Here is a 72,089-nt window from a genome sequence, read left to right on the forward strand (position 1 = left end):
GGTCGGCGGTAACCCGCCCCTGCTACCAGCAGGTTGCTGCTGACCTCATAACACCATTCCGCCACCTGAGAACTCGGTGCCACCATGACATTACACCACCATGCCATTACAAGTCTTGACGGCCCGGGATGTCAGACTGCGGAAACTGTAAGTACCCATTTCCGTGGAGTTGCATAGGACTCCATGTGAATAGGGACACGGAAGCACTGGCACCGTTGCTAACCGTGCTGGTGCTTCTGTGAAAACCATGCCTGCAGGGGCTGGTGCTCCCAGCAGGTCAGGCCTGCCCCTGCAGGCATTCTCATAGTATGGTGGTCCAGAAAGGGTGCCGGTACATTGGTACCAGCAGCCTTAATTCCAGACGCCAGACTTGGAATGAGGCCGTATGTCTCTGTGTAGATTCCTGAGGTTCACACGAACACAGCGCATCCGTAGATGGTTTATTGATGCCTGCGATGGGGTTAACCACACAGAAGTCTACACAGGTTCAATTCCATCCTTCTGCAGCTTGCACAGTAAATAATTTGGGACTGTCATTGGACGCACTTTGTGCATGACCGTCATTGCTCCCGAACGCAGTTTCATTTTGTGTGTTTATTTCTTCACACAAGCCAGTTTTCCTGCAAACAGGTCCTTGTCTGGTAAACTATGTCTCTCCAGGTCAGTGCTTCCATGCGCAGTAATTGCTCTTCGCCGCAGGGATAGAATATTCTGTTTAATTAGGGTTGATTGCTCCCACTAGTACCTCTGGTCTGTTTTATGCAAAGCATATGTGTGTTTTGGCAACGTGGCCTTAGAATTCGATGCAGCATGACTCATGTCCTAGCAACTTGAATGGTGTACTGCTGTATGCCATGGTGTGGGAGTTCACATTCTTTACCCTGATCTTTTCCTTTTCCAAACATGCCTCTGTAGGCGACTACAGGGATGACCATGAGGTCTGTCCCTGTGTCGGCCATCAACTTCTCTTCATTGCCATTGACTTTTATTTGGCTTTGGATCTTTGATTGCTTGACCTGTGCAGGATGGTGTGGCTTTCATATTGATCTGGGTCTCTGCCAGGACCATCATTCGGCATTGCGGTAATGGATTTCTGTTGTCTCCGGTGGCACGCCTCCGCAAAGTAGCCCTGATGTCCACATTTGGCGGATGCCTTTCATTATGCAAGGCATGGGAGACTGTTTCCCGTATGGGTTTTACTGCCACACTGGCTACACACATTCCTTTCTGATTGCCCAGTCTGCCTTATTTCGGATATGCAAGGGGCTGACCTGTTGACTTCTATGTCAAGTGGCACAGCGAGTAGAGCGCTCGCTTTGACATCAGTGCAGAGCCTGCAAATGCAGGTTCGAATCCCCGCAGCGCCAAACTCAGCGTTTCATCCTTCCGAGGTCGATAAATGAGCCCCACACACCGTGGGTAATAATAAGCAGCGCTCAGATACCTGAGGGTTCGTAGCGCTATATAAATGCCAAATTATTATTATTATTATGTTGCGTCTCTGAGCTATGGTATGTACCTCCTTTAGGTGGGCAGAGACAGGAAGCTCTTTCATTCTCCACTTGGTTTCCTTAAGGGACCTCGCTATTTGAAATTCTTGGTCTAGAGAGAGATCATTTTATATTGTATGTATTTTTCCTGCACTTTGATCATCCACTATACAGGATTACCAAATCTAGGTATAGCTTCCAACTTTGTTTACCATATGCTGAAACCTACTGCATTGTGAAACCTAGGCCTCTCTCCCACTATACAGGATTCTCAAGTCTAGATGTAACCTCCATCTTTGCTTAATATACGCTGATACCTGCTGCATTGTGAAACCTAGACCCATTGGGATAGGACTCTCAATTCTAGACCTGGACAAATATTGCCCCAGACGAACAATCTTGCAGCATACGGTACGCAGAGCTCACACCACTAGCGTGGACACAGGCCGTGGGCACAGCCAAGCATCCATGCACGATAGAATACGGCTATGGCTAAGCACAACTGGTCTAGCTTCTCACATAGCCGCCCAGACTGAAACACCTGACACACCTCAACACCTCTGCCCCTAGCATACAGCGACTAACACCCAAAAGGAATCCGGTATAGCTGGCCTCACTTAGACTCTCACAACAATAACAATCTATCTCTAACCCTCAACAGCTCCCACCCACGTGTCTGACCTCTCTTGGGGCTGCTTAGTCGTGCCTTGCCAGCCACCCAAGTCTTAGAACGGCAACATGCACACATGCATCACCTAAGCTAAACTCCCTAGAATTTCCCACCACATCGACTACGGTCACCAAGGGTATTCCAACCGAGAAAATAAGCGCATTGAGGCCACACAAGTGGGGAAAGAGCTCAATATAAATAACCAAATACAAATACAATACAATACAATACAATTAGTATGTACCAGGAGCATGTCCCTGGTCATTGTGTCCGAATTATCTTGGAAGTTGCAGAAGATTGCCATTACCATTAGTTTGACAGGTTCACTGTGGGCTCTGTAGGATGATGTTGCCCACGTTTTCAAACTGGGGTGCCATCTTACACGAGGCTTCCATGTACACTGTGTCGTCTTTGGTGGCTCCCGGTGGGGGTACAGTTTTGATGCCTGTAAATATGTGTTCTCCCGCCACCACAAAGGCGTTCAGTGGCATCCCTCCCTTCCTTGTCGCTGCATGTCACGTGGCTTATATGGCTTCTAGGTGCGTTTCAAACAGCGATTTCCACAGGATCCAAGGCACCAGAGGTTTAGCTGGCACTGGTAGGAAGAGCGGGGGTGGAGCCCCTTGGGGCGAGTTTGTGGCTGTTCTTCGTGGACATGGATCAGTTTACCACCTGTGTAAAGGTGTTGGGGGATGCTGGGAGGGACAGATAACTAGGGAGCCAGCCAAAGGGTACAGCTCCAATGCTAATGAAGAGAAACATGTCTTCATCTCTGGTGCAGATGTGTGAAAGGAGAAGTGTGGCAGGGTGCCTCTGCTCCACACTAGGATGCCCATTGCCCACATGAGCACCAGTCCCTCCATGCATGTGTGGCACTCCCCACAGCTCCTCCTGCTGCTCTGTGCCAAGTCCCATGCGATGCGGAGTGCCTGTGTGCACAGCGTAGATCAGGCTTACCATTGTGCTGCCCCCTATCCCCCACGGTCCAGCTCCAGTCCATGGGTTCATCCAGTACTTTGGTTCTGTTTGGGCGCTTTGCCACCCAGTCACTGGTTATTTAAAAACTGCAGCAAGGTCCTCCTTCCTTGGGCAACTCTCTCTCCACCCCTTGACCTGTCTCCTCTCATTCCTTTTAGTGGGCACTGCCAACTTGCAGGTACCACTGTCGCAGCTGTAGCGGGCACCTGCTGTCATTGGGCAAGTCCAAATGTCTAAGGTGCTGCACCTTGCAAAGTCAGAATGTCCTTCATTATTTCCCAAGCATGCTCCTTCTTTTAGCAGTATTGGCCAGTGACTTTATGTTGTATTTAGGGGCGAATTCACCCCAGGGTCTCGGAGCTTAAGACACAAGTGGCCATCTTAGCCATACTCATTACCCCGAAAAACAAATTCATCATTATTGTGCAAAAACATGCTGATTTGGTTAGCATAGACACCAGTTCGGCAGTTCTAGGTATGCCTGTGTAATTCGATTGCATTGACATTGCAAACATTCAATCAGTTCACCTAAGAGCAATTGAAGAAAATAGCACATATAGGCTATAACTTCTGGCTATTGGGAGCTAGAAGTCTGCACATACGGGGGCCCACCACCATAAAGCACGCACATTGCTAAAAGTCCAAAATGGACCACCAAAAATGTTAGAAGACACTCAAGACTGTCCTTGTCTAACTATGTCGTCAGCTAGCCTCCCCTACTAATCCATATAAGACAGACAACCCGACCATACCCATTATACATAGGTTCATCCTACAGTATGCTGGTCCTGTGTCACAGGACAGTATGGTGTGAATTATGTAATAGAATGTACAGTGGTCTTTTACGGCAGTACATGCCCCATTTTGCTGCCTCTCGCCGCAATGTTCTAAAAGAGGGGTCGGCGGAATGATGGGAAACTAGACGTGTTGATCAGCGCAGATTACAAGAACCTGTTTTCTGGGTGTTACCATGTTTCGAGCTAATTTGTGGGGAGGGGACTTGGGATAGGTGTACCCAGAAGGGAGCCTCAGGTGTAGGTATCCGACTCGGTTCACCACACGCTAGGCGTACCCTGAGAGTGATGAGTGGTCGAGGGTTGCTGAAGTGCTGAGTGTTGCAAGCTGGTGGGAGAGGTGTAGAGTTCGGGTGTCCGGGTGGTGTTAGTGTGAGCTGGGCAGGTGGGTATTGCAGGTGCTCGCCTGCCGTGTGTGAGTGGCTAGTTGATGTGAGTAGTGTAAGATGGAAATTAAAAGCAGAGCTGGTTAGTGATGGGTCAAACTATCATGACACATGACTCTACACATATGAAGGAACAATCCATCAGGAAGGGCTGTATAAAAGGGATTTTAGTTGTTTGCCCGCAATGGAAAGGTTTGTGGCGGAAAAGACCGTAGCTAACTTGACCGTTACGCCCTGCAACCCCCAAACCAAAAATGTCAAACATGGGATCCGGGGGACACCTCCATAACCCCTGCTCCTCATGTTCAGTATTTTCAGATTCTCAATGGAAAAGGCCCAAAAAGACCATATCCATTCATACGAGTGGTACAGGCCTTTTTCGTTCTTTTGTACTATTCGTACAACTGGTAAATGTCTTTTTGGATGTTTCTGTATAAAAAGCAGTGGTTGATCAAGGAGCAGTATATATTAGGCAACAGCTGAGGTACAATATCCCAGGGTCAGCAGTCAATCAAGGAGCCATGTGTATGAGGCAACAGCCGAGGTACAGTATCCCAGGGCCAGCTGTCAATCAAGGAGCCATGTGTATGAGGCAACAGCCGAGGTACAATATCCCAGGGTCAGCGGTCAATCAAAGCCATGTGTATGAGGCAACAGCCGAGGTACAGTATCCCAGGATCAGCAGTCAATCAAGGAGCCATGTGTATGAGGCAACAGACGAGGTACAGTATCCCAGGGCCAGCGGTCAATCAAGGAGCCATGTGTATGAGGCAACAGCTGAGGTACAGTATCCCAGGGTCAGCAGTCAATCAAGGAGCCAAGTGTATGAGGCAACAGACGAGGTACAGTATCCCAGGGCCAGCGGTCAATCAAAGAGCCATGTGTATGAGGCAACAGCCGAGGTACAGTATCCCAGGGTCAGCGGTCAATGAAGGAGCCATGTGTATGAGGCAACAGCCGAGGTACAGTATGCCAAGGTCAGCGGTCAATCAAGGAGCCATGTGTATGAGGCAACAGCCGAGGTAGAGTATCCCAAGGTCAGCGGTCAATCAAGGAGCCACGTATATGAGGCAAAAGCCGAGGTACAGTATCTGAGGTACAGTATCCCAGGGTCAGCAGTCAATCAGGCAACCCTCAAGCTGTAATGTACACAAGTCGGTAATCAAGGAGCGGTATACAAGAAGCAACAGTCACGAAACAATACTTATGGAGAGGCAAGGGATCAAACCTGTAGAGTGAAGTCATGGTAATGTATGCTACAATGATGTGAAGAAATGTGTCTGTAATCCTGTCCACTGTTCCCATTGTGTAATCTACATAATAATACTGCGGATTGTAACTACATGGCTTGCACCCTGAAAGATCCCACGTGAAGCATGTAGAATAACAGGAAGCACCCAAGAAATACATTGAACAAAAGCAGGAACTGGCAGCCACCTTGAGAGCTACTATCTGGGGAAAGCAAATTGTCGCTAAAGCAGAAAATGTGGCACATTGCCACTGACAGCCAAACCTCTTTCACCAACCTTGCTGCCATCAACACAGGGGGTGAACATGAGCATAAAAGCACACAACGCCTACAGTGGTTCTTTGATGAGGGCAATGCCTCCAAGACATTCAGTGAGTCATCTGGGTAGCACCTGGAGTATCTGCAGGAGAAATGTGTACACTATGTCCCCGCTCGCTCCCTGCGCTCACAGGCTGCGCTACTACTTGAGGTTCCTCGCTTTAAACATGCAAGAAATTGGCGGTCGTGCCGTTTCTGTGGCAGCATCTAAAGCATGGAACCAACTTCCTTCGGCTCTTTGTGCTACTACTGACCACCTGGCCTTCAGGCGCGCCTTAAAGACTATTCTTTTCTCATTCCATTTGCCTCAATCTTGTACCCCTAGCGCCGAGATGCCTTCGGGCATATGCTGAGCTTTACAAGTCCATATAACATAACATAACATAACATTGAAAACTTTGTCTAGACATTGGAGCAGGGGTCTGCAAACATTGCCTCTTTAAATGTTTTGGACTATAAATCCCATCCGCCCTAGCCAGCATAGTCAATGTTGAGGAATCATGGGAGTTGTAGTCCACATTTATCTGGAGGGCCAAAGGTTGCCTGAATGACTCCCTGAATGTTTTAGAGGCCTTGCCCACATCAATGAACCATTGCAGTTTTTGTGAGCTTTTCCACTTGAAAATCCGATGACTTCCAAACACAGGACTTTTCTGCAATTGTGATAATTCATCTGCAGAAATCTTAATTTCACGGACATCCATCACCAGCCCCCCCCCCCTATATTATCTCCCATGCTCTGCTGACTTCATTTTAGTAGATGTTCTACCCATTTCCATGGGGAGTTCAACCAGAACCTAAACAATGTTTTGGCTTTTCCATAGGCAGGCACGACCCTCCTGTTCATAACTGTTCACATCATTCCAATCACATGAATACCAAGCTACTACTAGTCCTTACATTTTCTACATAAAGCGAAATGTACCTTTTCTACACTATAATTCAGGAATGTGTGCTGGGATGTTGTATGGCATAGAAATCAAAAGGCTGAAGATACATGGTTTAATATATCATTATTAAGAGATGATCTCCTTAACAGCTGTAATTAACCCATCGCCTTTCACACAGACAGTAATGAATGCTCTAAATCACATTTGTGTGACTTGAAATGAGAGAATGAGCTGTTTAATTACAGCAACTAACCCATTAGCCTTTTAGAAATAAAATTGTTTTTTTTCTTTCCACATAACGTGCCAAAGATTGTGATAACATACAGCATGTGCCGCTGAACATGCAACTGGTATATATGAATCCTTACAGATATGCCAGAAAAAAAGTGTTATTCCCACATATTCTTTCCATAGAACATGTTTGTTTCTCATTAAGTGGCCAGTGCCACCTGCATGAGTCAAAACTAAAAGTGCATTGTATTCCTTGTTGCCTCTGGAGACCCAGGTTCAGCCAAGTTCGCAAAGAGGGCCGCACCTTGTCTGAACTAACACACCCAGTTTGGAATTCTGTTTCACTCAGCTTTGGATATCTTCCCTCCTATCCTATCTTTTGCCATTAGCGAAGAACTGATGTTTTCTATCCGTAATGTTCTTCTAGCGGCTAACCTTGTATAGGGTCAAGAAACCCCTTTCTGGTTTCGCGTGGTCTATGACTAGCAATATAAATAGAACCAAAAGCCCATTCCAAGGGATTCTCTGCTCTGCTGAGAGCTGGTGGAATTTATGGGATGGTTTCATGTCCTAAAGATGTGTCCAAAATGTTTCAGGTTAATGCACCAGGTTCTGGAAAGCCGGTCTCTTTTGGATTTCTTTATTTGGAGCTCCAGTATAGCACAAGCTACAGGGGTGCAATCGGGATAGGATCGGGGTTCTGGTGGGTGCAACCTAGTGGTTGCTTTGAAAGGAGCGAAAGACATCTCAGAACATCATTAGCTGAAAGTTTGCTTGTTACTACAGTTGTGACCTGATTGAGGACAGAGGTAAAAGATCAACAAAATAAGTAGCAGGAGCAGGAATGGGGTTGGGAAAAGGGTCACAAAGGATATCTGTTTAGGGGTAGGGGCAGGACAGAACACTGTCAAATGGGTTATAGAGAAAAAAATAAGATAAGAAACCAGAAACAAAAAATAAAGATACAAATATCTCCCAGCTTCAACTGATGTAAGCAACACTGTGCAATGGGACAACGGCAGTGTTGTGTACGCGTCACTTCCCCACGCACGCGCGACGTGACGTAAAGTAATTAAACGTCAGGCACGGGCAGTTCCCTGCAAACTCTCACACTGTGTGGATGTGTCTCATTTGCGCTCACCATGACCCGAAGGCCCGCACATGGTGCACCGGAGTGCCCTCGCACAAGGGTGAGCTGAAACCGAACAGCCAGGCCCACTTCAAAATCAAAGAAAGACTTTCCGCAGACTCCAGGTGTTAACAAATCAAGGTTCCCTCCCTGAGCAGTAGCTTGTGGTGTGGTCATTATCTGGGTCTCTCATTGCTATTGAGCATTCTGTTCCAGTTGATTCTATTAGGGCCCCGCTCCCCAGATCACAAGGTGGAAGGAACAGAACACTCACACACAAGATACAGGTGGTATATCAGGTTTATTTTGGAGCCGCTTGTACGGAAGCAGCATAGTAAAAACACCAAGGATTCAGCATACACACAATGGGCCGACGCCGCAAAGTTACATGTCTGTATCAACAAAGGGATATCCCCTGTCCACCACGGCATCTTCTCTGAGGAATCCGGTGGCTAAGAGGGTAACTAGTTAGTCCCCAGAGTCAGAAAAGTAGGATTCTGCTCTTGCTAAAGCCTATCTTGTACTACTCAGGTATCCCTGGACATCATATTCCCTTTCACAGGTCCTGGGATCAGGATGGGTGAGTTAACCTCCAACAGGACCTAATGGAAGAGCTAAACAGGAAAAGAGGGAGATTTCTATGGGGGAAAATTGTTAGGATAGGAAGTTTAACTAAATCGAGTGAGAGCCTCTTCTAATTGGGCCAATGTTAATTCCCTAAACTAGAATTAACGTTCCATTGAGCGCATGCACCCAAGGAAGTGTCCATACGATTGCTCGAGCTCTTAGAGCATATTTTAAGTGTCCCCACACACTTGTTTGACTTTGCCTCATCATGACTTTGGCGGTAACCCTTAAATCCGGCGGTCGCGCTATTACCGCCGGATTTAAGGGTCCGCCAAATCAGGGCTTCAGCGGATTTCGCCCCAGCTCTGAGCTGGGGGGGAATCCGCCGAAAAATTTGCGCTATTACCGCCGGCGGGAAATCCGCCGGCGGTAAGATCGCGAAAATTCCCCATTGAGCCCAATGGGGAATGGGGCATTCTCGAATGGGCTCAATGGGGAATGGGGATTAACATTACCGCCGAACTCGTGATCCGGCGCTATTAGCGCCGGGGAGTTCGGCGGTAGGGCTAATGCCGCCAGCGGTAATACCGGCGACGCTAACGCCCAAGTCGTGATGAGGCCCAAATGATCTGGCCATCGTGTAGCCTCCTTGCCCCTGGTATGCTCTAATTTACCTAACGGGGCCCTTTATCACAGCCCTCTTGCACTATGGGTCCTTTCTATGATTTACTGAGCAACACCCTGTGGGTTCCCCAAATGCACTAAGAGGTATCCAATGCCCCAAGGCGAAACATGAAGCGTCCCCTCTTGCCTTAGGCATTTTCCCGCCATCAGTAATAATGAACTCATGCCAAGGGTTTCTACAACACTTCAATTTTCTTTAGTAGTCTCTGATGGCTTTACAAGCTATCCCCAGTTTCTGGTTTTGAGCTCGGAGCACTCTATTCTCCAGCTTCTCTGCTCAATACCTGGTTCCTGCAAGCCTTTGGGCCCAGGATCCAACCAGTCTCTGTTGTCGTACTTAGATGGATTGTTGGGGTCGGAAATGTATCACACTTAGATGGATTGTTGGGGGTAGGAAATGTGTTGCACTTGGATTGTTGGGGGTAGGAAATGTATTGCACTTAGATGGATTGTTGGGGGTAGGAAATGTGTGGCACTTAGATGGATTGTTGGGGGTAGGAAATGTGTCGCACTTAGATGGATTGTTGGGGTAGGAAATGTGTGGCACTTAGATGGATTGACGGGGGTAGGAAATGTGTCACACTTAGATGGATTGTTGGGGTAGGAAATGTATCGCACTTGGATGGATTGCTGAGGTGGGAGGTGTATCCCACTTACAGATGGATTGTTGGGGGTGGGAAATGTATTGCTACTAATGAACCATACGAAAAACTCTGAACTAAATACAACCATACCTCTACCGCACCACAAACCGCACACACTTCACAACAACTAACATGAAACCATACCATACACAATCATACCTCAACACCACATGACTGCTACCAACCAAAAATGCACCACTGTGACTGGTTTTTCCGAACTGAAGCTGCCAACAGCACATCAAAGTTCTCTTGCTCTTCTCCCTCTCAATCCCACTAACAAACCCCCAAACCCTCCTTCCATTGCAGATCCACCAGCGTGCCAAGAGACCATGCAACTGGCAACAGTGCGCGGTACAAGACCCAGTAACATTAACATTGTATAACCTTGATTGTAAGCCTGTTCAATAATGCGGGTCACTTGGTCTATCCACCTCTTGGCCAGTAGCTTCCTTGCCAAATGGCTAACACAGGCTCCGTCTTTCTAAAACAACTTTCACTGCAACACAATTGAAACTCTCTCTAACACCTTCCTAGTCAAGAGGCGTTTGCCTCTTTTTATGGTTAGGCTCGAGGAATAATTATCTTAGTGAGTGCTCTGGTTGATAGGTCTGTTTCCCCCACCTGTAGGGTCATTCGTTTCTCCCTACCTGCTGCCCATGTGGCTGGCCTTTAGTTTCACTTGACTTTGTGTATTGTGTGCGTATTTTATCAATGGAATAGGCCCGTGTCCTGACTCGAGCAGACAGAAGTTACAAAAAAGACCTGCCTGCCTGCCATGTTGGCATCAGGCAGCCAGGCAGGGGTGTCATGGAGGCCTGCTGATTCTGTGCTCCAGATGCCCTGTTTGAAAATGTGCTTGTTTCTCTGCCCTCAGCATCCTCACCTTGCACGTGGACACTCGATCTGCATGCTATTCCTTGTTGCCACCGGATTTCCATTTGGGCCTGGTTCACGTTCCTTGCCCGTGCTTGCGTATCCAAAGTGCCCTGTTTGCCCTGTTTACCAAGTTCCGCTCCGCACATGGAACCAAGAGTGGAGCCCAAAATGCCAGTCAAAACAGCACTTGCATCACATGCAGGTTAAAACCTTGCTGGGACTGATTTTCTCAAGGTTTCTTCCCCAGGGAGTAGGGCTGATACCAGAACACAATGCTGAACTCTCTCTTTTCTTCCTCATAGGCATATCTTTCCCCTTGGATGATATGTGAGCTAGGGAGCTTATCTCTTGTTGGTGGGGTGACAACATGAGGACTGGGGAGGGGGGCGAATGTGTGGGATCCTCCACTTACCGCCTCTAGGGGTTGTATTATGTTGTTGGTGGAACTCATTGTCAGCTACACAATATGGTCGTTTTGGAGCATATAGGGCAAGAACATTACACATTATCAGAAAGGATCTGCGTGATTTTTCCATCACGGAAAAGTCTGTGACGGAAAAGTTTGCATGAGAAATGTACGCACCTCAAAAGTTTCATACATTTCCCATGCGAACACGCACTGCAAACCACTACATACTCACACCCACAACACACCCACAAAACACCCTCCACCCACACCCTCAACACTCCCCCACCCACACCCCCAACACAACCAAACCCTACTTACCTTTTCTTCACGCTGTGCTCCTGCGGCACCAGTTCCCTTTCCCTTCTGTGATCGGGAACCAGCGCTGCAATGTCCTTTTCTTTTTTTTTTTGTTATACGGGCAGCTGCAGGGGTTTCCCCCACAACCCCCGCTCACTATACTATAATACATATTTTACTTACCTAAAATGCATGCCACCAAAGGTTCAAACTTTTGGTGTTCGAACCTTTGGTGGTATGCATTTTCGGACTTTTCATAAAGTCAGACCTTTTTTTCGGTCCTTTCGCACAGTTCCTATCCGAAACAGTAGTTTGATAGCAGGACAGTTTGTCTTTGTGTGTATACATTAGTAGCCACACGGGGCGCCGCACAAAAATCCTAATGAGGAGCTGGGTATATTTGAACAGCATATAGATATGAATCAACTGTACATGAGAAATCTCCTAAATTGATAAGAACACGAGTACAGAAGATACTAGAGGCCGCTGAGATCAGGGCAACAACAAATGGGTTGTGCTTATATTGGCATTGATCCAAAAACCAATAGAGGAAGTGCCCTGAAGAAGAACTTTTAAAGGTCGAAACACGTGTTGTCTGCTTGTACAAAGCGTGTACAATAAAACATAAAGTGTCCAAATCAATAGGAGCACCTCTGTGATTATTAGAGTGATTAAAAATCGCACATGGTTGTGGCGCAGGTGGCCACTCATGTCCATGCGTAACTTGCATTGGTGTAGCTAGTCTGTGGTAGGTTTAGGCTAGTCATATGTAACGGAGAATAGCCCAAAGGCAAAGAAATCATATGTGCAAGATGTCCTTTCAAACGTTCAAGTGTTCCCTTCAGTCCTGCCCTGATTTGGAAGTCTGATTCTGGGAGGACAATGAAACACAAAGGTACTGATTCCTTCCTTTGCCCCCTCCCCTTGCCGCACCCTCCTCCGTTGACTTCCTCTGCACTGCTGCTTACAAACCATGGTCACGCGAAAGCAATTCTTTCTTCCTGTAGCCCCGTGGCAGGAAGTATTTTTCATTTTTAAGAATTCTGTGAAACCAAACTGTATGTATCAACTATAATGAAAAGGGATTTTGCAAGTGTATCCGTGCTGGCTGGTAAAGGGACGAGGGAACTGTGATTAGAAGGCAGCAGGTGCTGCGATGATGGGAGTGTAGAGGAATGCAGAGCACGTGCCTCGATGGAGCCAGGATGTGTAGACAACAAAGGATGATGCATGCGACCTAGCGAAAAGGAGATATTATGCGGTCAAGAGATGTTCTCTTTACAAAATGTTGCTGGTACAAGGTCAAGAGATGGCGCCATCTTGCTTGGGTACTGAGCTATTCCCCAGTCTTTTGTATGGTGAAAAGCGTATGTAAAAGTTCTGCTTTGTTTATTCGGGGTGAGGGTTGGAGGGAGGGCAGGGAGGGGAGGGGATCTTTTTTTCTGATGGGGAGGCTGTTGGGTTGTTTCTTTGCATTGCAATAAAAGTCTTTTACCTAATGCAAACCGAAATCGCGGAATGGGTTTTTTTTATAGGGTCATAGCCATGCCACCTTTAACTTGGCTCTCAGGAATCCCCATTCGGAGTTCCTACCTGAAGACATCTGCACACAGGCCTGCGTTCAGAATGAGATGCTGCCAGAATAGAACTCTTTGCCACAGAAACTGGACTATCAGGCGTGGTTAAGTGCAATTCAGGCTTCTTCTCTCATCCTCCTGGGTCACCCTACATGTGCAAAGTCCTGGTAACCTAGAAACCTTCATGGCTTTCCTAAGGGAATGAGGTGACAACATAAGCACCCCTGCCCAATCATTCCTCTTTGGTCTGTCAGATACATGTCTGAGAACACAATTAGATTTGAGGCGTGAATAAACATGTGTGACATTTCGGTGGTGTTAACAATTTATAGAGGGGTTAAATGTTTGTTGGTAGTACCCCATACCGTCAAACGGAATTACTGTCACAGCACACAGTAAGCATCCAGTAACTCAAAGGGTCCTCATGATTCTGAGTCACTATGGACCTTCAGTTATTTCCCAGTTATTTTGCATGGGGTAATCACCTCACAATAAAGCAGGTGTAAATGAAGCATCTTGGGAACATGTATTTATTTATTTAGTTATTTATTTATTTATTTATGTATTAGGCGCAACTAGGACTCAAGGGTACCTTGGCGCTGTCGAACCAAAGTCAGCTGGGAGGCAGAAACAGGGGCCAGTCGGCTAGAAAAGATAAGTTCTCAATGCTTTCCGGAAGGGCAGATGTTTACTAATAGCCCACAAGGTCAGGAGAATAGAATTCCACATGACCGGCGCTGTGCCCGAAAAAGGCACTCCCCCCCATAACACTCGAAATGGGGGGGAGTGGTAGAAAATCCACTATTTCCAAATACCACATGTTTGTCCAGTCTTGTAACAATCCCATTAGTCTGCTTCCAGGTCTCTGGAGACAGTGGGGCAACTATGGGCCTCATTACGAGTGTGCCGGTCCGGTAACAACGGTGCTGGTAAGCCTACTGGCACCATTGTTACCGGACCGGCAAACTGCAAGTCTGCGGACGGGTGCCCTCACGCCCGCCAGGGGGGGCTCACCGTGGGGCGAGGGCAGGAGCCCCCCCAGCACCCCAGCCCAGCAGAGAAGCCACGAGACCACGAGCAACACGGACAGGGCCTGCCTGACCCTGTCCCCACACGCCGCCTGACCCACGCATGCCGGGCGCAGCGCGGGCTGAAACCGAGGCTGAGCCTCGTGAAAATCAGCTGTAACCGCCGGCAGGCGGATCACGCCGGCGGCCAGCGCAAAGGCCACTCTAAGGCCTGTTGAGAGCCTGTTAGGAGCATCAGGAGCCAGGGGCCACGGACCCTGCCCTCACCATTCCGGCCGCAACAGCACACAACGGACTAGCCCCTGAGCCGAGGAGCATCTTCTGCTACACACGGTTCGGCCGTGCTTAGATCACCCTGCCTCATCGAACTCCCTCAAAGGCGAGGGTTGACATCTTTTCACAGCCAGGTATGCCCATCGTGCACACTCATTATTGCCAGCTGTACGGCGAGTTCTGAGGCGTAACGCTTCTTGAGTCTCGCCCGACCTCGTCAGATTCTTCCGCCTGGCCCAGCAATGGCGGGCGCATAGCGGCACCAGAGCGAGGCTCTGGCGCCCAGAGACCACTGTATTATTGCGTAGTGCCTTATGGTCGCCCAGAGACCACTGTATTATTGCGTAGTGCCTTTTGGTCGCCCAGAGACCACTGTATTATTGCGTAGTGCCTTATGGTCGCCCAGAGACCACTGTATTATTGCGTAGTGCCTTATGGTCGCCCAGAGACCACTGTATTATTGCGTAGTGCCTTTTGGTCGCCCAGAGACCACTGTATTATTGCGTAGTGCCTTATGGTCGCCCAGAGACCACTGTATTATTGCGTAGTGCCTTATGGTCGCCCAGAGACCACTGTAGTATTGTGTAGTGCCTTATGGTCGCCCAGAGACCACTGTATTATTGCGTAGTGCCTTATGGTCGCCCAGAGACCACTGTAGTATTGTGTAGTGCCTTATGGTCGCCCAGAGACCACTGTATTATTGCGTAGTGCCTTATGGTCGCCCAGAGACCACTGTATTATTGCGTAGTGCCTTTATGGTCGCCCAGAGACCACTATATTCTGACATCCTCTAGGCAACTAGCGCCTTGCACTACTAGAACCATCGCTGCTCAGTCTCGCCTCCCTCCACGTGCACTACAGAGTATTCCAGCATGCTACCAGGGCTGCACCACCAGATTAGCACACTACTACTCATAGGCGCACTCCTCGCCAATGCAATATATGAACGACACTATCTACACTCGTGCTTACCTAGCCCCAGCATCATGATGCAGTCCAACACAAATTCGACACCTCACCCCAGCCCCAACACCGCGCATCCTCACACCTCTACACCTAATAGCTGCACCAGACTGTGCAGACTGAGGACACGCACACTACCTAGGTCCTTCTCATCGCAACACATCCCAGCATCACTCAGAAACTATAGATTAGGTTCTCGCACATCTGTCTCTCACAACTTTGTGGGTAGGATTCCCCACATCCCCACACCGTGTTCCAACCTCACACCCACCACTATACCATCCACCCCACCCAACTTCAAGCTGAAAAAACAAACGAAACAGCGGCCTCCCAACAGAAGTCAGGTAGCACCTACACTCAAATGCGCATTACTTAACACTCGATCGCTCACTGCCCATGCCTTAGAAATCAACGAGCTCATCTCCAGCTTCGACCTAGATCTGCTAGCCATCACAGAGACTTGGCTGCATGAAGCCTCAGGCCCCGCCATTACCCTAGCTGTACCAGTAGGCTACTCCATCCTTAGACAAGACAGACCTACAAAATCAGGGGGAGGGGTTGCCATAATCTATAAAGACATCCACCATATCAGGCCCACACCCCACACATGGGAAGGGAATGCAGACATACTATCGGCCAAACTATCCCTCTCTCACAACAACACCATTAACATTCACGTCATCTACCGGCCTCCAGGACTCCCAACCGATTTTCAAGGGCAAATCACGCATATTCTCAGCGAAAACCTAAAAAAATCCACCAAAACCTTACTCCTAGGTGATCTTAACCTAGGCTATAATGACCCAAAGGACAAAACAGCAACCTCCTTCCTCAAGGACCTCTCCAACCTAGACTTCACACAAAAAATCCTGTCACCCACCCACTCCAAAGGCAGAACTCTTGACTGGCTGGCCGACCATAACTGTAACTCCTCTATCACATCCAACACATTCCTCCCTTGGACAGATCACAGCTGCATACAATTCTCTATCCCTACGTTACCTACCAGAAAAACACCAGTACATAAATCCGCCACCCTAGCCAGAAGCTCCAAAAAGTTAACTGCAGACAATCTACTCCCCCTTCTCAACACCCCATGCCTCGCCCCTCCTTTCCCTCAAGATCCTAACATCCTAGCAGACATACTCAAGGATACGCTCACCAATGCTATAAACTCCATCGCTCCTCTAGAAGAGAAAAAAGAAAAAAAATCCTTCCACTCAAACGCATGGTTCACAGAGGACCTCCAAGCTCTGCGTGACAAAAAGCGCCAAGCACTTAAAAACTGGCAGGCCAACCCATGCGACATCACCAAAGACTTATTCAAAGTCACTGCAAAAAAATACAAAACCGCCATCTTCAATGCCAAATCTGAATCATACAACCGTCGAATACTAGACTCAAAGTGCCACTCAAGAGAACTCTTCTCTATCTTTAAAGAGCTCACAGTGCCTCCCACTTCCTCTGACGAGATCATCAAGGATGAAGGCTGGTGCAACAGTATCCAAGCCGCCATGCTCAACAAAATAGACCTCTTACAAAACAAAATCCGCGACCACTACAATACCTTGCCAAAACAGAGTCGACACTTAGACTCCCAATCCCATAGCAAAACCACTAACATTCCCAAATTTGCCTTTAAAGAAGTTTCAGAACTAGAAGTCCTGGACATACTGAAACATCTGAAACCATCGACTTGCAAAGCCGATACATGCCCCCCTAAATTAATCAAGGACTGCGCCGAACCACTTGCCCCAATCATTACCACATTCATTAATGCCTCATTCAAGTCCTGCTCTGTCCCAGACAGTCTTAAAGAAGCCTGGGTGCGCCCACTTCTAAAAAAGCCCACTCTCGACCCCACGATGCCTAACAATTACAGACCTATAACAACTGTCCCCTTCCTTCTCAAGATTCTAGATAAAGTGGCACACAGCCAAATCCAACTATACCTCGAATCTAACTCCATCCTAGGCACCAGACAGTCAGGCTTCCGCAAAGGTCATGGAACAGAGACTGCTTTGCTGGACCTAAAAAACCAAATAACCAAGATATTGGACAAAGGTAAACCCGCCCTTTTACTTCTCCTCGACCTCTCTGCGGCATTCGACCTAGTGGACCACAAGACCCTCACCTCACACCTCTCCCACTCCGCACATTTCTCTGACCAAGCCACCTCCTGGATAACCTCATTTCTTGAAGGGAGGGCCATGAAAGTCTTTTCAAACATTTCGAGCGCAACACCATCCATAATACACTGCGGTGTCCCTCAAGGCTCCTGTACAGCACCTACGCTTTACAATCTATTCACTAAGCCCCTATTCGAGAAACTTGATGCACTTGGGATTGCCTACACCAACTACGCCGACGACACCCAAGTGCTCCTCCCTCTATCAGGCTCATACCACAAAGACGCCCTAGCTCTAAAACTCATATATGCCACCATTCAAGCCTGGATGGCCACTAACGGCCTATGTCTTAACGGGGATAAGACTGAAATCCTTATCCTCGGCCAAAAATCCACACTGGCCAGGCTAGACAGCTGCTATGCCAATTTCAACATCGACAACTGCACTATCCCAGTCCTATCCTCTGTGAAAACGCTAGGGGTCTACATTGATGCAACCCTGTCCATGGACAAACAAGTTAGTGCCATTGTCTCCGCATCTGCACTAAGCACTAAACTCATCAACGCCATTAAACCATTCCTTTCCAAAGAAAACTGCCTTTCAATAGCAAGAGCTACCATAGGCGCTAAACTTGACTATTGCAATGCACTTCTAGCCGGCACCTCTGAAAAAAACCTAAACAAACTCCAGGTCACCCAAAATAACGCTCTAAGAGCAGCATTAAACATCTCCAAAAGGGACCACATCTCACTGGCAAGGCAATCAGTTCACTGGCTCCCTGTCAAAGAACGCATCACCTTCAAGGTACTGACTACTACCCACAAATGTATCCACCACACTGCACCATCATATCTCTCAGACACCATTCTCAGACAGACCTCATCCAGACCTACCAGACTCTGCTACACTAACCAACTCACTGTACCACGCATCCACAAGATTACAGCCGGGGGGCTGGGTTTCCCCTACATAGCACCAAAACTTTGGAATAATCTCCCCCACGCTCTAAGAGCAGAAGGCTCCCTCACAGCGTTTAGAAAAAAACTCAAAACCTCTCTCTTTAACTAAAATTCCTCTACCTACTGCCATTCAGGCACACACTGCTAACTATTGCTACTGCCCAAACTGTATGCATGTATGCCTCTGTATGCTGTAACTAAGACGCGCTTTCCCTGTAACCAGCGCTATTCTGTAACCAGCGCCACGATGCCTCAGGGCTGATTCTGTGCGCTTAACAAATGCGAATAAATAAATAAATAAATAAATAAATAAAGGGTCAGACCTGGTAGGCGGAACGGCACCTGGCCGCAGACTTTAACAGAAGCACCGGCACCGGTGCTTCCATCATCCCCATTCCCATTGAGTCCTATGGACTCAATGGGAATGGGGATTAACAATTCACCGGTGCCTGACTTCCCGGATTGCCAAAGTCATAATCCCCTGGTGATTCTGGCAAGTGAGGCGCTGGTAAATATTGCAAGTCTGGCGGCAATCTGCTGGCAGCACTGGCAGGGTTACTGCTGGACTTGTATTGAGGCCTCATGTTTTATATTTGGGCAACAGTATCCAGTGCTTGCATTGCACAATATTTACAGAGCACATTTTCAAGTGCAGATTATTCATCTCAAAGAAATTCACCTGCAATATATAATTGGAAAAACATTGTACAGGTAGCAAGAGCAGGAAAAGGGACAATGGTGTTTAGGGGGTGGTGGGTAGGTTAATGGGGAGGGGTCAAGGGGTTCCCCCTGAATTTGGGTGCTGCACTGAAGTGAAAATCGATGAAAATTCTAAAATGGAAGATTCTGCAATGAAAATAATCAGCTGTCAAAACACATTCATCCATTCACAACGTAAGCCCATATTCTGTCACTGGTAGCACAGAGATTACTTTGGAAAGCGAATTTTGGAGCTTTGACACCAGTTGCTTTTTCGCAGCATAGAAGGCCATGTGGCCTCCATAACCTGCACGCATTGTCAGACCCGTTCTCTTCTATCCACCCAATAGCAATTGCCTTCTTTCTAAGAAGAGCCATTTACTGCAAAGCTAGACTAGCCAAGACATCAAAGAGTCAAACACAGTCAGCTTTTAAAAATATCCGAAATCCGCATTGCAATCGCTACCCTTATTCACACACAATTACCTTGGTCTCAGCATAGTGTTTAGTGCACAACTGAGGTGCCTTTCTCTTTATTTTATGCAAATTCAATTTGAGATGGTACACAACTCGTATCACACGCCCTTTTTCAAATACACGGGACACAATGGACCATGAACCAGGCTGGTTGGTGAAAATGCAATATATATTTATTTTTAAAATCAAATGAAATCAGACAATTTTAATATGGGGCAGCAATCACCAATGGGGTGATAATTACAATAAGCAATGCACTTAAAGAACCTTCTCCCAGAACATATACACTGCACAATTGAATATGAGCACTTTTTGATTTTAGGGAAGATAGCACCCAAGTTAAGGTTTCCCCCTACAATGTTCCCTCAGGGATAAGAGGCAGAAAACAAAATCAAAATCTGACACTCACAAGGCAATGGATAAGCAAAAGGCATACAATTCGAAAATGAGCGGGAATGGGTGAAATACTCTGATTTGGAGTGTGGATTTTGGGCTGGGGAATAGATATATATCACAGGGATAATATAGAGGTGAAAATAGGGCCCTATCTGGGGAATTGAGAGAGATTTGGAAGGTAGAGTGAGGTTCATTTTTTGGAAAATAGAGCAGTTAAAAGTGAGAAAATCAGTTTTGAAAGAAAGGAAAATGTTACTTACACTAAATTATCTAGGCTATATTGTTAAAGAGGAACACCTCATTTGCGAGGTCCACCTTGTCACCACAGTGCTCAACCCCAACAATAAAATATATGGAAATTAGTTTGATTACTCCAAATATATCTAAGGGTTTATGATTTACACCAGACAAAATTGAAAAGGGATGGCACTAGCACTTAAGCATTAACGACAGGATACAAGGATAATTCTAACAGTTTCAACAAGTTACCAGGGTATACATATGACTAGTCAGAGAGTGGGATAAGGACGAAGGCAAGACAAGATAGGCTATGTGTTTCTATCAGGTGGGGATTATACTCACAGTGCACTTTTTGGTTTTGGGATTTTTGGAAAGTCAACAGGTTCCGGTCACCACACGCTGTCGCGCCTGACAAAAAAAACCTGGGCAAGGTCTGGTCACTGGGTAGTGAACAGTTGGGTAACTCGGGTCACTGGATGGCACAGGTACCACTGGATGCAGCCAGTGGGCAAGCAGTTAGTGGGCAGCAAGCCTCTCTGATTTCAGCATGCAAAAGGTACCACAGCTTTCCCCTTTTTAATGGGAGTCTAGTGGATTTTTCTGGATCAATGGCCTTGCTGGAGTAGGAATCAGCTATGCTTGGGTTTTGCAGTGGGATCTGGAGTAGGGTCAGCAATGCTTTGGCCTTCTAGTTGGAATCATCAAGATGAATGGAGCAGATCAGGAACGCAGCGCCGGAACTTCAGGATGAGTGTCTGTAGTTCTGTCAGCTACACTTTATATAGAGCATGGTGACATCACAGCATTATTGGTGGGCAGGACTGAGCTAGGCCTACCTCCAAGAAGCGGAGAGGACAATCAATGTTGGTTGCCTCCTCAGGGAGGAGTCCCAGTTTATGAGGTTGCATTTTATGAGGTAAAAAGCCATCCCACGGTCCTTTTGGCCCAAAATCAGTCATAATCTAATTTACACATGTGTGGCATTTTAACAAATTAAATTGGCAGATTACATATTGTATGTAGAGCATAGCAGTCCAATCCTCATGATTGTGGGACCTTGTTTCGCCCTCCTACCAGTTTTTTGCACTTTTCAGGGAGAATTATATTATTTAAAATTCTATAACTTTACACATGTGTATAGATTATTATTAGGCATATCAGTGTTAAAATTTGCAACAGCATCATGGATACTTTCCTAATAATACCCATTTCTATTCCCAAGGGCTCAGTGAATGCTACAATGTCTTAAATTATAAACTACAAAATCACATTTAAATGGTGACATTTTCACATTTTTGCAAAGTCCTGCTGCAGAGATAAAAGTCTAACATTTTTATTAATAAATAGTCTTTGGAAACAAATGTCAGTATTGTTCTCCATGTATGGGCATGCCTTTCCAAGGCTACCCTCTCACCCCAGGTTGTCACAGAGATTTCCTTTGAAGCTTCTGGTGGAAATCACAAGCACTTTAGTGTCCTAGAATTCTATTGTACAAGGCTGGAGCACAGACAACAGTCTGTCCAACCTAGCAATTATCACTTGTGTATTCAAGGAGTTTACTGTGGGGGTCCTTATGTTGCTAGCATCCCCCCAGCAGACCTGTTTGGCTGGTTCTCCCCCCATGTAGCCACTGCAGAAACCTATTTTTGGGCTGACTTCCCCGCAGGCAGTCATTGCAGTTTGATTTAATTGTATTTATTTTTGCTCTAAATTGAAAGAAAACCTGCTGAATAGAACCATCTTATATATGTGTTTTAACATCATAATCCCCTTCACATTGCTAGATAAGGGAAGGGCCTTATCCAACATGCCTTTTTAAAATAGATATTTTCCTTTGTTTTGCAAAAGTACATTTCACACGTGGTGACTGAAAGTTGCATTTTTCTTGCAAATCCGTTCTTTTTAATCTAGATTCCCACATTGTTTTGCAGCCATAGTTAGTTTCTTGTCCACAACAGTCTGTTCAAGGCAAAGATCTCCTGGAATTGACAAGTGCACAGAAAGCTGTGATTTTCTTTTCAAGCAGTGATTTTTTACATTTTGTAGCACAATTTAAGCGTTTCCCCTGTAGCTGAAGGAAAGCTTTTGTTGATTTTCTCAGGTTTGGCTGGCACAGACTGTCATTCAGGAATAAGGCTCTTTTCTGATGGATCACAATGTGAATATTGCTGGGCGTGACAGGGTCTTTTTGATAAAAGCAGTTTGGTGAAAACTGGGAAAAATAGCATCAGCGCGGCATCATTTTAGAGGTGACATATTCCTTTTTTCAATGGGAATTTTGGTCTTGCAGCAAAGCAGCACTTCTTTTTCACTCTATTTCTTTTGCATATGTAAGAACACACTGGCAGGCTTCCTCGTTGTGCCCCCTTGTTCCATTCTGCACAATATGTGCTTGGCAAGATGGTGCAGCCATCTTTTTGTCACTGCAAATGGTGCACAGCCATTTTGTTGTTTCTGCTGAAATGCAGCTTTTTGATGTGGGGAAGTACAGCTGAACTGGGTCAATATATCCCACAACATAGGGACTTGTGCAGAAAGTGTTGCAACTAAGATAACTTTAACATGCACCTTTGAGTTAGTAAATAACCTTATAATGCCAAGTAGGTTATATAGGGCTGCTGGCCATGATGTTGTGGATATTTATGTCATTAGGGTAGCGCCCTAATGCTAGTCTGCCCTCTTAGTCAATGGGACTCCATGGGAATGGGGAACACCATTTTCCAGGGCCTGACTTCCTGATCCGCCAGGACTTGTAATGTGGCATCGGGATATCAGGCATCAGAAAAGTGATACGTGTCCGGCGAGGTCCTCTGTCTCATTTAGTGACAAAGTACCCCAAGGCAAAGGGGCAAAGTTGATACATACATTACAATGAATACCAGGTGGCGTTTGATGGTAATACTTCCAATACGGCCAAGATTTAAATCAATGATGAACTAAAACAGGGCTGTGTGCTGACGACATTCCTGATTGACACTTATAAGGTCAATGTTTTCCTGGTGACTATAGATGCTGTACCACTGTCATGACCCTTGCCCCTGGCCCTCACTGGCAAGTCAGCCTTCCAGTTAGGGCCAGGTCAAAGGCCTTAAAACCTCATCCAAGACTCTCTTGGAGTCTGTCCTGGCGCCGAATAACCATCATGAAGACCAACATTAGAATGGGACTATTTACTTGGGACTATTTAACTTGGGGGGGTTCAGCCAACATGGAGGCACACACATAACTCAGTTACAAGGAACTGAGGTATGCGGGCTAGTCTTTTGGGTGTGACTACTTTACCTGGACTACTTTGGGTGTGGCAGGCCTGGGACTATTTTACCTGGACTACTTTACCTGAGACGATTTAAACCGGACCCAAACAGCAGAACATGCTTTGCGTTATTCCGCTGTGGGCAGCGTAATGCTCACCGTGTCCAGTTATTTGATGCCATCTTACCTGAAACCAAGGACCTGCAGTGAGAGAAAGAACACTACAAAACATACGTGGAACACTATCCAGTCTTCAATCCATCGCTGACTTCAGTTCCACTCACCTGAAGGTACGAACTCCATCATCCGGCACTGCATGCATCCTGGAATACCATAACCTGGAAAGAGGAGAAAGAAAGAAAGCATTAGTAAGTTTTTACTCACGTTTCCTCCCGAATGAAGAAAGCCACACAATTCTTACATGGGTAGTCATCTCCTGGTCAGTATCATTGCTGGAACATTACGGCGCTCGGCAAGGAACATCGCAATCTGCAAGGAGAGAAAAGACACATGCTAGCAATATAAAAGGCGAAACAGCACAGCGCATCGCACATTACTCACCGGACAGCATCACGCACACCGCGCTTTCGCCTACCGGCCCATGCTCATCTTCAAACTGCATGACAACACCAAAATACCTTTCCATACCTAAAAGGAAAGAAGCAAGACATTATTATTCGAACTAAGAGGAACATAAGAACTGCATATAAAGACTATAAAGCAGCAGGCCTGGATTCCCACAGGGGGGCTTGCACCAGTGAAGTAACTTGGTCGCTGCTCACCCCCACATCTAGGCACCCCTGCCATGAGGAGCAGGAGGGAGAATCCACCTTTTACAATATTAAGGTGAGGAGAAGGCCCAGGGGGGAGGAAGGAGTTGAGGCCAAGGGAGATGTGAAAACATAAAAACAATCTGGTATTGAATCCAGCTCTCCTATATTGCAGACCCATCTTTAACCAGAGGCCTTACCAAGGGACCGGGAGAGGGTTCGAGAGTGCAAATCATCCAACCAGGGCTGGGTGGCGTCCCCGTGGATACCAGGTGAGAGTAACAGAACGTAAAGCCTCAATAATATTATCCACCTGGGCGTCATGGAGACTTCAGAGACTGACCAGGAAAGAAACCAACGCTCTTAGGAGGGATTTGATTGTTACTAAGGATTGTACTGACAAAATAAGTAGACAATTTCTCCAATCACAGGTAGGATAGACCCCATTGCCTGGTAACATTCCGCCAGCACCTGTACCAACTTCTTCCACCAATCCAGTACAAATAACCCTTCTTGGGGCAGTTCCTTCAGCTCCACCGAACGATTTACAGGGGACCCCAGCAGTACGCAACGTTCATCAACCAGTGTCGTCTTCATTTCCTTTGCAGACCTGGGGCTTTTCCTAACGACCAAGCGCGGGTTGCTTTTGGCTTATTTTATCTGAGTGGCAGTGCTGCGGATTGGTCGGTACCATTGGTAAGTCAGGATAACCCGTTGTTACATGACTTTGGGGGTTTCCAGATGGAAATGGAAAAACTCTTTGCTCGTCATACCCAAGGCGAAGCATTAGACAACAAACTTTTGTCACTCCGTCAAGGAAGTCAAGACTTAATTACATATAAAGCAACATTTAACAGACTAGTCGTTGAAGCTGGGTGGCCTGAGGAAAAAAGGACCACACTATTTCATCGGGGTCTACGAGGCGAAGTAAATGATGTCCTTACTGAAGTGGTTAACCCACCTAAAGACTGTGGAAAATTCATCAACCTTGTGGTGCAATTAGATCACAGATCACAAGATCGAAAAGCGGACCGGATAAGGTTAGACACTCGAGCTGTGTATGTCCGGTCAAAGGATAATGTTCCACGTACATTGGAAAACATGGTATAATCCATGCAAATTGGAGGTGTACGGCCCCTTTAACTAAAACTGAAAGAGACAAGAGAAGGCAACAGCAATTATGCTTATATTGCGGAAAATCAGGCCACTTACTCAAAGAATGTGCAGTGAAACCACCAAGGAGAACTGTTGGAGCCACAGAGAAGGAAGATAATAACAAGGAGTCGGAAAACTATCAAGCCCGGCAAGCCTAGCGGTCCGCTTGTCGAGCGAGAAGGATGAGCCACAGACCTCACACTTTGCATTACCAGTAATTTTGATCAATCACCAACAACCGCCTCGGATGCATGCTGTCGAAGCATACATAGACAGCGGAGCAGTTGGGAATTATGTAGACCAAGATCTTGCAGAAGAGATGGGGCTTCCCTTATGCTCTAAGTCGACTACTGAAAAAGTTTCTACTGTTGACTGGACAGAAATAGCTTCCGGACCAGTAACCCCATGTACAGCAGCACTAACCCTACTGTGCCAAGATGGACACCGAGAATCTATTGCAATCGATCTCATCAAAGCTCCTCAGTTTCAACTAATCTTAGGGATGCCAGGGTTGGTAGCTCACAACCCTCTAATAGATTGGCATGCGAAGAAGTTGGCCTTTTCTGATGATTGTGCTTGCCCCTGTTATTACCAAGAAAAGGGGAAAACAGACTTATGTACATCTGCTACTCCCAGTACGGCAGCGATTGTACTAGGTGTGACTAGTAATCTACCAAATGAATACCAAGATTTTCAAGATGTGTTCCAGAAAGAACAAGCCAATACTCTACCACCGCACAGGCCCTACGATTGTCAGATCGACCTCATACCTGGTGCGCAAATTCCTTGTGGTCGAATCTATGCACTTACTGAACCAGAAAAACTCCATTTGAAATCTTATCTTGATCAGTACCTGGCAAATGGATTTATCCGTCCATCTAAATCACCGGCAGCCAGTCCCTTATTCTTCGTACCAAAAAAGGAAAGAGATTTGAGGACTTGCATCGACTATCGCGCATTAAACCAGATCACAGTAAAAAAAGTTATCCACTGCCCCTTATTCCCGAAGTATTGGATCAAGTCAAAGACGCCCAAATCTATACCAAACTGGACCTTAGTGGGGGGCGTACCATCTTGTTCGAGTGAAGAAAGGAGACGAATGGAAAACCGCCTTTCGTACCAAATACGGCTTGTATGAATACCAGGTAATGCCTTTTGGACTTTGCAACTCTCCTGCTGCATTCCAGTACTTTATGAATTATGTTTTGCAGGAGTTAATCGACATTTGCGCCCTGGTTTACATTGATGACATCTTAGTGTATTCTGCTACAAAAGAAGACCATGTCAGGCATTTCTGCTCCGTCCTTACTAAACTCCGCCAACATAAACTGTATGCTAAACTCGAAAAATGCTATTTTCATGTCACCGAAGTGGAGTTCCTCGGTTTTATCCGCACACTAAAAGGTATCAGAATGGATAGGCACAAGGTAGATGCCATTCTTAACTGGCCATCACCAACTTCATTTAAAGGAATCCAGAGTATGTTGGGCTTTGCAAACTTTTACCGCAATTCATTCCAGATTTTTCCCAAATAGTCCATCCAATTACATCACTATTGAGAAAAAACAATAAAAAGTTCCATTGGACCCGAAGAAGCAGAGAAGGCCTTTCAAGAACTTAAGAAAAAATTCACTTCTGCTCCAGTTCTACGGCATCCTCATCCAGACCTCCCTTATATAGTTGAAACAGATGCCTCTAGCATGGCTACGGGAGCTGTTATCTCTCAAAGGGACCCAGGAACTGGCCAGTTACACCCTGTGGCCTTCTGGTCATGACAATTCTCACCTCCCGAACTCAACTATGCTATCACAGACAAAGAAGTCTTGGCTATAATATCAGCTTTCAAGGCATGGCGACACTATCTCCCTGGTGCTAGACATACTGTCACGGTCATAACTGATCATTCATTAAAACCTGCAATACCTAAAAACAGCAAAGGCTCAATCATCCCGTCAACTGCGGTGGGCTCTTTTCTTTGCTGAATATGACTATGTGATCACCTACCGGCCAGAAGTCCGAAACAGAAAGGCTGACGCCTTGTCCCGCATGTGTGTTGATGAAAAGGTATACCTAACTCCAGATCCAGTAGCCATCATTCCAGAAGACAAACTCCTGGGTTTTATGACAACATTGACATAGGGTGAACTCCAAAACAAGATCCAACTCTTAATGGATCCCACTTTCTCACAAGAGTGGTGTACTCAAGGAGAACAATACACCATTAAAGACCAGTTACCATACTTTAGGAACCATCTATACTTGCCAAGTAAAGATTTACAAGAGCAGGTTATTTTGGGTTATCACGACTCCCTGATAGAAGGTCATCATGGAATTGCCAAAACTCTAGCTAACGTAAAACAAAACTGTTAGTAGCCCACATGGCGTAAAGACATCATACAATTTATTCAATCTTGCAGTGTGTGTGCACAAAACAACTGTAACGCTCACCTGACTCCCACGGAGGCGCTGGCCTGGTTCGCGCTGCTGTGACCTCTTCTAAGGTGATGCGCAGGGTTCGGAAGACGGACTGGACCGGGCCCCCAAATCTGGCTTGTCTGGCTCGCAGAAGTATCCTTCTGTAGGCGAAAATAGGGGATTAACTGTCTGCGGGGTAATGCAATCAGCCTCCCACTTTCCCCTCTCACCCTCCTCGAAACCCTTCTGTGATTCCTCGTAGCGTCTCACCTTAGGGTCTGGAAGGACGAGCTCTCCATCCTGCTTCTGATGCAGGGGCTCGTTGGTATCCAGTTACTTCACTGGATTTTCAGATTGGTGAGAACCAAACTTGCTTGGCTTCCAGGTAAGTTTTTTGATAAGAGGTTCCCCTTGTGTCCATGCATTAATGTACTAATGCTAGTGTCTTTTTCCCCATAGGGGCCGGTGTACGGAATGCCGGGGAACAGGCACCGACCCGAGATGAGAGGTGAAATCCTTGTAGAAATCAGGTAAGTCTTTAATGAGCGTTTTTTGGTAATGTCTTTTCATTCGTTCATTAACGCTGATGTGTCTTTTTCCCCTTGGGGGACGGGGTCCGGAAATGCCAGGATGCGGCGCGGACCCGAAATGAAGAGGGAATGAATCAACAGGTAAGTCTTAACATGGAGATTTAGCTTTCCTTATTCCCTTCTCTCTCTCACCTTTTGTTCTGGTCTTTTTCTCCCTAGGCGCTGGGGCGTGACTGCGAATCCGGATGATCGCTGCTGAACATGGAGGCGCCCTGTAAAGGTGAGTGGAATGCGCTGCTGCAGCGATCGACGCAATGAGCTTTTAAATAAAGTCTTCCTTTTCAGGATTGTCGGCGAGATGTCTCCGGGATGCGGATTTAGCAGGTAAGGACTTTTCCTTCTTCTGTTCTCTTCTTCTCTTCCTTTGCAGGTGATCCAGGATGCTGGCAGGTGTGGCAGAAGTCAGGATGCAGGAGCAGACACGGTGAGCGTCCAGCTGCTAGATGCAGAACAACGCGAAGCATGTGTGGCTGTTCGGGTGGGGTTTAAATAGCCTTGGAAGAAGTTCCAGGTATGTATCCTTCCTCCAATCAGGTATGTATCCCTCCCCGACCACGCCCGAATGGTAAATTAGTCCCACAGATAAAGTAGTTGTTTTCAGGCCTCAAGGAGGCCGGGATCCTGCAGCATGGTCTGCATCAGGTAAGTGCACCCAAGCACTTCAATAATGAGCCTGGCGCCTATGGCGCCAGGACTGATGTCTTTTATGAACCTGGCACCATAGGCGCCAGGACATTGTCCAAAGGGCCCCTATATGGGGTTGTTGGGTCCTTCCTTGGGGACTGGATGTCCGCTTTCAGGGACGCAGGGCTTGAACCGGCTCCCCGGGAGCGGGCATCATGGCAGCACTCACCCCAAAGGCCCCTCCCAAGGTTGTTCCCTCTGGGGGTTTTGGTTTGTTTGGGAAGAGTCGGTGGAATGTCCTGGCTAATCGAGGTGCATGCACATGGTCGCTGGGTTCCCACGACCTCTCCTGAGGTCCGTACCCCTTCCAATCAATTAGGTAGAACAGTTTTCACCTAAACATTTTTGAGTCTAAAATGTTCTTCACTTCGAATTCGGGCTCCCCATCTATTAGAATAGTTTCTGGAGGTTTGAGTAGTCGGGTTCCGGGTACCACTGGTTTCAGAAGTGACACATGAAAAACAGGGTGAATTCGCATACTAGCTGGTAAATCAAGTTTAACAGCCACTGGGTTAATTATTGCCGTAATAGAATAAGGTCCCAGATATTTTAGGTTAAAAGTTCGAGGCCCTTTGAGTGGTAAATGACTGGTAGCTAACCACACTTGATCCCCAATCTGATACAGAGGTGCTTCACTCCGATGTAGATCAGCATTCTCCTTGTATTTTCTCTTGGCTTGTTGTAAATGCGTAGTTGCCTCTTTGAAGGCTTGGGTAATTGTAGAATGCAGATGTTCTACTGCAGGCATTCCGAGGTTCTGAGGTGAGTCAAGGTTTGAGGTCCGAGGGTGATGCCCAACAAAGTATAAAAAGGACTGTGGCCAGTTCCAGAGTGTACCGAATTATTATATGCGTATTCGGCTATCCAAAGAATGTCTCTCCAGTTGCTTTCAGATTGCTGTAACATACACCGTAAGTATTGCTCAAGGGTCTGATTTGTCCTCTCGGTCTGACCATCGGTCTGAGGGTGGTGACTGGTCGATAATCTTACGTCGATCTGCGCCATTTGACAACATTTGCGCCAGAAGTGGGAAATGAATTGGCTTCCCCGGTCAGAGATTAGTATAGATGGGAATCCATGTAACCGAACAATATTTTCAAGGAATTCTTTGGCTAGGACAGAAGCTGAAGGTAAACCTTTCAAAGGAATAAAGTGGGCCATTTTGGAAAACAAATCCACAATTACCAGAATAGTATTGTACCCCGAACAAGGAGGCAGGTCCGTAATAAAATCCATTGATAGGGTGTGCCAGGGTGCTGGCGGTATGTCTAGAGGTTGAAGGAGACCGGCTGGTCTTTTCTTTTGACTTTTATTTTGGGCGCAAACACCACAGGACATTACAAAAGATTTAACATCTTTTCGCCAAGAGGGCCACCAAAATTGTCATTTCACCTTTTCCTCTGTCTTGGCAATACCGGGGTGTCCCTCTATTAATGCATCATGATAACCGGAAATAACTAGTTTGTGTAATTCCTTATGTGGCAGGAATAAGCGTCCTTGGAAATAAGGTAAACCATTATCTATGGTAAAGTCTGATCCCTTTTGTATCCAATCCTGTAAGGATGTAGGGTCCAGGAGTTGTTTTACTCTGGCTTGAATGTCTTCAAGCGTCTGTAACGAAGTCATGCCTAGAATCCTCTGTTCGGGAATTATTGGTACTGGTTCTGAGTTTGTATCAGATTCTCCCATTCCAATTCGGGATAAGGCGTCTGCTTTGCCGTTCTTGCAGCCAGGTCGATAGGTAATCACGAAATCAAATTCAGCGAAAAACGAAGCCCATCGAAGCTGCCGTGATGACTGAGCCTTGGCGGTTTTCAAATACTGTAAATTCCGGCGATCAGTGATCACTGTGATGTTATGTCGAGCGCCAAGCAGATAATGCCGCCAGGCTTTAAAAGCGGACTTAATGGCTAACAGTTCTTTGTCTGTGATTGCATAATTAACCTCGGGTGCCGAGAATTTTCTGGACCAAAATGCTACGGGATGCAGTTGGTTGGTTTCGGCATCTCTTTGGGACAGGACAGCTCCCATGGCTAGGCTGGATGCGTCAGTCTCGACGACATATGGGAGATCTGGACGCGGGTGTTTCAATATAGGTGCGGAGGTAAACTTAGCTTTTAAATCCTGAAAGGCCTGCTCGGCTTCTTCATACCATTCAAAACGTTTATTTTTCCTCAAGAGTGCAGAAATGGGTTGTACCACGCGTGAAAATTCCGGGATAAACCTGCGATAGAAATTGGCAAAGCCGAGCATGCTTTGAACCCCTTTTACAGAGCTAGGTGATGGCCATTTGAGGATGGCATCCACTTTTCTTGAGTCCATTCGGACTCCTTTGGGTGTCAGGATGAAACCTAGAAACTCGACTTCTGTTGTATGGAAAACACATTTCTCCAATTTAGCAAATAGTTTGTGTTGGCGCAGTTTTTCAAGTACTGCCCTGACATGTTTTCTGTGATCAGATTCCGAAGAGGAGTACACCAGAATGTCATCGATATATACGACAACACAAACATCGATGAGTTCCCGAAGGACATCATTCATGAAGTATTGGAAGGCAGCCGGCGCGTTACACAATCCGAAAGGCATCACCTGGTACTTGAATAATCCGTATTTAGTACGTAAGGCAGTTTTCCATTCGTCGCCTTCTTTAACTCGTACCAGATGATAAGCCCCCTGGAGATCTAACTTGGTGTATATGCAAGCGTCCTTCACCTGGTCAAGGAGTTCAGGGATCAGAGGCAGAGGATAACGGTTTTTAACCGTTATCTGGTTCAATGTGCGGTAATCGATACAAGTTCTAAGGTCGCCTTCTTTTTTGGGCACGAAGAACAAAGCCGAGGATACCGGGGACTTTGACGGGCGAATAAAACCATTAGCTAGGTATTGATCCAAATATTGTCTCAAATGCAGGTTCTCAGGTTCGGTAAGGGCATAAATCCTGCTACAAGGGGGTTGTGCACCGGGCACCAGATCGATTTGGCAATTGTACGATCTGTGAGGAGGTAACGTGTTGGCCTGTTCCTTTTGGAAGACGTCCTGAAAGTCTTGGTATTCCGGAGGTAGTTGCATGGAGGCAGAGGTTACAGATGCTAGATTAATCTTCAGGTTTTCTGGGTAGCAGGTTTGTGTACAATCCGGGAAGGCTATTCTCTTAGCTCGCCAATCAATTCGAGGATTATGTGTCTCTAACCAAGGGATTCCAAGAATAACCTGAAACTATGGAGCCTTGATTACATCAAACACAACACCCTCCCGATGGCCGTCGGGACCAATAAGAATCACCTCAGTAGTGGAATGTGTTACCGGTCCAGAGGCAATTTCAGTTCCATCGACTGTGGTGATGACATCTTTGCTGGTTTTAGGATGGAGAGGGAGGTTAATCCTAGAGACCAATTCACGATCCACATAGTTTCCAATAGCCCCACTATCGATGTATGCCTTTATTGCATGCAACCGCTAGGCTGTTCTGGATCTACGAGAACCATTGGTACAATGAAGTGCGAGGTCTGAGAGTTAGTTTTCAAGCTTGGCAAGCGGACCCCTACACTTGTCGGGCGGAGTCGTTTCCCGAAACAGAGTCTTCATGGTTTTTATCAGCGGCTCCTACCGCCTTTCGGGGCGGGTTTGCCGGGCAATCTCGTAGAAAGTGTCCAGAATTCCCACAATAAAGACATAATTTTAACTGCTGCCTCCTTTCACGTTCCTTTTGAGTTAAGGGTCCTTTAATCCCTCCAATTTGCATAGGCTCAGAGACATCAACTCCCTTGGGATTAGCATGGGTCTTGACCAACACCCGGGTCTCAAACCTGGACCGATCTGCTTTTCTGTTTTGAAGTCTGTGATCCAATTGGACCACTAAGTCTATATACTGTAGTGCATTCTTGGGGCGGATTTACGACTTGGGCCAAGACATCTTTAAGTACTCCGCGTAGGCCTTGATAAAACAACGTGACTCTTTTATCCTCTGGCCATCCCGTTTCCACAATTAGTCTATTAAAGGTTGCAATATAGGATAGGAGGTCCTGATTGCCCTGTCGCAGGGATAGAAGTTCGTCATCCAGAGCCTACCCCTGAGAGTGTCGAGCAAATAACCTTTCCATGCTTGCTTGAAACCTTTGAAAATCACAGAGAATCGGGTCATCTTGAGTAACCAGTGGAACTGACCAATCGGCAGCGCAGCCGCTGAGATATGACAATACAAAGGCTAACTTGGTCTGATCATTAGGGAAGGCCCCAGGTCTGCATTGGAAGTGCAAACGACACTGATTCATGAATACGGCGAATCGTTTGGGGTCCCCAGCAAAGCGTTCGGGTAGGGCCAGCGGCATCTTTGCAGGTAGAGTAATCAGTACAGGGTTACTGGAAACCACAGGAGCGGGGTTCCCTCCGGAACCGGGCAGAGGAGTTTGCCCAGCTTGACCTTGCAAAAGCTGTCTGGCCAGGTCATCAGTTCTTTCCTTTGATATTATTAATTCCCTCCTGAGGACATTAGTCTCTTGACGAGCAGCATGTACTTCGGCCCGTAATTCCCCCAGTAATTGGGCCAACTGATCAGTCTCAGAACGTTCCATAGCGCCTGGGTGGGAATTTGTAGGAAGGCTTTGCGTTCTGTAACGCTCACCTGACTCCCACGGAGGCGCTGGCCTGGTTGGCGCTGCTGTGACCTCTTCTAAGGTGACGCGCAGGGTTCGGAAGACGGACAGGACCGGGCCCCCAAATCTGGCTTGTCTGGCTCGCAGAAGTATCCTTCTGTAGGCGAACATAGGGGATTAACTGTCTGCGGGGTAATGCAATCAGCCTCCCACTTTCCCCTCTCACCCTCCTCAAAACCCTTCTGTGATTCCTCGTAGCGTCTCACCTTAGGGTCTGGAAGGACGAGCTCTCCATCCTGCTTCAGATGCAGGGGCGCGTTGGTATCCAGTTACTTCACTGGATTTTCGGATTGGTGAGAACCAAACTTGCTTGGCATCTAGGTAAGTTTTTTGATAAGAGGTTCCTCTTGTGTCCATGCATTAATGTACTAATGCTAGTGTCTTTTTCCCCATAGGGGCCGGGGTACGGAATGCCGGGGAACAGGCACCGACCCGAGATGAGAGGGGAAATCCTTGTAGAAATCAGGTAGTCTTTAATGAGCGTTTTTTGGTAATGTCTTTTCATTCGCTCATTAACGCTGATGTCTCTTTTTCCCCTTAGGGGCCGGGGTCCGGAAATGCCAGGATGCGGCGTGGACCCAAAATGAAGAGGGAATTAATCAACAGGTAAGTCTTAACATGGAGATTTAGCTTTCCTTATTCCCTTCTCTCTCTCACCTTTTGTTCTGGTCTTTTTCTCCCTAGGCTCTGGGGCGTGACTGCGAATCCGGATGATCGCTGCTGAACATGGAGGCGCCCTGTAAAGGTGAGTGGAATGCGGCGCTGCAGCGATCGACGCGATGAGCTTTTAAATAAAGTCTTCCATTTCAGGATTGTCGGCGAGATGTCTCCGGGATGCGGATTTAGCAGGTAAGGACTTTTCCTTTTTCTGTTCTCTTCTTCTCTTCCTTTGCAGGTGATCCAGGATGCTGTCAGGCGTGGCAGAAGTCAGGATGCAGGAGCAGACACGGTGAGCGTCCAGCTGCTAGATGCAGAACAACGTGAAGCACGTGTGGCTGTTCGGGTGTGTTTTAAATAGCCTTGGAAGAAGTTCCAGGTATGTATCCTTCCTCCAATCAGGTATGTATCCTTCCCCGACCACGCCCGGATGGTAAATTAGTCCCACAGGTAAAGTAGTTCCTTTAAGGCCTCAAGGAGGCCGGGATCCTGCAGCATGGTCTGCATCAGGTAAGTGCACCCAAGCACTTCCATAATGAGCCTGGCGCCTATGGCGCCAGGACTGATGTCTTTTATGAGCCTGGCGCCATAGGCGCCAGGACATTGTCCAAAGGGCCCCTATATGGGGTTGCTGGGTCCTTCCTTGGGGACTGGATGTCCGCTTTCGGGGACGCAGGGCTTGAACCGGCTCCCCGGGAGCGGGCATCATGACAACAAGTCCCAAAAGCAGAAACCAGCTGGTCTTCTCCAACCATTGAAATTCCTCCCGCACCATGGCACACACTGTCCCTTGATTTCATTACAGATCTACCTCCCAGTCAGGATTCAACACCATCTTAGTAGTTGTAGACTTGTTCTCTAAAATGGCACACTTTATTCCTATTAAGGGTCTTCCAAATGCATCCAATTTAGCAAATGTATTCCTGGAGGAAATCGTACGGCTACATGGCTTTCCATCGGTCTTGATCTCAGATCGAGGTAGTCAGTTCGTATCCAACTTCTGGAGGAAATGCTGTTCAATGGCCCAAATTGACATTCGACTATCCACAAGTCAAACAGAACAGAACAAACCAAACCCTCAAGCAATACTCATGTTGCATGTTACATCAAGTGGAAAGAAATTTGAAGGACTTGTTATGGATAGCTGAATATGCCTATAATAATTCATTACACACCAACACTGGACAAACCCTTTTCTACACTATATATGGGAGACATCCACGTACTTCACAATTGGATCTCCCAATCCCTTTGGAAATGCCAGCGGTTAAAACCCTACATACAACTATTTCCCCGGCCTTCAAAGAAGCAGCAGAACATTTACTCCAAGCCAAGAACAGACAAAAGAAATTCGCTGACCAACATCGTAATAAAGCCCCCGACTATCAAATGGGAGACAAGGTCTAGTTAGCATCAAAATATGTGCCCATAAAAGGGACTCGGACCTTTCGTCCCCAATATCTGCAACCTTATTCTATTGAATCCATAATAAATCCAGTGGCAGTTAAATTAGCCTTACCACCCACTATGCAGATTCATCCTGTGTTTCACGTATCACTCCTGAAACCGGTACAACCCGGTACTCGGGTTACAACACCACTAAAACCAGTATTAGTTGACGGGGAACCAGAGTTTGAAGTAAAGGTTAACCTAGACTCAAAATACACCAGATCCAAACTATACTACTTAGTTGATTGGAAGGGATACGGCCCTCAAGACAGATCATGGGAACCTATTGAATACATCCATGAACCTCGCTTAATTAAAAAGTTCCATCAGAATTACCCAGCCAAACCAGGACCAGGCAAAAGTGCTACCATGAGAGGGGCCTTGGGGGGAGTGCTGTCATGACCCTTGCCCCTGGCCCTCACTGGCAAGTCAGCCTTCCAGTTAGGGCCAGGTCAAAGGCCTTAAAACCTCATCCAAGACTCTCTTGGAGTCAGTCCTGGCGCCTTTGGTGCCAGGCTCATAACCATCATGAAGAACAACATTAGAATGGGACTATTTACTTGTGACTATTTAACTCGGGGTGGTTCAGCCAACATGGAGGCACACACATAGCTCAGTTACAAGGAACTGAGCTATGCGTTCTAGTCTTTTGGATGTGGCAGGCCAGGGACTACTTTACCTGGACTACTTTGGGTGTGGCAGACCTGGGACTATTTTACCTGGACTACTTTACCTGAGACTATTTAAACCACACCAAACAGCAAAACATGCTTTGCGTTATTCTGCTGTGGGCAGCGTAACGCTCACCGTGTCCAGTTCTTTGACGCCAGTTTACCTGAAACCAAGGACCTGCAGAGAGAGAAAGAACACTACGAAACTTACCTCGAACAGTATCCTGTCTTCAATCCATCGCTGACTTCAGTTCCACTCGCCTGAAGCTACGACCTCCATCATCCGGCACCGCATGCATCCTGGAATACCATAACATGGAAAGAGGAGAAAGAAAGACATCATTAGTAAGCGTTTACTCACGTTTCCTCCCGAATGAAGAAAGCCACACAATTCTTACCTGGTTAGTCATCTCCTGGTCAGTATCATTGCTAGAACATTACGGCGCATGGCGAGGAACATCGCAACCTGCAAGGAGAGAAAAGACACATGTTAGCAATATAAAAGGCGAAACAGCGCTGCACTTCGCGCATTACTCACCGGACAGCATCGCACACACAGCGCTTTCGCCTAACGACCCATGCTCATCTTCAAACTGCATGACAACACCAAAATACCTTTCCATCCCTAAAAAGAAAGAAGCAAGACATTATTATTTGAACTAAGAGGAACATAAGAACGCACATAAAGACTGTAAAGCAGCAAACCTGCGGAGCCGCAGCAGGCCTGGATTCCCACAGGGGGGCTTGCACCAGTGAAGTAACTTGGTCGCTGCTCGCCCCCACATCTACGCGCCCCTGCCACGATAAGCAGGACGGAGAATCCACCTTTCACAATATTAAGGTGAGGAGAAGGCCTAGGGGGGAGGAAGGAGTTGAGGCCAAGGGAAGTGGGAAAACATAAAGACAATCTGGTATTGAATCCAGCTCTCCTATATTGCAGACCCATCTTTAACCAGAGGTCTTACCAAGGGACCGGGAGAGGGTTTGAGAGTGCAAATCATCCAACCAGGGCTGGGTGATATCCCCGTGGATACCAGGTGAGCGTAACACCCACCTGGAATTAACATAGACCCATGACCAGCATCACTATATGCTGATGATGTTGATCTCCTATCCCAGATCCCATTGGGCTTGCTGAAATTAATTGATGCTGCATAAGCCTTTTCACCAAGGAATGGACTATGGGCTAACACTTTAAGGACCATAACTATGGGGTTAAGACGCAGTAACTTCCATATTAATAGGAGACCGCGTCTTGGTGCCATTTATGTTGAAGGTGCAAAAGACTTCAAATACCCGGTACTGACATTTAGCATCAGAGAACCCAGTTATGCATCATTACTCTCTTCATTTCCATATGCAACTCTAGGGTACCTCCAAAGCCTTACATTTGATCACAGTTGTGGGGCACTACTTCTGGCCCATATCTAAGGTTTTGGGGAAGCATGCTTGGTGTGAGTAAGGCAACAGGCACATTTCTAACATGCATTTTACTTTCGGATATGCTGAAAATCTGCCTAGACTTTGATCTTTAAAGGAACGCGAAATGATCCTTGCCCTGACTTTGTGGCATGAAATGGGCCGTGACCGCAATTTCCACTCCTGGGTTCTACAACACAAAGACGGTATAACTTGTTCACAAAGTACAGAAGCACTGTGGCGAGTCAGAAGAAGGACGTGAACACTCTGCGGCCATGTTTGACAAACCTTTATTTAAGCAATATTATCAGGCCTGACTTTCCCTATCACTATGGGTGGTCCCTGCCTATGTTACTAAGTTGCTCATCGGTCATTCGTGAATGTTCAAAGGAATGCGTCCGCTGTCCAAAACTATCCTAACTGACCCCACCACTATGAAAACTAACTTAAGTTAGGAGAATGACTCCCTTCTCCTGAAGGTACTTCTAGTACCAGTCTGTAGGATTCTTTCCATTAGTCTCTCGTGATATCTTGTATCAGTCTCTGTAACTCTTCAAAGGGACTACTAATTCTTCTCCCCGCCTTGGGAATCTTTTTTGGGAATCGTTTATAAGATCTATGTTCTTGATTGCTGACTTCAGAGTAACCTTGGAAATTACTATTTCTCTGGTAGGCTTTCCCTCCTAGGCAATTATAGTGCAGCTTTTTCTGGTCTACTTGACTTTGTAAATATCTCAATTGAATAGTTCCTCTGAACTCTGGTTCATAATATTTTCTCTTTTATATAATGTTCTTCTTGCCCATATATCAGGTTTCTTCCAGTTTTCCCAGGGTATTGTTATCCACTGTTCTTTTCTCTTGGTATTCATATTTTCATAATTTCTCTCCTGTGTCACAACATTTTAAGTACATCAATTTCAGGTTTAACTTCGCCTCTTGTCTTCTACTGAGACGAGTTGCTTGCAAGGTATAATGATTCCCTCTGGGCCTCCCATTAGTCCCACTCCACCATTACCTTCAACTGTGAAAAAGAACCTCTTCGGGAGCCTGGTTCCTTGGGGACTTTCTCTCTTGTCCCAGACCGCTGTCGGTTTCTCTTCGCTTGCGTTTGCTTCCTCCTCGCGGTGTCTCAGAACCTTTTGATACCTGACTGGACACCATGCTGCTTTAAGCCATGGTTTATGGGCTGGTTGTTAACCATGCATCCCTTGTGGTCTTGCCACCTCCTTCCTCTGGACTCTTATGCTAGGTGTTCACGCTCTGGATTCGCCATGGCTGTGGTGTCCTGTTATTCAGTTTCAAGTGAGTTTGAAACTTGTCGGCTTTGTGGCAACTGCTTACTCTGACTTCTGTATTTTAAGGCGTTATGCAGCTCAGGCCTTCTCGTGCCTGAGTATGTGTTCCTCTCTCTCAAATTTGCTTGTTGAATACACGTTATTTAACGTACTCGTCCAGTGAACTGGACATTCCGGCTTAACAGGACATGTTCTTTTCATAATAAGATCTCTTTAGTATTTCTTCGTCCCATTCTTGAGGTTTAAAAGTCTCTGATAGTTTGTAGCATCCTATGTATGCCACAGTGTGCATAGCTTTAGGGAGTTCTTCACAGGAACAGCAGTCCTTGTCCCCTAAGGAGGAGTCTCTACCGGTGCGGTCCCACTTGCCTCTACTCCTAGAGATGGGGCTGCAGAGCGGGCTTACCTCCCTAGCCTCACAGGGGGTGGTGCGCCCCTTTGGGGAGAAGGGACCAATTCCCTCGATTCATCACAGTGCCCAAACATCCCCGGTCCCACACCAATATGCAGGCAAAAACACATGGGGCCTCACTTCTTACTAATATTACCGCCTGATTATGGGTTCTGGTTACTCCCCATTCTGAAATCTCATTGAGAAATGGTTGCAGCCGGTAATACCTACTGCACCATTGTTACAATTTGCTTTAAACTGAGCTGTACATTCCTGACATTTTCTTTCATGCTTATCGGTAACTACTCACAGCTGAACACACATCCCTAATTCCACAACCAAGTTATCTGCCCCTTCAGGCCACTTGTGTTTTTCTACCTTCTCAATTGTTTCATCTATTGGCTAATCCCCCTTTCCTGTCTCCCCACTCCCGAACCCTCTTCTTTACTATCCACAGACTAGGGCCCAGCGACACCCTGACGTGCTTACAAAATGCCACCTTTTGGACAAGGACAGGTGCTGCGAGGCCACTATGGTGGTGATGGGTGCAGTATACACCTTGGATAAAAAAACATAACATTGTGAGTGGAGTTAATGCCTCCCCCCCACAGTCAGACATTTTGTGTGTATGTAATTAAATGCGCATAATTAGGTGGCGTGAGAAAACAGGATCTGTGCAGAAATACTACCAGATTTACCATTACCACGTCACTTTTTATGAGCATATAGAAAGTTTTGATAAAGAAAAGAGCACTGTAGTCTTCTTGTTCCCTATTGTATCAGTAAGGTACATTCACACAAGAATACCGTAGTCTTCTTATTCCCTATTGTATCAGTAAGGTACATTCACTCAGTGATTACACGCACACACATTCACCTGACCTTGTCTGTTGACCCTCTTGCCATCATGTAATCTCTCACCAGCTGTCTAGAAGATGTAGCCAGTTGGATGCCTTCCAACTGACTGGGGGATGAACTCAGCATAATCGCGCTCATCAAAGGCTAAAAACACAGGCTTAGTCAGGCATCAGAGTGTACATTAGATCACTGACAGGAAAGGCACTTTGTGGATTTCTGTTTTTTCTTGTTCTTCCTTTAATTACATCGTTGTGATATTACTCACATAACCCGCAGGGTTGACTTAGTCATTCAGCTTTCCGAGTTTGATGAATGGGGCCAGATTATTATTAGGAACACCTGTTGTTACAGTGGTTAGAGGTGGGAGCAATCCAGCATTAAGCGCTACACGCAAATGATACTTATAATTACATTGCATAAGGCAATACGATGGATCGGTGAGTTTAGTGCTTCTTGCAGATGTATGTATAATTTCAGATTCAAGCTTGAAGCACAGCAGGGCTGATTCAGCATTTCATCCTGGTGTGGTAAAATGTATAATTTTGCATAACCTTTTTATACTCCACCAGTTACCACTTTAGTATAAGCTAATATCAACACCTGCAAAAGGGCATTTTTCAGCCTGCTAACAAACATACTATGGAAGGTAAAACGGGGGACTGTGGTGCTCAAATTTCAAGCTGCAATTCTATTGAACCGTAATGTTCTGCATCCCATAAGCCTTGGCAGGTAACATTAATATCTGAGTTTCCACACCACCCCTTTCCCTCGTCTGCCAACTCACAGGTGCTTGTTTTCATCCTCAAGGGGTACAATGTATCTATTTGGAACAGAGACGGACACAGATAGATAGAGAAATTAGATATGTCTGCAAAGGGCCAAGGGTAGTAGGAGTGCAGGGTTGCAGGTTGTTTTGCTTTGTAAGGCCTACTCCTGTCTTCCCCCGAGTAATCAACTCTGTTCTAAGATCTCCTACCACCTTACACTACACACAAATACCCACAGATGGCCCCCACAGGCCTAGTCTTTAGTAAATCAAAACTAACAGAGCCATGACTGAGTTCTCCCCTTTAACCCTTTCACACTCTCCCACATCAGCGGCTAACCAGACCCAAAGAGCTGTAGTCTATCAGGTCGTTGGCTCTTTCCTATGGATAACATACTACAAAGTTTCTCCAACAGACCCACAGAAAGCACATGGGCACTCAGGAACTCGGTGCTTCTGACCTGCACACAGCACAGATTTTACCTCTGCCTTTCCCACTGTCCCACTAATGAACCCCACCTCGCTCTTTTTTCGTACAGAGCCAAGCTCATCAAGGCCTTCAATAGTGGCAGACGTGCACTACACAAGACGACTTTCATCACATTGCGAAAAGGGAAATTCGGCAATAGCAAGTACTAAAAATATTACATGAGCAATATCTTGCTGGTAACATACAATCCGTAGTTGGGTGCTGCAGGGTCTTTATCGCACATGTTATTTCACACCGGCATGATGACATAGTGCTGATGCGGATCAAATACACTATCTGATATGAACATTATAACGGGATCAATTATAATGTTAGTCATTTATTTAGAATAAGACACAATCTGAATTGTCTCTTGGCACTTACAAGAGGTGCTGCTGCTACTCAGCTAACCTTACTAAATCAATATGAGCTGGATGAAATGCTAAGAAAACTTGATAGGATGTGAACCTGGACTTTCAGGTAGCCCCAGCCCATTTAAAACCTGTTTGGGCAGATTGCAATCTGCTTGATCTTCAGACAACCCAACAAGCATTCCGTTCTATACTCACACTCCCTGTGGCAAGACACAATCAGTTTATGTCATGCCATGTGTTCTGTTACCTGGCATTTGACCTTTGGATAGCCTCTTTGCACTGATGGCTGTGTTGAGTATGGTTGTAAGAGGAGTACCATCAGGGAACAGGCTAACCTCACTCAACAAGACAGCGCCAGACCAAGGTGGCCATGCAAAGTGTGAACTTTGCGCTCTACAAACACCATAGATAAGATATCTATATAAACAAAAAATCCTTCTAATAGGCCAGAACAATAAAGAAAATTATACTTAATGTTTCTTAGTTTCTAGTTTTATTATAATAATCTTAAATTAATTATAAACCCAAAAGACAAATATTTACGGTGCTATAGCTAACCTCTAACTTGAGGAGTACAGCAAAAAGCACATTGCTTATCTTTACAAACCTTGTTTTATATAAAGCAGAACAAACACAACAGCAACATAGTGTGAACACATCACATTAATACATACAAGATGTAAAAGGCTAAACATTTAGATGTATCCCTTTAAAAATTAATGTCCATCAATGGCATTTCAATTTGAAGAGCTGGAACACTCCCAACATGTTTCTATTCTGCTAGTGAGAATCTTCTTCAGGGAGAACACTGAGTTAGTGGGACATAGCATGTATTCCTGTATATCGAGGAATTGGGGCACCCAACCTTTAAAATATGTGTCCTCTTCTACCTGCAGGAAGAGAATAAACAAAAGATTATTTTCAACAACTGGATTGGTGGAATAATATCAGACCGCGGTTGCAACGCATCACATAATCTGGAAACGGCAAGCATAACTTGTCAGCGTGGTGTCCCACATCAGTTAATCTGATCCTATCCTGGCCTTTTCTGTAATCTCAGCACTTGTCGCCAGCACATCCCTGGAGTAGGTAGTTTGTGCGCTTTAATTCTAAGCACAACCTATATGGATATTCCAGCGGTCTCTACGAAAGTTGTAATCTCCATGATGCTCTTGGAGAACCACGTGAAACCAAGTGTGCGTAATATCGATCTGTGTGCATTTTGATAGTAAAAGAACAATATTCTTGGAATGATGTTTGAGGCAGTCTGGCAGGATCCATGGATCTTAATCATGAAGAATGGATATGAACCTGAGTGTCAACGCATAGCTTTCACGTGCATGTGGTAAACTGCAAAGTGCATACAAGGATAGATTTGACACGTGCTTTCATGTGAAACCTCATCAAGTGACATGTTGGGTTCTGAGAAACACAAAACTCCAGGGCTTAAAGGTAACTTCTCCTCGTGAGAGAATTTTGTTATTGCACATGATCACTATATTTATTAGGGGGTGTAAGCAAATAGCATAAAACCACAGATGGCATCAATCACATCGTACATCAAAAACAGGTCGCAGAACTACTAGATCAAACGCCATTAAACATAGAAATAATCTGACAATGTGGCAAAAACTTGTAAAATGGGATCCTGAAAAATTGACCAGAGAGAAAGAGCCTCATTACACGGACGGCGGTAAGGGTTAACTGTCACCGTTAATGGTACCGGTGACCGTTAACCCTTACCGCCTTACTACGAGGTCCCGTTGCGGGTTGGAGAATTTAACGCCTGCTTTTTGCAGGCGTTAAAAACCAACCCGCAAAGGGACCAGGGAGCTAATTAAGGTACCGCAATTTGCTGTGCCGTAATTAGCACCTTCCCCATTCCCATTATGCCCTATGGGGCAAAAATGGGAATGGGGAAGGGCAATGGGGGAAGGGGGAATTACCACCCCACCAACCTTGGAATAGGGCGGTAATTCCCCTTTCCACCAAGGCGGTGTCGGTATTTTACCGGCATGGACCAAGGTGCTAATAGCACCTTGGTTCACCGCCATCCGTGTAATGAGGCCCAAAGACTTTTCTGACCCGTCATTATATCTAGATACGCAGACTGTTTTTAGGGTAAATATAGAGCACACCCTACAAACTAGATAGTCTCTTGGTACTTTCCTAATACCTAATGTTATTACACAACGCAAGGCTACTCCAAATTTCAGCTTCTGAAAGATGAAAGACTGCTTTAGCTCTTATGGGACTCGCACTTAGAAACCGAAATCAGGTTTAAAAAAAAGATTTAAAAAAATAATAAAAAAGAAGAAACACGTGAGTCACAGATTACACACATAGCTCGGCACAGGCCACCCAGCTGCACAACAATCCTAACTACTCTTTATTCTCTGTATGCATTTACAGATATTTATTTTGAAGGACACCTAAGCCTTCTGGTGGAAACCTGGTCCAAGTCTGCTGAGCCTGCAAGACCACCCTCACTTAGTTTAAGTTTCATTTCATGATGGTGTTGACCTGCGGTATTGAGGGGACAGTGGACTCCAGAGATCAGTTACAGCCAGAATGTTGCCTGGGAGATAGGGCTTGAACTGAATATACTAGTCATAAATATATGACTTTTTGTACATAATCGGCTAGCTGAAACTTCTCTACATGCCTTCTGAAAAAACCCCAAAACTACTCTCTTCAACTGTTTACCTACCTTCCCCTGCTACTCCCATCCTCATGCTCCCTATCTGCTCTTTACTATTTGTACATATCATGACTGTCTGTTGTTTTTTATTTTATCATGTAACTAAGCTATGATTGCCTACTGTAACAAGCGCCACGATGCCTCAGGGCTGTTGTGCGCTTTACAAATGTGAATAAATAAATATATAAATAAATAAATACTTACACATATAAATAAGAAAGAAATACGTAATAACAGTATTCTAATCACATAATCCATATCAAAATACTGGTGCACATTTCATATTGCGTTCAATGTCAGGCCTTTTTCAATTTCTCCCAGAAGCATGTCAGGTGGCATATTAGATTGTTATCGCCTGCTAGATATAAACTGTGCGGTTATACCTGTAAATGTAAGCATTACAAAATAATGGTGCCTTTGCTTTTGCTGCTTTACATGCCTTGATATATATCCGTTTCGATGGGTCAATGCATAGGGCTGTTACCTGAAAGGTGGGGATTCGAATCTATCACGGGATGCTGGAGATGTGGTATAAAACTATTAAAGTGTTTGATTGATTTAGAAATGTTTTGTTAAATAGATGTAAGTGGTCGGCCTACATTTTCCCAAAACCAAGACGGGGGTTTAAAAACAAAAATCTCTCTGGAGGAGGGACAGAGGGCCCACTTCCGGGACAGTCCAGGCAAAACCGGGACTTCTGGTCACGCTAGTTATTGCCTCGGCCCCCTGCATTCCCAGTTTACACACTTGATCCTTACTAAGATAGATTGCTGCACATTCCCTGTACACCAGCAAAAATGTCCCACGCAGAGGTCTCAGACACCAGTCGTCAGTTAATAGCTGTCTCACACTTTCAATATGACAGCCCTGCACATTCTACAGCTGCTCAACGATGCATTAACTTTATGCCAGGAACCCTTAATGTCACCAGATTGTACCATTGTATCCTCATCTAGTGTCAGTATTAGGAAACGGCAGAATATATCAATATACCTGACCCATCAACTTATAGTGCCCTCTGCAATCTACCAAAGTGGCTAGATCTAACATTTACTGTTCATAATCTACCCCATTTTTAATATAAACCTTAATACCAGCCTCAGTAACAGGGGAGCTCTGAACCTATTTGAATAATGGTGGTTTCCTTCTACAATGGCTCAGTCAAGCTAAGAATTTATGAAACACTAGATGTACTCAGCATATCATATGCCATCATAGCACTCTCCCTTCTTTTCTCTATCTCACTCCTTCTCTTCTTCTCTCTTTCTCACGCCCCCTCTATGCCCTCTCCCTATTTCTCCCTCTCTCATTCTCTCTTCCTCTTCTCTATGCATTTTCAGGTTCACCTTTGCTAGAGCCACCCCAGCTGTTACTGACAGCTGTGTGACCACATGGGAAAAAGGTGGATATCTTTGGAGGTGGGGGGTGGAGGGGAGCTGTGCTTTTTTTTGTAAAGGCATCTATTAAAACAAACAGAAAGGAAACTATTCAATTGTACTAACAATGTAATTCGACTCTTTTCACAATTACAATGCTCACTTTAATTATCACCTACACCATATATTTTACTTATAATAACAGTGTTACACTTGTCTTATTGATCAAAGCACATTATCAGAAAATAGAATCCTACTTGTATAATTATCATAGGATGTCTGCACATTGCGAACTGAGCACAGCCATCCATATCCTGAGACCCAGATGCAATTTGGTGCAGGGACAGACCCAGAGATGCTGTCACCATTTTACCCTCACATCCGAATACTGCGGCTATCTGAATCAGTACATGTGCTTTGATGTTACAACCATTTTAATGTGAACACATGATTCTTGACTTTATCTCCCCTGAAAACCCAGATCTCCTCTTTATCACTGAAACCTGGTTCTCTGATGACTTTGAACCTATCGCACATAAGGCTTTCCCCACAAGATACGCGCACGCTAATCGTGCACAACAGATCTAGCAGAGCCAGAGTATCATCCATCCTCTACAAGCAACAGCTCTCTGTCTTCCACAGTGAGAAACTACCCTGCAACCATGATTGCGAGTCTCTACTAGGGAAATTTCAATTCGCTCTCTCCTTCGCTCACAGTTTCTTACTCCTCTACAGACTCCCTGGCTACAATGGACATTTTGCAGACTCCCTTAGTGACTTTCAGCCATCCTCATTCCAAACCCTCACCTTGCTAGGCGATCTCAACATCTGGTTTGATATTCCATCTAACCCCGTGACCCACCATCACCTTGATAAAATGGAAGCGCTCATCATGTCCCAACTGATTTCACACCTTACCCACATAGCAGGACACACCTTCGAGACTCTATTCAGCTCCACTGACCTGATCACCACTTTACCTCCCTGTCCTCGCATTTGGACTGATCACTCTGCCATCTTCTTCACTATCACTACCCCCTTTCTCTTAACCTGCCGTCTCTCCAGCCCTAGACAGCCTTCCCTTGTACGTCTTTGGAACAAGGCAATGATAAACCCCGCCCTAGCCAACTCCCTCCAAAGCTCCCTCACTATCCTCTCCCTTGATGAGGGTCTTCCATCCATTGTCCTCTTTGACCAATGGGTCTCAAGCACCCTCACCCCGCTCCCCCTATGAGATCTGCCTCCCACAGAACAGGCCCCACTCCAAAATGGTTCACACCTTCCCTCAAATCCAGTGCTTAATTGTAAACAAATAAGTGCCAGGGCCCAAATATTTTCTAGCGCACTTGAGACACATTGGGTGAGCAACACCTGGCCCACTGCTGCCAAAACTCTTGATTGTTCCCCCCACAGTGCATGCATATCAAGGGTTAACACTGCAACTCCCACTGGCTGTTTTGGGTGACAAATGCACTAGCCATGGCAGTTGTGCAATTTACAGATGCCAAACAACATAAAATAACATACCATACTAGTTTAAGACAAATATTTAAGTGCTTCTTTAAACACATCATCATTGTTAACATTTTGCTTGGGCTGTATAGGTGGCAATTGGAAAATGTTGACCAGCTGTACGCAGAAAAACGAGCATACCTGCTTTCCTAGTAAGTTTAATTGATTGACAAATGCAGGAAAAATGATTACTGAACCATTAAACTTGTCTGTCAAACACTGCAGTACAACCTTTGTGTATAGGATGACATTCATGGAAGGCACTCCTCTCAGGCAGTGTCTTTTCCCCTGGACTTTCCGCTGTGTTGGTGCTGCTAGCTGGTGACTGTCCTCTTCTTGCCAACTCACACTAATGTTGTATTGTTGCTGCGTATTGCAGTAGTGGAGGAGTTCAAATGTTATGCAGAAGGACTGGAGAAGTTTGTAGCAATGGCCAGTACACGCACCCAGGAATGTGACCTTTTTTAACTCATTGAAATGAAAAACTACCTTCTATGGGAGCCAAATAGCCAACTTCCATAACCCTAGCAGGGAACTCCATAGGATCATCATTTAATTCAGGACTCCAAGCTGCCCCTCCTCCTCTTCCCCCATCTCCCAGGCACTATGCAATGCCCTTTCCAACCACTTTCATAACTGTGCCATTGCTCGACACCACCCCATCATCACCAACTAAGCAACATCTGTTCCCCCTTCTCTTCCCTTCCCCACCCTGACTCCTTCCTTCCCGCTTTGGTGCATCCGGTACCCTCCTCTTTTATGAGCATCTCCCACACAGATTTCCTGAAACTTCTACCCCAAAGCTGACCCTCTAGATCCCAGATGAAAGATGCCCCCTCTCTCTTGAGGAACATTCTATCTTCAACATGTGCAGGCACCATTGCAAGAGACACGATTAACCAGTCTCTGATCTCAGGCTTTTCCCACCAGCACTCAAAACCTCACACATTAAACCCCTACTAAAAAAGCCCACTCTCGACCCTCTCATCCCTGCCAACTACCGGACAAATTCCAATATCCGCTTCATAGCCAAACTCCTAGACCACACAGTGTACTGCCGGCTCTCTCTTTATACAGAATCCCATTCCCTTCTTGACCTAGCCCAATCTGGTTTCAGACCCCTTTGAGGAACTGAATCCTCACTCGTCTCTACCTTGGATGACATGAAAAGAACTGCAGACGCTGAAGGCTATGCTGCACTTATCCTCCTCAATCTATCAGCGTCCTCCAACACTATAGACCACTCCATCCTCACAGACAGACTCCACTCTCTGAGCATCAGGGATTCTGCCCTGAGATGGATCTCTTGTTTCCTCTCTAACTGTTCTCAAGTCACGTTCCTTCCCCCTTTTTTCTCCCCATGCCTCTCTGCCTCTAGAGTGGTCCGTCCTACAGTGGACCGCCAGATCCACCATCCTCTTCAACCTCTTCCTAAACCCCTTTTGCGCACTCAACCGCTCTCACAACCTAACCTGCTACAATTATGTGACGATACCCAGATCATTTTCAGGATCCCAAAACAACTTCCTCCTCCCACCCCAACTTCTCCTCCTGCCTCTCAGCACTGGACCAATGGATGGCAGCCGCCCACCTTTTCCTCAACCCCGGCAAAACTGAAATCATGATCTGCAGTAAAACCTCTCTCTTCCCCCAACCCACCCCCTGGTTGGTCTCTCTAGGACCCGCACCAAAAGCATCCAACTCAGTAAAAAACATGAGATGTACCTGGACTCTGATCTAACTCTCTCATCACATCAACAACGTATCCAGAACATGTAATTTCCATCTCTGTACCCTTAGATGAATCTTCCTCTGTCTCTCCTACCCTCACATAGTCTCAGCAATCCTGGCTATCATTCTCTGCCACCTGAACTATGCCAACTCCTTCTACCTGGTCGCCCCCACCTACCAGCTCAGAAAACTCCAGCAGATCCAAAACACGGCAGCCAGACTCCTCCTTTCCCTGCCACCCAGACAACACATCTCTCCTGCCCTTAGAGCACTTCACTGGCTCCCCGTCAGCCAAAGCGCAACTTCCAAAGCAATGTACATCACATACCATGTTCTTCACAAGACAGGCCCCACATTCCTACAAGACAAACTTATGCACTACAACCCACCAGAAACCGTAGAACAGGCTCTGCACACCTCCTGGTTGTCCACACTTTTAGTAGGAGGATCCCCGTTTTCTGTCCAAGCCCCCACCCTCAGGAATTCCCTTCCTCTAAGCAAATGCTGCGAAGAGGACTACCTCCTCTCCTTCAGACAGGCTATCCCCCCAACCCAGCAACATGACCCCCAATCGCCTTACCCAGAACAAGGTCAAATATAAACCCGGACCAGAGCAGATGATCTTTTCACAGGAATACTCCCAACACAAGGCCCAGCTGAATCACACGGTTCATATGCACTGGGTGGAGCCGGGGGAGTGGCTAGGGTGTTGCACTTGTAGAGATGCTGGGGGTGGATAACAAGCTGCATTCGCATGAAGTTCGGGGCGGTCATGTACAGGGGTGGACTGGGAACCAAAAGAGGCCCTGGAAATAATGTTCAAAGTGGCCGCATATTACACATTTTCAACAAGCCCAACCCTTTTCCTATGAGAAAATGTGGAAGTGAAATAGGTTATCACACAAAAGAGGCCCAGAGAGCAGAGGCCTACTGGGAAATCTCCAGAGTTCCCTATAGACCAGTCCACCCCTGCATGTACTGCACCTGGGAGAAAAGGGTAGTGTTTTGCGCTTGGAGGTATTGGGAGGGCAGCTAATGTGAAGGCAGAATGTAGCCAATTGAACTGAATCTAGGTCCGAATGCAGACATTTTTGATTCCAGGTTAGTTGCAGAATGTAACCCTGTACTGAAACTAGTTGAATGTAAAATGAAGCCAAATTATTGAATCTAGGTGATTGTGGAATGTGCCCTATGTATTGTATATAGGTGAACGTTTAATGCACCCAATGTACTGAATCCTGGCAAATGTAGAATGTAGCCAATGTATAACATCTAGATGATTGTAGACTGTAACCATAGTATTACATTTAGGTGAATGTACAGTGTAGCAAATGTATGGAAACTAGGTGAGTGCAGAATGTAGCCAAAATATCAAAACTAAGCTAATGTAGAATACATCCCACATATTCGATCGAGGCGAATGTAGCCTATGGATTTAATCTATACAAACTACATTACAGGTGGCTGCATGCAGAAGGTAACCACTAATCTTGATCAATCTAGACATGTTATAATAGGGCGAATGATTTCACCTAAGGCATTCACTACTGTATAGCCCTGTCACACTCCATGCTGATGGAACTTCAGCCGCAAGCATGGCCACATCCCTGAATGCGTTTGCCTCCATACACCAGACTAAATATAAAGTACAACACATCTGCCATCAGAATGCAGCTACGTCCTACGACAAAAAATGTGGTGTAGCTGGACACATATCGCGTCTCTTCCCCTCGCGCTCTCCTTGACGTCCTCCCAGCACCCATCCACATTACTGACCATCATGGGTAGCTTACTGGGGCTCTGCTTTTGCACCTATTACCTATTTCGACCAAATGCACACACGCACCATAATCTTCCCTGACAATCTTTCCCATACCTTGGACTTCGGTCCCCCAAGGGCGTTCCCCTCACAAGCACATTGAAGCCATACTAATGGGATGAAGGCACTATGCAAATGACAAACTACTACTTAAAATGAGTGTTGTGGAAAATTAAATGAAGAAGTGATCATTAGAATTAAAGAAGTGATAATTAAAAGTAAAGGTCACGACTCTCACCCACATGTTTTAAAATAATGGAGTGAAATCATGCATTTTGCAGCACAAATTTCAGAAACATTTAGTAATAATCCATATAGACTTTACACTTTGCTCTGTAACAAATTAAACACTACAGTCGATGCCAGATTGCCGAAAGTGCACATGAGCATTTTGCAACACATGGCTGTGCTAGCTGTTCCCAGAGAAATCCATGAGGTGTGCCTCAACAATATATGCCTGCATTGCCACCCCTTTAAGTAGGTTTTGTAGAAATCAGATCATAACGTCTGTCCCCCTTTCTTGTTGTTTTTTTCCAGAGAAAGTAAGTAGGCTATTCACAACAATACCTGTCACTGTAAAACAAATATTTATGCTCCCAGTGCATGTCTCAATATATGCCCAGGCTTCATCTGTCTGTGTTGCTATTTGTTGCCCCCCCCCTCATCCCCATTCCCTTTCAGTTTATATCTACTACCAAAAACCCACATCCCATATATATATATACAATTTTTTAACACCCCCAAAAATAATTCCATGGGTTTTTTTCCATAACAAATTTGCGGTAAAAAACCCTGCGAAAAAACGTCCTGCGATGAAAGGACGTTGTACCATCTCAATATATGCCTGCGCTGTCCCTAGAATCTTTGAAATGTAGGCAGATTTTTTCAAATGTCAATATTTCCTTTTTGGTGTACCTAAACACCAAGAATAGTTAATAATTTGACACCTGACATTGGAAAACGTGTTATCTCCTTAAACTGTCGCACAGCTTTTACCAGCAGCAACTTGCAAGATCAGTGAGGTCCGGACAGGGGAAACAGCCATTACTGCTCCGCCATTAAAATGTCCCACCACTCTTATTACCTAAAAGCTTGTAGTCTGCTGCATGTAGCCCACAATTGTATGGTAGCCATATCTGACATTTATGCCAACTGTGTTAGTTAGCCATATCTGGCATTTAGGCCTACTGTGTTAGCCATATCTGGCATCTAGGCCAACTGTGTTAGCTAGCCATATCTGGCATTTAGGCGTACTGTGTTAGTTAGATATATCTGGCATCTAGGCCAACTGTGTTAGTTAGCCATATCTGGCAATTAGGCCTGCTGTGTTAGTTATCCATATCTGACATTTAGGCCAACTGTGTTAATTAGCCATATCTGGCATATAGGCCAACTGTGTTAGTTAGCCATATTTGGTATTAAGGCCAACTGTGTTAGTTAGCCATATCTGGCATTTAGATCAATTGTGTTAGTTGGCCATATCTAGCATTTAGGCCAACTGTGTTATCTAGCCATATGTGGCATTTAGGCCAATTGTGTTATTTAGCAATATCTGGCATTTAGACCAGTTCTGTTATTTAGCCATATCTGGCATTTAGGCCAACTGTGTTAATTAGCAATATCTGGCATTTAGGCCAACTGTGTTAGTGAGCCATATCTGGCATTTAGGCCAACTGTGTCATTTAGTCATACCTGGCATTCAGGTCAATTGTTTTAGTTAGCACTATCTGGCATTTAGGCCAACTGTGTTAATTAGCCATATCTGGCATATAGGCCAACTGTGTTAGTTAGCCATATTTGGTATTAAGGCCAACTGTGTTAGTTAGCCATATCTGGCATTTAGGTCAATTGTGTTAGTTGGCCATTTCTAGCATTTAGGCCAACTGTGTTATCTAGCCATATCTGGCATTTAGGCCAATTGTGTTAGTTAGCAATATCTGGCATTTAGACCAGTTGTGTTATTTAGCCATATCTGGCATCTAGGCCAATTGTGTTAGTTAGCAATATCTGGCATTTAGACCAGTTCTGTTATTTAGCCATATCTGGCATTCAGGTCAATTGTTTTAGTTAGCACTATCTGGCATTTAGACCAGTTGTGTTATTTAGCCACATCTGGCATTTAGGCCAATTGTGTTAGTTAGCCGTACCTGGCATTTAGGCCAACTGTGTAGTTAGTCAATGAAAAATATTGGGGCAAACTGGACAGTGACTGCGTTTAGGTTGTTATTCGAGATTAGGTCCAATTTAATTATTGCGATAGCTGCAGACCAGTGAAAAGTAGAAATTTAGCCCCTAAATCTCTTAAAATATGAAACGTCTAAACACTTTACTGGTGTTGCCCTTATCCTTTAACTAATTTGCCACACATATCAGTTTATAATCATTAACATAGACAAAATGATCTCCATGTTGTATTTAATGGTTACTGAATTCTTGAATCTTGCCGACAAGTGTTTCGACCTTTTGTCGTTTTCTAGGCATTACATTGTATATTTACGCTTGGTCATCTACAAATTAATGATAGTTAATATTTGAAAATACAGTTAAATCATAGCAATAAAGACAATTATCCAAACATTTCCATTGTCATACCAATTCAGATGAGTTCAATGAATATGATGAGGATGTTGAGAGGAAAAAGGTAAAATAATAAGATAAAATAATAAAAAGAAAAAGATACAAAGAAAAATGATAAATGATAAAAAAACTAAATGATAGTTCACCATTTATATCTTTTCGATTAACATTTATTAGAATCCTATCCAAGTGCCTAATACATGATGATTACATGTCCTGTGTTTCTATACCTTCATTAGTCATTGTTGATTCCACATGCAGTATCGCATGCTTGTGTCCTTAAGTCACATATATTGTCCATCGATAATCAGTGGCTCACCCATACCTGTGTCAATTCGGAGTGTGTGCATTAAGCTGGAATTCCGATGACTACTGCTGTGGTTAATATTGCCCTCCATGCATTCCAATCATTTGCATGCATTATAATTCTTGTGTTTAAACATGTCTTGTTATATGTTATCCATTGTTTCTCACACCTCATTAAGTCTCTGTGCTTAGGTGTTATTATAATGTTTCTTCATGAGGACTCACCAAGCTAGTATTCTTCTCATAATGTCCCTTTACTTTACTTTACTTTATTACATTTATATTGCGCAGCCATAGACCCATGGGTGTGAGGGAGCAGACAAAACAGATAGAAGACATGGAATAACCGGGAAATCCCTAAGTATCTCCAGAGCAGGGAAAAAAGAGCGCTAAGAGATTCAAAACCTGCTATTTAAAAAGGAAGGTTTTAAGACCCTTCTTGAAGTTACTCAGGTCTACGGAGCTTCTCAGCTGATCTTCCAGTGCATTCCAGAGTGCCGGAGCTGCAAAGGCGATTGCGCCCCTTTGTGCTTTTTTAGTTTTAAATTTGGGCTGGTGAAGCCCTACGTTGGACCCAGCAAATTCCTATATGTGAAAGTACAACCAGTCTCTCAAGTTTCAGTTAATCATATTGGGGCATAATACATTTTAATTTATGCAGGAGATGAAAGTAATAGGTTAGAGAAATAATCTCACCCTGTGTTCAATATATAATGTCAATCCTTCTGTGGTTGTTAAATCCGTTCTTTAGCTATACGTCAGATTTCTATTTCATTATCATCAGCATCTGTGTGGAGCAGAATAGCAGTCTATTAGTCATAGCTGAGACGCGTTTAACAACTGTATACACCAGGGATTAAACACCCACTAGTCCTTGTAGCCAGTTGATCTGTTTTCTCTTCCCTGCTTCATTTTCAATTCACACAATCAGGGCTTAATCTTGGTCGGGTCAGCGTTCCTCGTGGCAATCTGCCACGATCACAAACTATCCTATGATGTCATAGCGCATGCTGCGTGTGAATGTGCAAGTCTTTCTTCCTAGGTTATGTGGTTAACATCAAGAAAGAGTGTTTAGTAATAGTCCTAGGTTGATTACCCATATGATTTCCTTCACTTATGAATAATTTAGTTGTAAATAAAGAGGACTTGTATATGGAAACTAACATTGTGCTTGACTGGCAAAGATTCATGCTGGTACACTTCCTATTTACACCCGGTCCTGGTCAATCGTTAAATGCACCAGAATGTTTTGGTAAAATGTAGTTCTATTAAATTGTCCGGTGTGTATGCCATACCTAATAATTCCTATTTTTTTACCCGTACAGAATAATCAGACACATGTGAGTACACCACTAATTGGGTTATCAATTTGAACTGTGTCAGTGTTCAAGTAGTGTGACTATATATACTCATTATGTGTTTGATGAAAACTTTATGAATAATTATTAGAAGCAGAGCATCAACTGCTTAGACTAATCAATTGGTGGCTAGGTCTGGGCGAGCAATTGATTTTCAAATGAGCTTAATACATTGAATCTAATGAAGTAAATTCATCATGATGTTTTTGGTAACATGTAAATAAGACATACATTTGGCCTCATTACAGGTTGGGCGGTCCGGAATTAACAGTGGCGGTAAACACGCCGCCACTGTTAATTCCGGACCACCCGATCCCGAGTCCTGCAGACGGGAGGTGATCTTCCCGCCAGGTCTGACCTGGTGGGTTGAACACCTCCCGCCTGCAGGCAGACGTGGAAACACCAGCACCATCACGAGATGGTGCCGGTGTTTCCACTTCCCCATTCCCATTGAGTCCTATGGGACTCAATGGGAATGGGGATTTACACCATTCCGCCTCCGGGATTCCCAGGACACCAGGGTCGTAATGCCCTGGTATTTCCGGGAGTCACAGAGGGGGAATGGTAATACGAGTCCGGCGGTAACCAGGAAGTTTTACCGCCGCGGTTACCGCAGACTCGTAATGAGGCCCATTATCTTTTACCCAGTTTTCACTGTTTACATTAGTAAATGTCATACGTTATTGACTGTTCTAATTCTACACCATATATTAGGAGAATACATTCATCTCAGGTTCCTGAATTTATCATAAGATTTGTGGTCACATATAAATTTGACAATTTGAAAGTTCCAATCGAGTTACTTTGTATTCCACCCAATTTTTCCTTAATACATTTGTCGGTTTCCTACATAATTGACTGTTCTGATTCCATACATTATAAAAAAGACATTCATCTCATGTTCCCAATTCAGAGGCCGATTCATGGAATTAATGTGCACTGAAATTTTCAGCGCAAGCGTGCGAAAGCGTGCGAATTGCAGTGCCAGTGCGAAAATCGCAGCGAAACCCGCACACAGCGATTCATGGAAGTCTGTGCGCGTGTAAATCCCAGGAGGTGCGCCAAAATTCTGCGTGGCGCACGCTGGCGCACACTTCTCCAAACAGCATGCGCTACGTGCACAGCAAAATCGCACATAGCGCGGCACACACAACAAAAGTAGGAGGAACAGGGGGCGTGGCACGCGGAATGGGGAACAACTCGTGAAAATGTGGGCGTCACGGGGGAAGTACAGGAGGCAAGTGCGCGGAACGCCCACACGCACGTTCAAAACACGTATTCATGGAATCGTACGGGGCTAAGGCCTGCGCCAAAAAAGACACGCAAATCATGACACACGTACGCCAGCAGGATGCAGGCGTATGTGGACCCACGCAGCATAAAAGTGCGCACAAACAACAAACAAGCACAGACGCCAGGATGAATATACCATTCCTAGCAGCAGTGGTCGTGGGATACCACAGGAGGAGGAGGAGGATAGTCAGGCCCAGAATTTTTACACCCAGAACCAGCCTTTTTGGGATGCCTGATGACCAGGTGTATGGGAGGTACAGGTTTCCACCTCACATAATACTCGACCTGGTCAGTGAGTGGGAGGATGACCTCACATCACCCACCCTGTGCTCCCAAGCACTCAGCCCCCTGCATAAGGTCCTCAATGTACTGCACTTCTTGGCCACTGGATCATTTCAGCGGACAACTGCTATAGTGGTGGGGCTGTCACAGGCCACGCAGTCATGCTGCCTACACCAGGTCTTGGCCATCATGACTGCACTCCCATCAGTCCGCAGGCACATATATCTGCCCAGAGCAACTGCAGAAAGGCAGGCTGCAGTCCAGGATTTTTACGGGGTGGCACACTTCCCCAAAGTGCTAGGTGCCATTGACTGCACCCATGCGGCTCTACGTCCCCCCAGGGCATCAGAACCGATCTATAGAAACCGCAAGCACTGGCATTCCATCAACGTCCAGGTAGTATGTGATGCCAAGGGAATCATCACCTCAGTATATGCCAACTATCCAGGGTCCACCCACGACAGTTTCATTTACAGAATGTCAACCCTAAACCGGGACCTAGAAGCTGGGCGGCATGGGGATACATGGCTGCTCGGTGAGTATAAATGCCACTGCACATGCATGCATGTCAGATACTGAGCAATGTCACAACCCTACTAATGATACCCATCACCACCTCCCCAGGGGACAGTGCCTACGCTCTGAGCACCCACATGATGACACCAATTCAGAACCCCACCACGCCACCCGAGGTAAGATACAACACAGCCACATTGCAACCCGGGGCATAGTGGAGCACACATTCGGAGTGCTCAAGTCACGCTTTCGCTCCCTTGACCGTTCTGGCGGGCAGCTGTTATACGCTCCCCCAGTAGTGTGCAGGATCATAGTGGCAGCATGTGTCCTGCACAACGTTGCAACATGCCGGGGCCTGCCCGTGGACATGGTGGTGCCCCCACATCCCCAACCACATGCACGCCCGCTGCGCATGGGAGGGGAAAGGGCATGGGGTGAGGCAGCCCGTACGCAGCTGGTGGCTAATTACTTCATCTAAAATCACACCCCTGTGGAGTGCACACAGCCCTGGCACATACCATCTGACAATCAATGATGATGACATAAGGTACAATCAACTGTCACAACCATACCAGCCTGATATTGGTCACCTGGAAGTGTAACATTGTGTGCATCCCTACCTACACAAACACCACCAATGCTGTGTCATCAAAAGACACACTTCTATGCTGCTAAAATCATTACCCCCTTGCAAAATACAACATGACAACAGTGCCATGTCACCCAACCCCTCCCCAGCACCGCCACCCAACACACCATGGCATGTCATGCTATGTGAGAGCAAACAAAGCAATCCCCAAAACATGGCACAAGTGTCAAAGTACAGTGTCCCTAATGGAAACTGCCCATTCACAATATGCTCCCAGTAATGTAGAACTAACCAAATGACCAAATACTTACCAACAATACACTGCAGCTACACAACCTCAAACATAGCATAAACATGACAGTACTAAGTTAAAGTAGTGGTAGTCTTACAACCTGATCATGCCAGCACATCGGCCACTTCCAACTGTACAGTGCTGCTGCCATGCAAATGTCTAAGTGCACTGCTTACAACATGAACTCCATCTCCAAAGTAGACGGCCTTGTGAAGACATGAGGAATTAACCTGCAAATTAGGTGAAAGACATGGATGCACAAGCACATAGCAACACACCATGCAGTGTACAATTCAACAACAATATCCACTAGGAATGTATACACAGTATTGACTACAGGCTGCCCACACATCTCATGGGAGTCCTACGTCACCGTGTAAGTCAATGTCACTTGGGCACACCCTTTGCAAGCCCATGGAAACGGGAAGCAGGAGGGGTGTGTGTCTCACGAACCCAAGCATCTAACTCAAACTCAGGACAAGCCTGCATGTGCCCAGCCAGAATACAGTGGATGCCCACGGGAGCCACACAAGGCAACACACTGTAAAAAAAAATCAAAAATCAAAAATCAAAAATCAAAAATGACCATGGGGGATGGTGGGGGGGAGGCCACCCAGGAGGTCCGAGGACAGGGGTACGCACCAACAGCCACCTGTGTGGATGTTGGGAAAAAAAACACCTTCATGGGCTCATGGCCTGCACGGCTATGCCATTGTGGGAGAACTGCTGCTGTCACTCTCAACACCCTCTGCTGCTGCCACAGGAGGTGGTGCTGCCACAGGAGGTGGTTGTGCTATGGGAGGCAGCCCACACAAAGCCCTGGTATGGTCCTCCATGGCAGCAAGCATGCGGGTGTGGAAGGTCTCGTTCTGGAGGATTATAGTGCGGAGATCCCCATGCAGCACCTGACGTGATGCCCAGATCTCCCCCCGAGTTGCCTGCATCTCAGCTGAGAGCGAACGTGTGAGCCGCTCCAGCTGCTGTTCTGTCCTCAAGTTAGTCGAAGCCTCAAGGTCAACAAGAGTCTCCCTGAGGTGATGGAGTTCTACCCTCAAGGCTTCCCTGTGGCCCTAGGACTCTATTGATATCGATTGGCATAGAGTCTCCAGTGCCGCCTGTCTGTCCCTGTTGGACGCCAACATATCCTCCCTGTGTGATTGGCAAATGGAGTCTGTTGCCTGCTGTAGTTGCTCCATCTGCCTTTCAAGGGGGGCAATGGAATTGGCCACCCTCTCCATTGCTTGAGCCATCATCTCAACTGATGCTGCCTGTTGGGTTGCCATACCGTACATGGATTGTTCCCATGTGGTACTGCCTGGTGGCGAACGGCCACCGTGTCGGCGGGCACCACACCTGTTTGGGCCAAGGCGATCTGCGCCTTGCTGTGCCGGCACTGCCTGAGGCTGCAGGACTGCATTCCCCCTCTGATCTGCTGGCCCAGGAACAGGATCACATGTTGTGCAGTGTGACCCTGCATCCGTAACCGCCAAAGGTGGACTTACCAACACTGACATCCCCATAGAGGGTTCTACCCCTTGTACAGGTGGGTTGGACAGAACAGAATCCCTGCCAGAAACACTTACCTGCGACGGCACATAGGTCTCATCATCCGAATCAGCACCTGAATAGAGGTCTGGGGAGTTGCACCTAGAGCACCCCTCGACAGAATGTTCTGCAGCAAGATTGGGTTCTCACCAACCACCACACCACGTCCCCCACTGGTGCCCGGTCGTGCCTGAGATTCCTCCTGGGTCTGCACCATCTCCTCAACCTCAACAGCATCAAGTGCGTCATCCCCTGCAAAAACATGAAAGTCAAAAAATGGAAACAGGCATTAGCACCATAGCACACACATAGGCCTGACAAGCTACAGAACCAGTACATGATTTACACATGTCCCACATGACTATAACCCTCCCATGCATGCACTGTCACTGAGTTGGAAGGGGAGGCAAATGTCAGACACTGATGACACCAACATGGAAGAGCAACACATTTGCTGCATGCTGGGTAGCACTGCCATCACACATTGGCCTGTGAGTGGCATGTCCAATACACATACATGACACATGCCATCACACAGATGGCATGTACCATAGCCATGGTACATTCCACAAGTATATCCATATGTCAGTGAATGAAAACTGTCAGCCATCCATGTGAGATGGACATGATGAGATCAAAAATGCTACATAGTGTGACAAAATAGGCATGTGCCACACACTGCAACACATCCAGTATACAAAAATACAGTGATTGCAGGCCGATGTACACATCAATTGTTGGTCACTTCAACATGACAGGAAAGAACTATCATGTTCCACATTCAAACAGGACCCAAAAATTCCTGTGATCAGGCCTATACTCAATTAGCCTGAATGGTCAAATCATTCATCTAACAAGGTAACACATGTGGGCCAATGTGGGGTTCATCAATGACAGAAGCATGTCACAAATGTGACAATAGGGCTGAGGAATGCGTAGCAAAAGTGGTAGAATTGAAACAATCAGCCTGAACGAACACTGAAAAATACAAACAATGTTGTTGCAAGATGCCACTTCAAGGGCAACTGCCGTAATGTTGAGCAAAATTACTAATGTGGGCAGAAGGGATACTGTCACACCCAAATCCAAGGCCGCTGAATGTTTTGGACGAAGCACATGGGTGACCCATACCACTCGGGCACACAAACCCTCACCTGGCACTCAATCAGAACCCGTCACCCAAACAACATACACATACATTACACACACATGCATGGGCACTCACCGGACAATGCATCATAATCAGGTAGTCCTCCCACACCTTGGATCTGTTCCTCTGTGACGAAGGCCCCAGCAACAGACTCATGTTCAGTGAGTTCATTGTCCTCTTGTGGAGACCCACTGCCAGTCACCAGAGTAGCGGCATGATTTGAGGCCAGCTTGTTCTTTGCTCTGCGTTTCAGGTCATTCCACCGCTTGTAGCAATCATCAGCTGAGTGGTCTCGAATCCAAGGGCACTTAAGCGGTCGGCGATGGTCTGCCAGTGTGCCTTACGTTGACCAGGTGTGGTCTTGCACCCTGCAGTCACCAGCATTTCATGGCTATGTGCCGACACATAGCCCACAAGTGCATCAAGTTCCGGTTCATTAAAGCAAGGCTTCCTTGAGGTACCGGAGTGTGTAGCAGTGTCTGGGGTCTCAGCCTGTCGTGCCAGAGCACCCTTCTTCCTCTTCTTTAAAGGTGGAGCAGAGCCAGAGTGGCTTACACCGCTCTGGTCAGTAGGGGCAGAATCAACGGTGGACTGGGTAGTAGGAGTGTGGGAATGCACAATGACCATAGTTCGTGATGCAGGCATTGGTTGCAGGGTAATGTTGGCAGGGGGAACGTCAGTTTGATGGACCGGGTCTGACACTGTCCTGGCTGAGAGAGTCAGAGCTGGGGCGGATGGAGCTGCAGCTGCCCCTGCAGCCTCCCCATCCTGCATACTTGGGGCAGCAGATGACATAGCTAACCCAGATCCACGTGGATTGGTGACAACAACTTGCACCGCCACACGTGGCCTAGACTTGCTGACCTGAAAGTCAGCCAGGGAGTCATCCTGTGCCAGGTCAGGTGCCACAATGGGCTGGTCCAACAGGGGCTGAGCTTGGATGGTGTCAGCCATGTTTCTCTCAACCATGGGGGGGCATGGGTGTCCCTGATTGTTCCTCCACACATGGGGGTATAGGGGCACCCTGCAAATCCCGGCCACGTCCCCTACCGCGCCCACCACGCCCACCTTTTGAGGGTCAGCCACCTTTGCCTCCCTTACCACTTGGTCGCCTCCCAGCCATGGCACTGATGTTGTTGTGCGTATGGGAGTTGCAGTAAACTATTGTCCTGGGCAATTGGGGGTCAAAGGGGTAGGATACTATATGGAATTCGTACCCTAGTGCTCTAACAAGGCTGTCTGTGACCCCCGGGGGAAGATGACGGGTCACGCAACGCACAGACAGCCCAATATCAAAAATTAACGTGCACGCAACCCCTCGTAGACCACGTGCGTGAAAAAATGAACCCGCACTACGCTGTGGCACCCAGACACACAGAAATAAGCGTACGCGTAATACACGCAGCCTACAATGACCTCTGAAGGGGAACGCGACACACGGGGCAAGCACAGTTGCTAAGTACATGCGGAACTCACTGTCTACTTGGAAAAAGAATGTGAAAAATAGGCGCGTGAGCGCGTTGGCAACACCCCCGCCAAAAGAAGAATTGTACGCTGTCTGAGGAGACAGGACAAAAGGAGAAGTGAACTCTGTTAGAGGAAACAGGCCCAACAAAAATTCAGAAAAGAGCTGTCAGAGGTAACAGGGAGTATGAACTAGAAACGCTGTGAAGTAATCGCGTGTGAACCGACAAAAAGTACAGATTTCACCCACTCGCTCTCCACGAAAAGCACGTACAAGGAAATGGCGTCCTACACGTAGCTTTTAAACCGGCCCACACGTACACGTCAGATACACATGTACGCGGGCGCTTTCCTCCAATTACACGCGATGACACTCGGACGTGCAGTTTTTCCACGTGTGCTCTGTCATCACGTGCTATGAGGGAAACGCCTGCGCGCGCAATGTAACCTACGCGCTTACGCGCTAAGGGCCTTTGGTCCAATGGAATCGCGTGCGTTTGCTGACGCACTTACGCGCTAAGGCCCTTTCCTCGAATTACACGCTGATGTGCAATTTTTTCACGTGCCAAATCACTCCGTATCAAGCTAGCCACGTGAAAACACATGGAAGACCACGCTCCTACCCAGAAGGCCGAATTACTGCCCCCCAGAGCCCTGAGCACGCTCCCACCTGCCATCTGCTGCTGCCTGACTGCCTGCTGCCCACATGCCCTGGCATTTGCTGCCTGCACGTCAGCCAGGGGTGTAGTTGCTGTGACCACCCCTGCTGGAACCGAACACTCCCGACTGGGATTCCATCACTCCACAGCCCAGCCCCAGGACCCAGTTGCCCACCCACACCTGCCTCTGGGGTTGCCATGTCCGGCACAACACCATCTGGCAGCACTGGCAACCCCAGCCAAAGAGGCAGAGGGCCACCAGCTTCACTGCCACCGAAGTTGGTGTCCTGGTGGAGCAAGTCCTGGGGCAGTATGATGCCCTCTTTGGAAGTTTGCGCTCCAACAATGAAGAACTGACCAGGATCTGGATGGACATCGTGACTGTCATCAACGCGGAGGGGGTGGCAGTCCGCGACTTACATCATGTGAAGAAGCGCTGGGAGGACTTCAGGTCCAGGACCCTCAACAAGGCCCGGCGCCTTGCTAAGGCAGCGGATGTCAAGGGGCGCCGGGGCCAGCTGTCGACCCATCAAATGAGGGTCCTGGAACGCATTTGCCCAGCGCTCTACGTCCAGAACCTTGATAGGCAGACCCGTCTGGTGTCGAGCGGTAAGTGTACATGCATGGTGATAGTACGCTGTGCGTGTCGTGGTGTGCCAGTAGTGTGCAGGTTGCACATGTGTTTATGTAGGGGCATGTAGGGATGTGTATGAACATGGGCGTGAGGCAGCCGCATGTGAGTCCTCTCAGTTGTGAGACACATTGATGGTGTATGTGTTGGTAAGCATGCTGGGCAAATGCATGTGTGGGATCACATATGTTTGAATTTCTGTGTATGTACATTGGCATGGTTGTGGCATGGATGGTGGTTCATAAAGCATGTATCTGCACTGTGTACATGTGCATGTATGTGTATCTGACAAGTGTGCAAATGTGATGCAACAGGGATGCACGTGACACTGATATGTAGAAGGATGAATGGCAGATGTGACATGTATGGCGATCTCATCACTGCAACAGTTGGAGATGTAGACATGCATGTAAGTGCGGTGGCGTGTGTGCATGTCTAGTGCACTCCTTGTGTTTCATGTGATGTTAGGCTCACCTTTGCCTGTTCATGCTTTTGTATGTGTATGGATGGTGCTGCCTGGTGCAATGTTGCTGTTGAAATGTTCATGTCTGTGAGTTAAAATGACATGTGTGTCGTGGAGTGTGATGCCGTGTCTGTAGTTAAACAATGCCAGTCATGTGCAATTGTCATGTGTGTATCAGTCCATTGTACAGTGCCCTGATGCCTGTGTTTTATCTCTCCCTGTCTGCAGCGTCAACTGAAGAAGAGGGCGGAGAGGGTGCTGTGGAGCACAGCGGCAGGGATCATCCCGCCAGCTGGCGACGCAAGGCCCGGCTCCCTTCCCATGTTGTCATCTTGTCGGGGAGTGAGGAGTCTGGTGCCGTGTCCCAGGCCGCAGCTGCCGAGGGAATGTCCAAGAGGCGGAGGTTGGAGTTGGACTCCTCGGCAGCAGATGGGGCAGCTGAGACCCCACAGGGTCCGACGGAGGAAGATGGCACGGAGTCATCCAGGTTGGTGGGGGGTTTGGTGTAGGAGGAGCCCGTGCAAGGGACAGAGACGGGGTCTGGAGGTGGGGATTCCACTGGTGCCAGTGGTGCAGTGCAGGGGCAGGGACAGGAGGCAGCACAGACCACAGCGGAGGTGCCTGTGTGTAATCCTGTTCCCGATTCTGTGACTGCATCACCCCGCACCAGCAGGGATGCCTACGTCCAGACCCGTTTTCAGGGAGGGGATCCGCTTACAACAACTGGCCTTCCTCTCCCTGCGGACGTGGCTATCCGGGACCGGGTTGAGCCTGTCCTGGGTGGGGTGGCGTAGCGTTGCGTCAATGGGCCATGCGAGCTGACCTGCAGTCTTTCCATGAGTAGACTGCACGTCTTTTTGGATGGCTCGTTGACCACGTAGACCTACTAGGACAGCTCACCAAGGCCGAATTCCGCCATTTTCTGGACTTTGTTCCGACCCCCTCCTCAACTGAACCCCTATGCCCCAGTTGTCCTCCATGCCATCTTCCCACCCATGTATCACCTGGGTACCCTGTGGAGCTGCCTCTGACCCTGCGGCAAGGCTGGTGGAGGACACATCCCTGCCACAGTCGGGAGTCGGACGTCCAGCAGGGGTGGCCACCTCAACAACTGCACCCCAGCCGGAGGAGGATGTGCAGGCAGCAAGAGCCAGGGCACAGGCAGAGGCACAGCAGCAGCAGCAGCAACAAGGTGGGAGCCATCATGGCTCGGGGCCTTCGACATCGGAGGGGCAGGCATCGGCCAGATGGCAGGAGGACCCAGGACTGGAAGTGTCTTCCGTGTGGCAGCAGTTAAGCCATGCTATAGATGCGGAGCGGCAGCGGGCAGAAGAGGCACGGCTCACGATGGTCAGGGCGGAGAACTCCATGCGGAGGGCCCTGAGGCGGGCCGAGTGCCTCGAGGCAATTCGCAGGGAGTTGGAGGAGAACATGTTGTCATCCCTGTGAACCCTCGGGGCCATGGAAGAGGACCGCCTCCAGGACATTGAGCAGGAGTTCGATGATGCCCTGGCCCGGGACATCCAAAAGTGAGCCGTCGGACTAGCCCGCTGCCCTTGTAAATAGTTTTTAGAGTTAGGTTTCCTTTTCGTTTTCCTTTTATTTGTGGTCAATGGACAATGCCACACAAATTTGTATATAGTTATATTTTTAGGTAGGCAGGTAGGTTTCATTTTTTTGGTTGGGATCATGGACCCTTTACATCCTTGGACAATGGATTGTATATAGTTTCATCATGTATTCCTTTTTATTTTTTTGTTTTGCATTATGGACATGGAGCAATGGAGTTTTTTTTTACATTTCCTTTGGATTTGCGTTGTTGGAGGGTGACTTTGGACTGTTTTTCTTTCAAATGTTTTTGGATTGGTTATCATTTTCAGTCAATCATCTTTTTCACCTGCTTTTCATTTCATGTTTCATATTTTGGTATGCTTTCATTTCATTTTTAATTCCATGTACATAATACATTTTCATTTTTTAGTTCCATGTGTGGGATTCGCTCATTGGGTTGATGCATGTGAAAATGTGGGTTTACACAAGCAATGCCAACTAGTGTATGTGTGTGACGGACATGTGTTGATGTACATAGTTGAATTTTGGTTTGTGTCATGAGATCAGCATTTCACTGCTGGGGGGTGGGGGTCCTGGGGGACATGAGTGGGACATGAGTGGGGGCCTGCTGGCAGGTGCCCCTGACTGCTGGGGGGTGGGGGTGCTGGGGGTCATGCATTGTTGATCAGTAGTGCAAGGTGACATGTGGCTTGGCTGGGGGGCATGCCCATGGTGGATGGGCTGCCTGCGGGACATGACCAGGGGTGCAGGGTAGTCCCCTGTGGTGTGGGCTGCCTGCAGGGTCCGTGGAGGGTGTAGAGGGAACACCTGGGAGGACCCACACTGCCAAATCACATGTAGGTACGCCTCTGCACCCCCGAAATACACCTTCCACTGCTGAAACGGCGTGTGAGACCTCCCGCAAACCCTGTAATACATGTACCCTGCTCGCACAGGGCCAATATTCTTGGGGTTCACGTGAAGTTTCACATGCAAAAAAAGGGCCCTGTGCGAGCGGGGTACGTGTATTACGGGGTTCGCGGGAAGTCTCACACGCCATTTGAGCAGGGTATGTGTATAACTGGGGTTCACGTGAAGTTTCACAAGCGAAAGGGCCCTGTGCGAGCGGGGTGCGTGTATTGCGGGTTTCGCGGGAAGTCTCACACGCCATTTCAGCAGGGTATGTGTATTTCGGGGGTGCAGGGTGCCCTGTCCTCCCAGGTGTTCCCTCTACACCCTCCACGGACCCTGCAGGCAGCCCACACCACAGGGGACTACCCTGCACCCCTGGTCATGTGCCGCAGGCAGCCCATCCTCCAATTGTTTTTCCACTTTTGACTAGTCACAGTCCCATTGGCGGTCTGACTCCAGCATACGACCCTTCTTTTCCATCCTGCATGCTAATGGCTTCTTGTACACGGTTTGTTTAACTTATCATATTATAGCATGCTTTTTCCCTTGTCATTCATTTGGTCATGGCATTTTTTCTGCTGCTTGAGGGCTCTTTTGGTGGCTTATGACTGTCTTAGCTTGACCCTCCGGCCTACATGGTGCTCCCAATTTCTGTTATTATTTTTTACACTCTCAGGGTCGGTTTCCTCGCCTCTGGATTTTCAAATAAAACTCTGTCACTGGGGTCGTTTATATTTAGGTATACTTCCCCAGCACAAATGTTTACTTTTATTGGTCTGTAACAGGTGGCACATGGTGGTTGTACACAATCTATTGTTGAGTTCAGTTTATGAGATGGGGCACTGCCGCATATTTATGCAGTAATGCTCTTTTCTTGCAGCCTCTCGCCTTGTATCTCCTGATGAAGACGTTGTCCATTATACACTCTACGTCGAAACCGGTTGAGCTTACTCTTTAGGGATGTGATCTACATAACATTCTTTTTCTCAGATCCACCCTTGTGATAGATTGTTTTGAATGAGTTCTATTGCTGTATGTCAAATACATTTTAAACATTAAAATAATTAAACGGGATGTGATGAATGGTTGTCCCACTCCCAATTGGTAATCAATGTTAATCAATTCAGTCATTTTTAGCCATTGTTGGTTGGTTGAATGTCACTATGTATGATGTATGGTTTGAATGCTGCACTATGAATGTCTGTTGAGATAGATTAATTTTAGCCAAGTATTTTGTTCACCCATGTTGTCGTGTTATGTGTTTCATTGATGTTCTTCAAAGTAATATGTCATTAATTGACTTTTTCAAATTTTTTGTATCATGGTAAATAAAAAATGTTTGATACATTTTTGTAAGCAACACAGTTTTGCTCTCTGGACATTTCTTCAGTTTCTCGCTTTATGATAATACTCTGGTCCAGGGTATAGAGTTTTCCTGCTCCTTTCCGTTCTTGTGGCCCATCCACCATGGGCATGCCCCACAGCCAAGCCACATGTCACCTTGCACTACTGATCAACTACGCATGACCCCCAGGACCCCCACCCCCAGCAGTGCAGGGCACCTGCCAGCAGGCCCCCACTCATGCCCCCCTGCACCCCCAACCCCCAGCAGTCAGGGGCACCTGCCAGCAGGCCCACACTCATGCCCCACTCATGTCCTCCAGCACCCCCACCCCCCAGCAGTGCAGGGCACCTGCCAGCAGGCCCCCACTCATGTCCCACTCATGTCCTCTAGCACCCCCACCCCCCAGCAGTGCCGGGCACCTGCCAGCAGGCCCCCACTCATGTCCCCCAGCACCCCCACCCCCCAGCAGTGCATGGCACCTGCCAGCAGGCCCCCGCTCATGTCCCCTTGCACCCCCACCCCCCAGAAGTGCAGGGCACCTGCCTGCAGGCCCCCACTCATGCCCCCTTGCACCCCCAACCCCCGGCAGTGCAGGGCACCTGCCAGCAGGCCCCCACTCATGTCTCCCTGCACCCCCAAACCCCAGCAGTCAGGGGCACCTGCCAGCAGGCCCCCGCTCATGTCCCACTCATGTCCCCCAGCATCCCCACCCCCCAGCAGTGCAGGGCACCTGCCAGCAGGCCCCCACTCATGTCCCCTTGCACCCCCACCCCCCAGCAGTGCAGGGCACCTGCCAGCAGGCCCCCACTCATGTCCCCCAGCACCCCCAAGCCCCAGCAGTGAAATGCTGATCTCATGACACAAACCAAAAATCAACTATGTACATCAACACATGTCCGTCACACACATACACTGGTTGGCATTGCTTGTGTAAACCCACATTTTCACATGCATCAACCCAATGAGCGAATCCCACACATGGAAGTAAAACATGTAAATGTATTATGTACATGGAATCTAAAATGAAATGAAAGCATACCAAAATATGAAACATGAAATGAAAAGCATGTGAAAAAGATGATTGACTGAAAATGATAACCAATCCAAAATTTTTTTAAAGAAAAACAGTCCAAAGTCACCCTCCAACAACGCAAATCCAAACGAAATGTAAAAAAAAAATCTCCATTGCTTCATGTTCATAATACAGAAAATAAGAGAAATCAATCCATAGTCCAACTATTTACAATCCATTGTCCAAGGATGTAAAGGGTCCATGATCCCAACCAAAAAAATTTAAACCTACCTACCTAAATACCTAAAAATATAACTATGTACAAATTTGTGTGGCATTGTCCATTGACCACAAATAAAAGGAAAACGAAAAGGAAACCTAACTCTAAAAACTATTTACAAGGGCAGCGGGCTAGTCCGACGGCTCACTTTTGGATGTCTCGGGCCAGGGCATCATCGAACTCCTGCTAAATGTCCTGGAGGCGGTCCTCTTCTATGGCCCCGAGGGTTCGCAGGGACGACGACATGTTCTCCTCCAACTCCATACGAATTGTCCCGAGGCACTCGGCCCGCCTCAGGGCCCTCCGCATGGAGTTCTCTGCCCTGACCATCCTGAGTCGTGCCTCTTCTGCCCGCTGCCACTCCGCATCTATGGCATGGCCCAACCGCTGCCACACTGAACACACTTCCAGTCCTGGGTCCTCCTGCCCTCTGGCCGATGCCTGCCCCTCCGATGTCGAAGGCCCCAAGCCACGATGGCTCCCACCTAGAGCCTGCTCCTGCTGCTGCTGTCCATGTGCCGTGTCTGATGGTGCCTGCACATCCTCCATCAGCTGGTCTCCAGTTGTGGTGTCCACCCCTGCTGGGCCGCCGACTCCCGACTGTGGCAGGGAAGTGAGCTCCACCAAGCTGGCTGTGTTGGTCGGGCCAGGTCCACAGGGGGCCCTGGTGGAATCTGGGCCGGAAGACGGTGTGGAGAACAACTGGCACATAGTCTCCACAGAGGAGGAGAGGTCCGCCAGAGTGCGCGACACATGTAGGGACCCACCAACCAGGACGGAGCCCATACGTTCGTGGGACCCCTCGTCCGCAGGTAGTGGAGAGGCAGATGACATGGCACTCTCCCCTACCTGCGGACGGGCCTGGGATGGGGCCTCCCTGCTGGTGCATGGTTGTGCAGTCACAGGGTCAGGGACAGCGACATGCACAGGCCCCTCCGTGGTGACCTGTGTTGCCTCCTGACCCTGGCCCTGAACTGCACCACTTGCACCAGTGGTACTGCCCCCACCAGGTCCCATGTGCGGCTCAGAAGCGGGCTCCTCCTCCTATGTGGAGACCACCAACCTGGATGTCTCCACACCGTCTTCCGTCATTGGAAGCCCCTGTGGGGGCTCACCCGGCCCTTCCGCCACAGCCGTTGTGGCAGACGCAGCACCAGCCCCCTCGGTCCCGGATGATTTTAATTCCTGGGAGGGTGGCTGGGCTGTGCGTCGCCGCCCAGTGGAGGCATCCCCGCCGCTTGGCTCCACAGGGCCGTCTCCACCCTCTTCTTCACTTGACGCTGCATAGAGGGAGACATAAAACACAAGCATCAGGGTACAGTACAAAATACCCTAGACAGGAAGCAATAACACATGAGTGGCACTGTCAAATGTCACTTCCATCCTGTCATTCCACAACACATGGGTGAATGCACACAACACACATGCAGAAACAGTCCTGGCGCCTGCAATCAACATCCATGTAGAAGGGCCCCTGTAAACCAAGATGTTGCCTTCAAAGTCACATGCAGCCATGGCGTTTCAAAGTCACACACACTTCTCTGGCACACATATGTGCACCATACATGTACATGACATCAGCACCCATTCCTCACCCCTGTTTCATGTCCAGGAACAGAGACAGCCATGCTTTCATGTGTGCATTCCGCATAGAGCTCCCCATGTTGCATTAAAACACATGCACCAACCATGTGGTTCACACATAACTGGTCTCACATGCATGACCATGATGTCCCTGCACACACACATCCATACATGACCTATGTCACACATACAGGCAAGCATCAGACTACCAGCACACTGCAACATGCCCTGTCCCACACAGCAATGCTTGGCCACTTACCGCTCAACTCTGGACGGGTCTGCCTCCGAAGGATCTGGGCGTGAAGCGCTGGGCCTATGCGTTCCAGGACCCTCATCTGGATGTTATCATGCGTCCCCGGCCCCCCTCCGCGAGGCGCCGGGCCTTGTGGAGGGTCCTGGACCTGAAGTCCTCCCAGCGCTTCTTGACGTGCTTGATGTCGCGGGTTGCCACCCCGACCGCATTGATGGCAACCACTACGTCGTCCAAGATCCACTCCCATCCTTCCTTGTTGGCGCGTGATGTTCTGAAGAGGGCATCATAATGCCCCAGGACATGCTCCACCAGGACACCAACTTCGGTGGCAGTGAAGTTGGTGGCCCTCTCGCTCTCTGGCTGGGGGTTGCCAGTGGTGCCAGATGGAGATGTGCCCGACATGGCAACCCCAGAGGCAGGAGTGGGTGGGCAACTGGGTCCTGGGGCTGGGCTGTGGAGCGATGGTATTCCAGTCAGGAGTCTTCTGTTCCAGCAGGGGTGGACACAGCAACTGGACCCCTGCAGATGGCTGATGTGCAGGCACCTAATAGCAGGACACGTGGGCAGCAGACAGTCAGGCAGCAGAAGATGGCAGGTGGGAGCGTGTTCGGGGCTCTGGGGGGCAGGAAAATGGCCTTCAGGGCAGGAGCGTGGTCTTCCGTGTGTGT

The sequence above is a fragment of the Ambystoma mexicanum genome, chromosome 12, assembly GCF_040938575.1.
Source record: "Ambystoma mexicanum isolate Mex_15411 chromosome 12, UKY_AmexF1_1, whole genome shotgun sequence".
Lineage (NCBI taxonomy): Eukaryota > Metazoa > Chordata > Amphibia > Caudata > Ambystomatidae > Ambystoma > Ambystoma mexicanum.